The 72089-nt window shown below is 44.5% G+C and overlaps 1 protein-coding gene across 5 annotated transcripts; it reads left to right on the top strand.

Moving 5' to 3' along the window:
* Positions 1-19136: 19136 nt before the first annotated feature.
* Positions 19137-69969, top strand: MFSD1 (major facilitator superfamily domain containing 1). 5 transcript variants are annotated; one of them, XM_038746414.1, is made up of 16 exons: positions 19137-19155; positions 26125-26177; positions 33141-33253; positions 37382-37424; positions 40200-40267; positions 41687-41795; positions 50103-50205; positions 50335-50433; positions 52611-52722; positions 56802-56858; positions 57108-57264; positions 58084-58181; positions 60130-60242; positions 61248-61295; positions 63227-63287; positions 69094-69969. In XM_038746414.1, the coding sequence occupies exons 3-16, from the start codon at positions 33144-33146 to the stop codon at positions 69095-69097; spliced, it is 1182 nt and encodes a 393-aa protein (XP_038602342.1). In that variant the 5' UTR covers positions 19137-19155; positions 26125-26177; positions 33141-33143; the 3' UTR covers positions 69098-69969. The 5 variants fall into 5 exon arrangements, 4 of the variants coding, with proteins under 4 accessions (XP_038602342.1, XP_038602333.1, XP_038602320.1 ...); XM_038746405.1 differs by lacking the exon at positions 19137-19155 and adding an exon at positions 19321-19449; XM_038746385.1 differs by lacking the exon at positions 19137-19155 and adding an exon at positions 20169-20406.
* The last annotated feature ends 2120 nt before the right edge of the window (positions 69970-72089 follow it).

Below are 72089 nucleotides of genomic sequence, written 5' to 3'. Positions count from 1 at the left end.
TGCAGAGCACTGTACTAAGCGCTTGGGAAGTACAAATTGGCAACATATAGAGACAGTCCCTGCCCAACAGTGGGCTCACAGTCTAAAAGGGGGAGACAGAGAACAAAACCGAACATACCAACAAAATAAAATAAATAGAATAGATATGTACAAGTAAAATAGAGTAATAAATATGTACAAACATATATACATATATACAGGTGCTGTGGGGAAGGGAAGGAGGTAAGATGGGGGGGATGGAGAGGGGGACGAGGGGGAGAGGAGGGAAGGGGCTCAGTCTGGGAAGGCCTCCTGGGGGAGGTGAGCTCTCAGTAGGGCCTTGAAGGGAGGAAGAGAGCTAGCTTGGCGGATACTGGCTCCACCACGTGTATGCTGTGTGACACTGGGCAAGTCACTTAACTTCTCTGGGCCTCAGTTACCTCATCTATAAAATGGGGATTAAGAGTGTGAGCCCCACGTGGGACAACTTGATCACCTTGTATCGCCCCCCCAGTGCTTAGAACTTCGTACCTAGCAAGCGCTGAGCCCACCGTTGGGTAGGGACCGTCTCTATATGTTGCCAGCTCGTACTTCCCAAGCGCTTAGTACAGTGCTCTGCACACAGTAAGCGCTCAATAAATACGATTGATTGATTATTATGGGCAATGACTGGGGGTTCTTGAGTAGCGGGGAAACATGGCCCGAATGGTTTTGTAGAAAAGTGATGCGGGCAGCAGAGTGAAGTATGGACTGAAGTGGGCAGAGACCGGAGGCCGAGGCAGTAATTAAGGTGAGGTTGGATGAGTACTTGGATTAACTTGGTAGCAGTTTGGATGGAGAGGAAAGGGAGGATTTGAGTGATTTTTCGAAGGTTGAAACCACAGGATTCGGTGACGAATTGAATGTGTGGGATGAATGACAGAGAGATGAGTCAAGGATAACCTCAAGGTTATGGCTAGATTCAGACCCCAGTGTGGTGCTGTGGATAGGAACAAATTCATTCATTCATTCATTCATTCATTCATTCATTCAATTGTATTTATTGGGTGCTTACTGTGTGCAGAGCACTGTACTAAGCGCTTGGGAAGTACAGGTCGGCAACATATAGAGACGGTCCCCACCCAACAACGGGCTCACAGTCTAGAAGGGGGTGACAGACGACAAAACAAAACATGTGCACGGGTGTCAGAACCATCGGAATAAATAGAATTATAGCTATATGAAAATGCAGGGAATAGCACCAAGAACTCTGTCCGTAGACCTCAGGAAATAATTGAATCACATTTAATAGATCTGGTGATGGGAACTACTTGGCAAAGCTGGAAAATCCTCTTCATTAAGGTTCTGAGAGTATTTCCTGAAGGCATGGCTGGTTGGGTCAGAGCCATTTCCTGTATATATATATATACACACATATATGTATATATGTCTGTACATATTTATTACTCTATTTACTTATTTTACTTGTACATATTTATTCTATTTATTTTATTTTGTTAATATGTTTGGTTTTGTTGTCTGTCTCCCCCTTCTAGACTGTGAACCAGCTGTTGGGTAGGGACTGTCTCTATACGTTGCCAACTTGTTCTTCCCAAGCGCTTAGTACAGTGTCCTGCACACAGTAAGCACTCAATAAATATGACTGAATGAATTTAATAGATCTGGTGATGGAAATTACTTGGGAAATCTGGAAAATCCTCTTCATTAAGGTTCTGAGAGTATTTCCTGAAGGCATGGCTGGTTGGGTCAGAGCCATTTTCTGTATATATATATATATATATATATATATATATATATATATACATACACATATATGTATATATGTCTGTACATATTTATTACTCTACTTATTTTACTTGTACATATTTATTCTATTTATTTTATTTTGTTAATATGTTTTGTTTTGTTGTCTTGTCTCCCCCTTCTAGACTGTGAGCCCGCTGTTGGGTAGGGACCGTCTCTATACGTTGCCAACTTGTTCTTCCAAAGCGCTTAGTACAGTGTTCTGCACACAGTAAGCACTCAATAAATATGACTGAATGAATTTAATAGATCTGGTGATGGAAACTACTTGGCAAATCTGGAAAATCCTCTTCATTAAGGTTCTGAGAGTATTTCCTGAAGGCATGGCTGGCTGGGTCAGAGCCATTTTCTGTATATATATATGCACATATATGTATATATGTCTGTACATATTTATTACTCTACTTATTTTACTTGTACATATTTATTCTATTTATTTTACTTTGTTAATATGTTTGGTTTCGTTGTCTGTCTCCCCCTTCTAGACTGTGAGCCCGCTGTTGGGTAGGGACCGTCTCTATATGTTGCCAACTTGTTCTTCCCAAGTGCTTAGTACAGTGTTCTGCACACAGTAAGCGCTCAATAAATATGACAATGAATTTAATAGATCTGGTGATGGAAACTACTTGGGAAATCTGGAAAATCCTCTTCTTTAAGGTTCTGAGAGTATTTCCTGAGGGCATGGCTGGTTGGGTCAGAGCCGTTTTCTTTCAATCAGTCGATCAATCGTATTTATTGAGCGCTTACTGTGTGCAGAGTACTGTACTAAGCGGAAGAGTTGGGTAGTGGGTCTGTCCTATTCAGCTACATTGGAAGAGGCAATAAGGTTGTGGGTTTTAGAGTATGGCTTAAAGTGTAGACTAAAATGATATATTGGGAATTGGGGACGCAGGGTAAGGAGCAGGCGGAGGTAGAGGAGGTTGTTGTTTCCATTTAGCGGCCGCGGCTGCTCTGACTCGACTGGCCAGTTTTGAGCGGAGCTACCAAGATCATTTCGGCTTAACCTAGGCAATCTGGTTCGGAAATCAGTCAATCAGTCAATTAATAATAATAATAATAATAATAATAATAATAATAATAATAATAATAATAATGGCATTTGTTAAGTGCTTACTATGTGCAAAGCACTGTTCTAAGCGCTGGGGGGGATACAACGTGATCAGGTTGTCCCACGTGGGGCTCACAGTCAATCCCCATTTTACCGATGAGGTAACTGAGGCTCAGAGAAGTTAAGTGACTTGCCCAAGGTCACACAGCAGACACGTGGCGGAGCCGGGATTCGAACCCCAGACCTCTGACTCCAAAGCCCGGGCTCTTTCCACTGAGCCACGCTGCTTCTCAATTGTATTTATCGGAAGCAGCGTAGCTCGATAGCATAGCATAGCAATTGGCTCTGCACACAGGAAGCGCTCAATAAATACGATTGATGATGATATGAAGAGAAGTGGGATTTGAGAAAGAATTGAGAAGCAGCATGGCTCAGTGGAAAGAGCCAGGGCTTGGGAGTCAGAGGTCATGGGTTCTAATCCCCGCTCCACCACTTGTCAGCTGTGTGACTTTGGACAAGTCACTTCACTTCTCTGGGCCTCAGTTCCCTCGTCTGTAAAATGGGGATTAAGACTGTGAGCCCCACGGGGGACAACCTGATCACCTCGTATTCCCCCCAGTGCTTAGAACAGTGCTTCACACGTAGTAAGTGCTTGACAAATGCCATCATTTTATTATTTTATTTTACTTTTTTTTACTGTGTGCGGAGCACCGTACTAAGGTCTTGGGAGAATACAACAGGAAACAGACTCATTCCTTGCCCACAACAAGCTTACAGTCTAGAGGAGGAGAAATGCTATCAATGGGTCAGTCCAATGGTCGTCCAGCTTTACCAAACCCTTCCTAAGAAGAAACATTTCAGGGTGGCAGCGTGGCCTAATGGAAAGAACAGAGATCTAGGAGCCAGAGGACCTGAGTGTAAATCCAGCTCTCCCACTTGCCTGCTGTGTGACCTTGGGCAAATCACTTCACTTCTCTGTGGGCCTGAGTTACCTCAACTGTAAAATGAAGAGAAAATGCCCGTCTCCCTCCAATTTGGACTGTACCTGCACAGATTATCAGTGCTGGGCACATAGTAAGGGCTTAACAAATAGCATAATTATTATTAATAGACGCAGGTGAACCGTGGTTTTATATAGCAGCAGAATTCAGACATTTTTTTTTGACTGACTATTCCCTTTGTGCTAATGCCCAGCATTCAGTTCACCTTCTTAGGTCCCACCACACTGGCCTAATGATTTAAAAGAGCAGTTGGTTCAAGCTCCGAGCCCCTCAGTTCATGGCTTTTATTTTATTTTTTATTTTGACTACAGTATTTGTAAGCACTTCCTGTGTGTCAAGCACTGGGGTAGATATAAGTTAAGCAAGTGGCCACAGTCCCTGTCCCACATGGGGCTCACAGTCTAAGTAAGAAGAAGAACGGTATTGAATCCCCATTTTTACAGCTGACGTGTTCAAGATCACACACAACAGGCAAATAGCAGAGCCTGATCAGAACCCAAAACCCATGGTTTTGCCACTAGACTATGCTGCCACTCATGGTTTTAATTAAGATTAATTTTTTCTTGGTGCGTTTCTTCACACTTGCTCGCTCTGAAGCCATTCTGCCACTTTTGAACCAGCTAATTCAGCTTTGTGAAATCAGCCTGCGGTTTATTTTTATTTTTGCAACAATCATCTCCTGGAAGAGTTTAGTCACGTTGATATTTGGGGATTCCAGCACACGTATTTCTGGATCACTGATAAGCTATTTAACAATTCCGAAATACCATTAGAAGTTTAAAATATCTGGTGCGCAAACAGGTTGAACACCTTTTCAACCTGCTTTTCAACCACCTTTTCAACCTTTTCAATGCTGCTTCCGATAAACACAATTGAGAAGCAGCTTGGCTCAGTGGAAACAGCATGGGCTTTGGAGTCAGAGGTCAGGGGTTCGAATCCCGGCTCCGCCACATGTCTGCCGTGTGACCTTGGGCAAGTCACTTAACTTCTCTGAGCCTCAGTTACCTCATCTGTAAAATGGGGATTGACTGTGAGCCCCACGTGGGACCACTTAATCACCTTGTATCCTCCCCAGCGCTTAGAACAGTGCTTTGCACATAGTAAACGCTTAACAAATGCCATCATCATCATCACCTTTTGAAAATATATTGTCAAAATAGTTCTTTTCTATCCACATGTTTATCCACCCCTGTAACTAAATCCAGCATTCTGGTAAAGCCCATCTTCCTTTTACAGAAATCTCATTGCCCTTCTGCCAATGGGCATGCATTTCTAAGTGTTCAGCTTCTAAGTCCTAAATTTAATTGTCGATTCTACTAATGCGCAAAGGGAAGGAGGCTGGAGGGCCTATATCTGCAAATTATCCTAGTACTGGTAGGAATTACACTGAAGACCCATTAGCTTCCCAATCTGGGGGCAATTCAAACTCTCATCAGTTCTGCAGTTTCCCCTCAGAGCTCCTTCACAATTACTATGGGGGTGCAGAGCTTGTTCCCATTTAGGTAAATTAGGTAACTCCATGCATGTGAAGGAAATGCTTAGTTTGTGCATATAAAATGCATATGTATAAATATATAGTGTGTGTCGGTACAGAGTGTGTCTTCTTTTAATATGAAGGTAGCTATAAGTATTCCAAGTGGTAATATATAGTAGTATTTATTAAGTGCTTAGCGTATGCAGAGCACTGTACTAGATTATTGAAGGCACATCAATCAATCAATCAATCGTATTTATTGAGCGCTTACTGTGTGCAGAGCACCGTACTAAGCGCTTGGGAAGTACAAGTTGGCAACATATAGAGACAGTCCCTACCCAACAGTGGGCTCACAGTCTATGTTGCCAACTTGTACTTCCCAAGCGCTTAGTACGGTGCCCTGCACACAGTAAGCGCTCAATAAATACGATTGATGATGGTGATAAAAGGGGGAGACAAAGAGCAAAGCCAAACGTACTAACAAAATAAAATAAATAGAATAGATATGTACAGGTAAAATAAATAAATAGAGTAATAAATAAGTACAAACTAAGCCCCACTTTCCCTCATCTCCCGCTCCCTTCTGTGTCACTCTGACTTGCTCCCTTTGCTCTCCCCACCCCCCAGCACTTATGCATATATCGGTAATTTTCTTTATTCGGATTGACGTCTGTCTCCCCACTTCTAGTCTGCGAGCTCGTTGTGGGCGGGGAATGTCACTGTTTATTGTGGTACTTTCCCAAGCGCTTAGTACAGTACTCTGCACACAGGGAGCGCTTAATACGATTGAATGAGTACTGGAAAGTAATACGTAGGTGGTGAAGGACAACTAGATCAGAAGATATCCTCTTTCGCCTTAGACAGCTCCACTGAGAGGTGTTCAAAGTGACTTGGTAATGATGGGCCAGTGCACTTCACATTTATTTTGTGGAAAGCGTGACTTGGATGAAGGTGGGATTCCAACATCCAGAGCCTGGGGAGAGCGACAGTGGAGGTGAAAGGGAAGGGATCTAGGCTTGGGGCTGCCCACTGAGTGCACCTCAGTAGATCTGGCGAAACTGTCCCCTGTCAACGCTGTGGCTATTAGCCTCAGTCGACTCTCAATCAATCAATTAATCAATCAATCAATCGTATTTATTGAGCGCTTACTATGTGCAGAGCACTGGACTAAGCGCTTGGGAAGTACAAATTGGCAACACATAGAGACAGTCCCTACCCAACAGTGGGCTCACAGTCTAAAAGGGGGAGACAGAGGACAGAACCAAACATACCAACAAAATAAAATAAATAGGATAGAAATGTACAAGTAAAATAAATAAATAAATAGAGTAATAACTAAGTACAACCATATATACGTATATACAGGTGCTGTGGGGAAGGGAAGGAGGTAAGATGGGGGGATGGAGAGGGGGACGAGGGGGAGAGGAAGGAAGGGGCTCAGTCTGGGAAGCCCTCCTGGAGGAGGTGAGCTCTCAGCAGGGCCTTGAAGGGAGGAAGAGAGCGAGCTTGGAAGAGAGCTCTCTTGTGGGAGGGCTAGTGACTTGTAGAGACAGCGGCTACTTCATTATTCCTAGGAGAGCAGCGGCTCCCCCTCGTCCAATTGGCTTTGCTCTTGGATTGGGCATTCTGGGTGAGTGGACACTGATGAGGTGTGTCCCCTTCTCTGAACGGAGCTGCTTCCTTTCCTTTTCGATTCATCAATCAATCATCGATCAATTCATCGATCAATTCATCGATCAATCAGTCGATCGTATTTATTGAGCGCTTACTGTGTGCAGAACACTGTACTAAGCACTGTACTGTACAGAGCACTGTACTAAGCACTTGGAAAGTACAACGGTAGAACAGTGCTCTGCACATAGTAAGCGCTTAATAAATGCCATTATTATTATTATTATTATTATTATTACAAGTTGGCAACATATAGAGACAGTCCCTACCCAACGGCTGGCTCACAGTCTAAAAGGGGGAGACAGAGAACGAAACCAAATATACTAACAAAATAAAATGAATAGATATGTACAAGTAAAATAAATAAATAAATAGAGTAATAAATATGCACAAACATATATACATATATACAGGTGCTGTGGGGAAGGGAAGGAGGTAAGGTGGGGGGATGGAGAGGGGGACGAGGGGGAGAGGAAGGAAGGGGCTCAGTCTAGTCAGTCTTGTCTCCCCCTTTTAGGCTGTGAGCCCACTGTTGGGTAGGGACCGTCTCTATATGTTGCCAACTTGTACTTCCCAAGCGCTTAGTCCAGTGCTCTGCACACAGTAAGCGCTCAATAAATACGATTGATGATGGTGATGATGATGATGGGAAGGCCTCCTGGAGGAGGTGAGCTCTCAGTAGGGCCTTGATTCATGTGAATAATAATAATAAGCATGGTATTTGTCAAGCGCTTACTCCGCGCCAAGCACTGTTCTAAGCGCTGGGGTAGATACAAGGTGAACAGGTTGTCCCACGTGGGGCTCACAGTCTTCATCCCCATTTTACAGTTGAGATCAAGTGACCTGCCCAAAGTCATAGAGCTGACAAGCGGCAGAGTGGGATTAGAGCCCACTGCTGTTAGCGGAAGCAGTGCGGCTTAGTGAAAAGAGCATAGGATGGGAGTCTACTTACAGTCTAGAGGAGGAGAATATATGTATATATGTTTGTACATATTTATTACTCTATTTATTTATTTATTTTACTTGTACATATCTATTCTATTTATTTTATTTTGTTAATATGTTTTGTCTTCTTGTCTGTCTCCCCCTTCTAGACTGCGAGCCCACTGTTGGGTAGGGACCGTCTCTATATGTTGCCAACTTGTACTTCCCAAGCGCTTAGTACAGGGCTCTGCACACAGTAAGCGCTCAGTAAATACGATTGATCGATTGATTGATTGAGAAATGTTATTAATGGGTCAGTTCAATGGTCGTCCAGCTTTACCAAACACTTCCTAAGAAGAAACGTTTCAGGGTGGCAGTGTGGCCTAATGGAAAGAACAGAGATCTGGGAGCCAGAGGACCTGAGTGTAACTCCAGCTCTCCCACTTGTCTGCTGTGTGACCTTGGGCAAATCACTTCACTTCTCTGTGGGCCTGAGTTACCTCAACTGTAAAATGAAGAGAAAATGCCCGTCTCCCTCCAATTTGGACTGTACCTGCTCAGATTATCAGTGCTGGGCACATAGTAAGGGCTTAACAAATAGCATAATTATTATTAATAGATGCAGGTGAACCATGGTTTTATATAGCAGCAGAATTTAGACATTTTTTTTTGTCTATTTCCTTTGTGATAATGCTCAGCATTCAGTTCACCTTCTTAGGCCCCACCACACTGGCCTAATGATTTAAAAGAGCAGTTGGTTCAAGCTCTGAGCCCTTCAGTTCATGGCTTTGATTTTATTTTTTATTTTTACTACAGTATTTGTAAGCACTTCCTGTGTGTCAAGCACTGGGGTAGATATAAGTAGATATAAGATATAAGGATTTAGGTTCTCGTCCCACTCTGTCACTTGTCTGCTGTGTGACCCTGGCCAAGTCGCTGCACTTCTCTGGGCCTCAGTTCCCTCCTCTGCAAAATAGGGCTTGAGACCTTGAGCCCCACGTGGGACAGGGATCGTGTCCAGCCTGATGACTTCTGTTCACGCTTAGTACAGTGTCTGGTACCTTTTAAGTGCTTCACAGACACCATCAGGCTTTGTGGAAAGAGCACGGGTTTGGGAGTCAGAGGGAATGGGCTCTAATCCCGGCTCCGCCACTTTGCTGTGTGACTTTGGGCAAGCCATTTCCCTTCCCTGTGCCTCAGTTCCCTCATTTGTAAAGTGGAGATTAATGATGATGATGGTATTTGTTAAGTGCTTACTATGTACCAAGCGCTGTTCTAAGTGCAGGGGTAGATACAAGGTGATGAGGTTGTATCACATGGGGCTCAAAGACTTAATCCCCATTTTACAGAAGAGGTAACTGAGGCCCAGAGAAGTGGAGTGATTTGCCCAAAGTCACACAGCTGACAAGGGGCGGAGTTGAGATTAGAACCCACGACCTCTGATTCCCAAACCTGGGCTCTTTCCCCTAAATTACACTGCTTCTTTATTTTATTTTGTTACTATGTTTGGTTTTGTTCTCTGTCTCCCCCTTTTAGACTGTGAGCCCACTGTTGGGTAGGGACTGTCTCTATATGTTGCCAATTTGTACTTCCCAAGCGCTTAGTACAGTGCTCTGCACATAGTAAGCGCTCAATAAATACGATTGATGATGATGACTGTGAGCCCGGTGTGGGACAACCTGATTACCTTTGATCTCCCCCAGTGCTTAGAACAGTTCTTGGCACCATTATTATTAATATTATTATTATGGGAAGCAGCGGGCCTTATTGGAGAGCCCGAGCTTGGGAGTCAGAGGTCATGGTATATATGTATATGTATATATGTTTGTACCTATTTGTTACTCTATTTATTTATTTATTTATTTATTTTACTTGTACATATCTATTCTATTAATTTTATTTTGTTAGTATGTTTGGTTTTGTTCTCTGTCTCCCCCTTTTAGACTGTGAGCCCACTGTTGGGTAGGGACTGTCTCTATATGTTGCCAATTTGTACTTCCCAAGCGCTTAGTACAGTGCTCTGCACATAGTAAGCGCTCAATAAATACGATTGATGATGATGATGATGACTGTGAGCCTGGTGTGGGACAACCTGATTACCTTCGATCTCCCCCAGTGCTTAGAACAGTGCTTGGCACCATTATTATTAATATTATTATTATGGGAAGCAGCGGGCCTTAGTGGAGAGCCCGAGCTTGGGAGTCAGAGGTCATGGTATATATGTATATGTATATATGTTTGTACCTATTTGTTACTCTATTTATTTATTTATTTATTTTACTTGTACATATCTATTCTATTAATTTTATTTTGTTAGTATGTTTGGTTTTGTTCTCTGTCTCCCCGTTTTAGACTGTGAGCCCACTGTTGGGTAGGGACTGTCCCTATATGTTGCCAACTTGTACTTCCCAAGCGCTTAGTACAGTGCTCTGCACACAGTAAGTGCTCAATAAATACGATTGATGATGATGATGATGATGGTTTCTAATCCCGACTCCACCACTTGTCAGCTGTGTGACTTTGGGCAAGTCGCTTAACTTCTCGGCGCCTCAGTTACTTCGTCTGTAAAACAGGGATGAAGGCTGTGAGCCCCACGTGGGACAACCTGATATCCTTGTATCCCCCTCAGCGCTTAGAACAGTGCTTTGCACATAATAAGTGCTTAACAAATGCCATTATTATTCAATCAATCCTATTTATTGAGCGCTTACTGTGTGCAGAGCACTGTACTAAGCGCTTGGGAAGTACAAGTTGGCAACATATAGAGACAGTCCCTACCCTATTATTATTACCCCAGCACTTAGAACAGTGCTTGGTGCATAATAAGCACCTAATACCATCATTATTATTATTACTACCACCCCAGTGCTTGGAACAGTGCTTGGCACATAGAAAGCACTTAACAAATACCATTATTATTATTAGTTGTATTATTGCATATAAGCACTTAACAATGTTATTGTTCTTATAGAGAAGCAGCGTGGCTCAGTGGAAATAATAATAATAATAATAATGGCATTTATCAAGCGCTTACTATGTCCAAAGCACTGTTCTAAGCGCCAGGGAGGTTACAAGGTGATGAGGTTGTCCCACGGGGGCTCACAGTCTTAATCCCCATTTTACAGATGAGGGAACTGAGGCACAGAGAAGTTAAGTGACTTCTCCAAAGTCACACAGCTGACAATTGGCGGAGCCGGCATTTGAACCCATGACCTCTGACTCCAAAGCCCGTGCTCTTTCCACTGAGCCATGCTGCTTCTGCTGCTTCTTCTTCTGCTGCTTCTTTCCATGCTGGAAAGAGCCCGGGCTTTGGGTCAGAGGTCATGGGTTCAAATCCCGGCTCCGCCAACCGTCAGCTGTGTGACTTTGGGCAAGTCGCTTCACTTCTCTGTGCCCCAGTTCCATCATCTGTAAAATGGGGATGAAGACTGAGCCCCACGTGGGGCAACCTTAAGTCCTTGCATCGACCCCAGTGCTTAGAACAGCGCTTGGCACTGTTATGGACAAGTAGGGGGCAAAAAAAGTTAACCGGTGTCAATCAATCAATCAATCAATCAATCGTATTTATTGAGCGCTTACTGTGTGCGGAGCACTGTACTAAGCGCTTGGGAAGTACAAACCGGCCGCAGGGCTCGAGAACCCAAGGTGGTGACACAGATAGGAAAAATGACTCGAAGACGTGAGTTCAGATCTAGCGGTAGAGGTTAGAAAGCTGACAGCTGGCCCGTTCACCTCTCTGGGACTGTCTCTATATGTTGCCAACTTGTACTTCCCAAGCGCTTAGTACAGTGCTCTGCACACAGTAAGCGCTCAATAAATACGATTGATTGATTGATTGATTGAGTGCCGAACAGCCCCAATGCCAGCCGCTTCTTCCCTTTTATTTGGTTCCCCAAAGGGGCTACACGGAGGATTCCCGCGAGTGCGAAACTTTGGCGCCCTGTTGTTATCAGGGGATCATCATCAATCGTATTTATTGAGCGCTTACTGTGTGCAGAGCACTGTACTAAGCGCTTGGGAAGTACAAATTGGCAACATATAGAGACGGTCCCTACCCAACAGTGGGCTCACAGTCTAAAAGGGGATGCTCTCAGGAGCCATGGCGCACACAGGACGGGGTCGTCTCATACAGGACGTGGCCGCTTTGCTCAGTGTTAGTCCCCCTCGACGACAGACAGGATCCTTTGGGATCCTTTGGGATCCTCTGGATCCTCTGGATCCAGGATCCAGACAGGTGCCTATTCCTCACACATCCTGCTGTTATGCCCTGCACACAATGGAGTCGGTTGTGCTAAGCCCTTAAGGAAAATGCGACCAGTGCCTCTTCTGCTGGAGTATGCATCTACGGTGGACAACAGTACATAGTAATAATAATGATGATGGCATTTATTAAGCGCTTACTATGTGCCAAGCACTGTTCTAAGTGCTGGGGAGGTTACAAGGTGATCAGGTTGTCCCCACGGGGGGCTCACAGGCTTCATCCCCATTTTACAGAATTTAGGCCCAGAGAAGTGAAGTGACTCGTCCAAAGTCACACAGCTAGGTCTCAGCTTAGCTTAAGCGCTTAGTACAGCGCTCTGCACACAGCGCTCAATAAATACGATTCAATGAATGAAAGGGGCGGAGTTGGGATTTGAACCCATGACCTCTGACTCCAAAGTCCGGGCTCTTTTCACTGAGCTAAGCCGCTTCTCCTAAGTAAGCACTTGACAAATATCATCATTATTATTATTACCCCAGCTCTTGGAACTGTGCTTGGCACATAGAAAGCGTTAACAAATACCATCATTATTAGTTGTAGCATTACATAGTAAGCACTTAACAGTAATAAGTTATTATTATTATTGAGATGCAGCGTGGCTCATTGGACTTTGGAGTCAGAGGTCATGTGTTCAAATTCCAACTCTGCCAATTGTCAGCTGTGTGACTTTGGGCAAGTCGTTTCACTTCTCTGTGCCTCAGTTACGTCATCCGTAAAACGGGGATAAAGACTGTGAGCCCCACGTGGGACAACCTGACATCCTTGTATCGACCCCTGTGCTTAGAATAATAATAATAATAATAATAATAACGATGGTATTTGTTAAGCGCTTACTATGTGCAAAGCACTGTTCTGAGCACTGGGGAGGTTACAAGGTGATGAGGTTGTCCCACGGGGGGCTCACAATCTTAATCCCTATTTTACAGATGAGGTAACTGAGGCACAGAGAAGTTAAGTGACTTGGCCAAAGTCACACAGCTGACTCTTGGCAGAGCTGGGATTTGAACCCATGACCTCTGACTCCAAAGCCCGGGCTCTTTCCACTGAGCCACGCTGCTTCTCCTAGGTAAGTTAAGTAAGCGCTTAACAAATACCATCATTATTATTATTACCCCAGCACTTAGAACAGTGCTTGGCACATAGAAAACACTCAACAAATACCATCATTATTAGTTGTATTATTACATAGTAAGCACTTAACAATAATAAGTTGTTATTATTATTATTGAGATGCAGCGTGGCTTATTGGACTTTGGAGTCAGAGGTCATGTGTTCAAATTCCGACCCCGCCATTTGTCAGCTGTGTGACTTTGGGCAAGTCACTTAACTTCTCTGTGCCTCAGTTACGTCATCCGTAAAACGGGGATAAAGACTGTGAGCCCCAAGTGGGACAACCTGACATCCTTGTATCGACCCCTGCGCTTAGAATAATAATAATAATAATAACGATGGTATTTGTTAAGTGCTTACTATGTGCAAAGCACTGTTCTGAGCGCTGGGGAGGTTACAAGGTGATGAGGTTGTCCCACGGGGGGCTCTTAATCCCTATTTTACAGATGAGGTAACTGAGGCACAGAGAAGTTAAGTGACTTGGCCAAAGTCACACAGCTGACTCTTGGCAGAGCTGGGATTTGAACCCATGACCTCTGACTCCAAAGCCCGGGCTCTTTCCACTGAGCCACGCTGCTTCTCCTAGGTAAGTTAAGTAAGCGCTTAACAAATACCATCATTATTATTATTACTCCAGCACTTAGAACAGTGCTTGGCACATAGAAAACACTCAACAAATACCATCATTATTAGTTGTATTATTACATAGTAAGCACTTAACAATAATAAGTTGTTATTATTATTATTGAGATGCAGCATGGCTCAGCGGGCTTTGGAGTTAGAGGTCATGGGTTCAAATTCCGACCCCACCATTTGTCAGCTGTGTGACTTTGGGCAAGTCACTTCATTTCTCTGTGCCTCAGTTACGTCATCCGTAAAACGGGGATGAAGACTGTAAGTCCCACGTGGGACAACCTGATATCCTTGTATTGACCCCAATGCTTAGAATAATAATAATAATAATAATGATGGAATTTATTAAGCACTTACTATGTGCAAAACACCGTTCTAAATGCTGGGGTGATTACATGGTGATCAGGTTGTCCCACGGGGGATTCACAATCTTAATCCCCATTTTACAGATGAGGTAACTGAGGTCCAGAGAAGTTAAGTGACTTGCCCAAAGTCACACAGCTGACAATTGGCAGAGCAGGGATTCAAACCTATTACCTCTGACTCCGAAGTCCGTGCTCTTTAATAATAATAATAATGATGGTATTTGTTAAGTGCTTACTATGTACAAAGCATTGTTCTAAGCGCTGGGGGGGATACAAGGTGATCAGGTTGTCCCACATAGGGCTCACAGTCAATCCCCATTTTACAGGTGAGGGAATTGAGGCACAGATAATAATAATAGTAATAATAATAATAATAATAATAATGGCATTTGTTAAGCGCTTACTATGTGCAAAGCACTGTTCTAAGCGCTGGGGGGGGGGATACAAGGTGATCAGGTTGTCCCACGTGGGGCCCATAGTCTTCATCCCCATTTTCCAGACGAGGTAACTGAGGCTCCGGAAGTCAAGTGACTTGCCCAAGGTCACACAGCAGACGTGATGGAGTCGGAATTCGAACCCATGACCTCTGACTCCAAAGCCCGGGCTCTTTCCACTGAGCCATGCTCACTGTGAGCCCCACGTGGGACAAATGTATCGACCCCAGCAATTAGCACAGTGCTTGATACACAGTAAGTGCTTAACAAATCACTCCAGCGCTTAGAAGGCCCTACTGAGAGCTCACCTCCTCCAGGAGGCCTTCCCAGACTGAGCCCCTTCCTTCCTCTCCCCCTCATCCCCCTCTCCATCCCCCCGTCTTACCTCCTTCCCTTCCCCACAGCACCTGTATATATGTATATGTTTGTACATATTTATTACTCTATTTATTTATTTATTTTACTTGTACCTATCTATTCTATTCATTTTATTTTGTTAGTATGTTTGGTTTTGTTCTCTGTCTCCCCCTTCTAGACTGTGAGCCCAATGTTGGGTAGGGACCGTCTCTATATGTTGCCAACTTGTACTTCCCAAGCGCTTAGTACAGTGCTCTGCACACAGTAAGCGCTCAATAAATACGATTGATTGATTGATTGATTGATTGATTGGCAGGGTCAGGATTTGAACCCATGACCTCTGACTCCAAAGCCCAAGCTCTTTCTACTGAGCCACGCTTGTGACTTGCCCAAAGTCACACAGCTGACAATTTGAATCCATGACCTGTGACTCCAAAGCCCGGGCTCTTTCCACTGTATATATACCTGTATATATGTATATATGTTTGTACATATTTATTACTCTATTTATTTTACTTGTACCTATCTATTTATTTTATTTTGTTAGTATGTTTGGTTTTGTTCTCTGTCTCCCCCTTTTAGACTGTGAGCCCACTGTTGGGTAGGGACTGTCTCTATGTGTTGCCAGCTTGTACTTGCCAAGCGCTTAGTACAGTGCTCTGCACACAGTAAGCACTCAATATGATTGATTGATTGATTTATTGATTTCCAGATGAGGTAACTGAGGCTCCAGAAGTCAAGTGACTTGCCCAAGGTCACACAGCAGACATGTGATGGAGTAGGGATTCGAACCCATGACCTCTGACTCCAAAGCCCATGCTCTTTCTACTGAGCCACACTTGTGACTTGCCCAAAGTCACACAGCTGACAATTGGCAGGGTTGGGATTCGAACTCATGACCTCTGACTCCAAAGCCCATGTTCTTTCTACTGAGCCACCCTTGTGACTTGCCCAAAGTCACACAGCTGACAATGTGAATCCATGACCTCTGACTCCAAAGCCCGGGCTCTTTCCACTGTATATATACCTGTATATATGTATATATGTTTGTACATATTTATTACTCTATTTATTTATTTATTTTAATTGTACATATCTATTCTATTTATTTCATTTCGTTAATATGTTTGGTTTTGTTCTCTGTCTCCCCCTTTTAGACTGTGAGCCCACTGTTGGGTAGGGACTGTCTCTATCTGTTGCCAGCTTGTACTTCCCAAGTGCTTCGTACAGTGCTCTGCACACAGTAAGTGCTCAATAAATACGATTGATTGATATGTATATATGTTTGTACATATTTATTACTCTATTTATTTATTTATTTTACTTGTACCTATCTATTCTATTTATTTTATTTTGTTAGTATGTTTGGTTTTGTTGTCTGTCTCCCCCTTTTAGACTGTGAGCCCGTTGTTGGGTAGGGACCGTCTCTATATGCTGCCAACTTGTACTTCCCAAGTGCTTAGTACAGTGCTCTGCACACAGTAAGTGCTCAATAAATACGATTGATTGATTGAGCCATGCTCACTGTGAGCCCCACGTGGGACAAATGTAATAATAATAATAATAATGATGATGGCATTTATTAAGCGCTTACTATGTGCAAGGCACTGTTCTAAGCGCTGGGGAGGTTACAAGGTGATCTGGCTGTCCCACAGGGGGCTCACAGTCTTCGTCCCCATTTTACAGTTGAGGGAACTGAGGCCCAGAGAAGTGAAGTGACTGGCCCAAAGTCACACAGCTGGCAATTGTATCGACCCCAGCGGTTGGAACAGTGCTCTGCACACAGTAAGCGCTCAATAAATACGACTGATTGATTGATTGAGCCATGCTCACTGTGAGCCCCACGTGGGACAAACGTAATAATAATAATAATAATGACATTTATTAAGAGCTTACTATGTGCAAGGCACAGTTCTAAACGCTGGGGAGGTTACAAGGTGATCAGGTTGTCCCACAGCGGGCTCACAGTCTTCATCCCCATTTTACAGTTGAGGTAACTGAGGCCCAGAGAAGTGAAGTGACTGGCCCAAAGTCACACAGCTGGCAATTGTATCGACCCCAGCGGTTGGAACAGTGCTGTGCACACAGTAAGCGCTCAATAAATACGATTGATAGAGCCAAGCTCACTGTGAGCCCCACGTGGGACAAATGTAATAATAATAACAATGATGGCATTTATTAAGCGCTTACTATGTGCAAGGCACTGTTCTAAGCGCTGGGGAGGTTACAAGGTGATCAGGTTGTCCCACAGGGGGCTCACAGTCTTCATCCCCATTTTACAGTTGAGGTAACTGAGGACCAGAGAAGTGAACTGACTGGCCCAAGTCACACAGCTGGCAAGTGTATCGACCCCAGCGGTTGGAACAGTGCTCTGCACACAGTAAGCACTCAATAAATACGATTGATTGATTGATTGAGCCATGCTCACTGTGAGCCCCACGTGGGACAAATGTAATAATAATAATAATAATGACATTTATAAAGAGCTTACTATGTGCAAGGCACAGTTCTAAACGCTGGGGAGGTTACAAGGTGATCAGGTTGTCCCACAGCGGGCTCACAGTCTTCATCCCCATTTTACAGTTGAGGTAACTGAGGCCCAGAGAAGTGAAGTGACTGGCCTAAAGTCACACAGCTGGCAAGTGTATCGACCCCAGCGGTTGGAACAGTGCTGTGCACACAGTAAGTGCTCAATAAATACGACTGATCGAGCCATGCTCACTGTGAGCCCCATGTGGGACAAATGTAACAATAATAATAATAATAATAATGATGGCATTTATTAAGCGCTTACTATGTGCAAGGCACTGTTCTAAGCGCTGGGGAGGTTACAAGCCGATCAGGTTGTCCCACAGGGGGCTCACAGTCTTCATCCCCATTTTACAGTTGAGGTAACTGAGGCCCAGAGAAGTGAGGTGACTGGCCCAAAGTCACACAGCTGGCAATTGTATCGACCCCAGCATACGATTGATTGATTGAGCCATGCTCACTGTGAGCCCCACGTGGGACAAGTGTAATAATAATAATAATGACATTTATTAAGCGCTTACTATGTGCACGGCACTGTTCTAAGCGCTGGGGAGGTTACAAGGTGATCAGGTTGTCCCACAGGGGGCTCACAGTCTTCATCCCCATTTTACAGTTGAGGTAACTGAGGACCAGAGAAGTGAAGTGACTAGCCCAAAGTCACACAGCTGGCAAGTGTATCGACCCCAGCGGTTGGAACAGTGCTTGACACACAGTAAGCGCTTAACAAATCACCCCAGCGCTTAGAACAGTGGTTAGCACACACACAGCGCTTAAGGAGTAGCACTCTTAGTAATGGCGGGCGGCCTTCCCTCAGGCAGGCCGGGCTGACAGGGGCCAGGAGCATGCCGGGTAACGGCGCTCCCCCTGGGGCCGGCTCCCCCGCACGTGATTGGCCGGCCCGGGGTCACGTGACGCGCTGCGGCTCCCGGCGCCATGGCGACCATGGCGGCGGCTGAGGAGAGGCCCCTGTTGGAGGCGGCGGGGGATGATGGCGGCGGCGTAAGCGCTTAACAAATCACCCCAGCGCTTATAACAGTGGTTGGCACACAGACAGCTTAAGGAATAGCGCTCTTAGTAATGGCGGGCGGCCTTCCTTCAGGCAGGCCTGGCTGACAGAGGCCAGGAGCATGCTGGGTAACGGCGCTCCCCCTGAGGCCGGCTCCCCCGCACGTGATTGGTTGGCCCGGGGTCACGTGACGCGCTCCGGCGCCATGGCGGCGGCTGAGGAGAGCCCTGTGTTGGAGGGCGAGGCGGCGGGGGATGATGATGGCGGCGGCGTAAGCGCTTAACAAATCACCCCAGCGCTTAGAACAGTGGTTGGCACGCAGACAGCTATTAAGGAATAGCACTCTTAGTAATGACGGGCGGCCTTCCCTCAGGCAGGCCAGGCTGCCAGAGGCCAGGAGCATGCCGGGTAACGGCGCTCCCCCTGGGGCCGGCTACCCCGCACGTGATTGGCCGGCCCGGGATCACGTGACGCGCTCCGGCGCCATGGCGACCATGGCGGCGGCTGAGGAGAGCCCTGTGTTGGAGGGCGAGGCGGCGGGGGATGATGATGGCGGCGGCGTAATTGCTTAACAAATCACCCCATTGCTTAAAACAGTGGTTAGCACACAGACAGCTTAAGGAATAGCGCTCTTAGTAATGGCGGGCAGCCTTCCTTCAGGCAGCCCTGGCTGACAGAGGCCAGGAGCATGCCGGGTAACGGCGCTCCCGCTGAGGCAGGCTCCTCCTCACGTGATTGGCCAGCCCGGGGTCACGTTACGCGCTTCGGCTCCCGGCGCCATGGCGACCATGGCGGCGGCTGAGGAGAGGCCCCTGTTGGAGGGCGAGGCGGCGGGGGATGATGGCGGCGGCGGCGTAAGCGCTTAACAAATGACCCCAGCGCTTAGAACAGTGGTTGGCACGCAGACAGCTATTCAGGAGTAGTAGTCTTAGTAATGGCGGGCCTTCCCTCAGGCAGGCCGGCCTGGCAGAGGCCAGGAGCATGCCGGGTAGCGGCGCTCCCGCTGGGGCCGGCTCCCCCTCACGTGACTGGCCGGCCCGAGGTCACGTGACGCGCTGCGGCTCCCGGCGCCATGGCGACCATGGCGGCGGCTGAGGAGAGGCCCCTGTTGGAGGACGAGGCGGCGGGGGATGATGGCGGCGGCGGCGTAAGCGCTTAACAAATCACCCCAGCGCTTCGAACAGTGGTTGGCACACAGACCGCTATTAAGGAATAGCATTAGTAATGGCGGGCTTTCCCTCAGGCAGGCCGGCCTGGCAGAGGCCAGGAGCATGCCGGGTAACGGCGCTCCCCCTAGGGCCGGCTCCCCATCACGTGATTGATCGGCCAGGGGTCACGTGACGCGCTCCGGCGCCATGGCGACCATGGCGGCGGCTGAGGAGAGCCCTGTGGTGGAGGGCGAGGCGGCGGGGGATGATGGCGGCGGCGGCGTAAGCGCTTAACAAATGACCCCAGCGCTTAGAACAGTGGTTGGCACACAGACAGCTATTAAGGAGTAGTAGTCTTAGTAATGGCGGGCCTTCCCTCAGGCAGGCCGGCCTGGCAGAGGCCAGGAGCACGCCGGGTAACGGCGGTCCCCCTGGGGCCGGCTCCCCCTCACGTGACTGGGCGGCCCGGGGTCACGTGACGCGCTGCGGCTCCCGGGGCCATGGCGGCGGCTGAGGAGAGGCCCCTGTTGGAGGGCGAGGCGGCGGGGGACGATGATGGCGGTGGCGGCCCCGGGGGGCCACGGCCTCTGCCCGCCCTCTGCGACCCCGCTCGGCTGGCGCACCGCCTCCTCGTCCTGGCCTTCATGTGCTTCCTGGGCTTCGGTGAGCGGCACCACTGGGCACCACCGGCCTCCCTCCCCCTCACATTCGCCTCCCCTCGAGCCCTCATTTTAGACTGGCAGCCCACTGTTGGGTAGGGACTGTCTCTCTATGTTGCCAACTTGGGCTTAGTCCAGTGCTCTTCACACAGTAAGCGCTCAATAAATACGATAGACTGTGAGCCCACTGTTGGGTAGGGGCTGTTTCTATATGTTGCCAACTTGGGCTTAGTACAGTGCTCTGCACACAGTAAGGGCTCAATAAATACGATAGACTGTGAGCCCACTGTTGGGTAGGGACTGTCTCTCTATGTTGCCAACTTGGGTTTAGTACAGTGCTCTGCACACAGTAAGCGCTCAATAAATACGATAGACTGTAAGCCCACTGTTGGGTAGGGGCTGTCTCTATATGTTGCCAACTTGTGCTTAGTACTGTGCTCTGCACACAGTAAGCGCTCAATAAGTACGATAGACTGTGAGCCCACTGTCGGGTAGGGGCTGTCTCTATATGTCGCCAACTTGTGCTTAGTACAGTGCTCTGCACACAGTAAGGGCTCAATAAATACGATAGACTGTGAGCCCACTGTTGGGTAGGGGCTGTTTCTATATGTTGCCAACTTGTGCTTAGTACAGTGCTCTGCACACAGTAAGGGCTCAATAAATACGATAGACTGTGAGCCCCACTGTTGGGTAGGGACTGTCTCTATATGTTGCCAACTTGGGCTTAGTCCAGTGCTCTTCACACAGTAAGCGCTCAATAAATACGATAGACTGTGAGCCCACTGTTGGGTAGGGACTGTCTCTCTATGTTGGCAACTTGGGCTTAGTCCAGTGCTCTTCACACAGTAAGCGCTCAATAAATACGATAGACTGTGAGCCCACTGTTGGGTAGGGACTGTCTCTATATGTTGTCAACTTGTGCTTAGTACTGTGCTCTGCACACAGTAAGGGCTCAATAAATACGATAGACTGTGAGCCCACTGTTGGGTAGGGACTGTCTCTATATGTTGCCAACTTGGGCTTAGTACAGTGCTCTGCACACAGTAAGCACTCAATAAATACGATAGACTGTGAGCCCACTGTTGGGTAGGGATTGTCTCTCTGTGTTGCCAACTTGGGCTTAGTACAGTGCTCTGCACACAGTAAGGGCTCAATAAATACGATAGACTGTGAGCCCACTGTTGGGTAGGGACTGTCTCTCTATGTTGCCAACTTGGACCACCCGATCACCTTGTATCTCCCCCATTCATTCATTCAGTTGCATTTATTGAGCGCTTACTGTGTGCGGAGCACTGTACTAAGTGCTTAGGAGGTACAAGTTGGCAACATATAGAGACGGTCCCTACCCAACAGTGGGCTCGCACACAGTAAGCGCTCAATAAATACAATAGACTGTGAGCCCACTGTTGGGTAGGGACTGTCTCTATCTGTTGCCAACTTGGACTTAGTCCAGTGCTCTGCACACAGTAAGCGCTCAATAAATACAATAGACTGTGAGCCCACTGTTGGGTAGGGACTGTCTCTCTATGTTGCCAACTTGGGCTTAGTCCAGTGCTCTTCACACAGTAAGCGCTCAATAAATACGATAGACTGTGAGCCCACTGTTGGGTAGGGACTGTCTCTATATGTTGTCAACTTGTGCTTAGTCCAGTGCTCTTCACACAGTAAGCGCTCAATAAATACGATAGACTGTGAGCCCACTGTTGGGTAGGGACTGTCTCTCTATGTTGCCAACTTGGGCTTAGTCCAGTGCTCTTCACACAGTAAGCGCTCAATAAATACGATAGACTGTGAGCCCACTGTTGGGTAGGGACCGTCTCTCTGTGTTGCCAACTTGTACTTCCCAAGTGCTTAGTACAGTGCTCTGCACACAGTAAGCGCTTAATAAATACGATTGAGTGAATGAATTTATTAAGCACTTACTATGTGCAAAGCACTGTTCTAAGCGCTAGGGGGTTACAAGGTGATAAGGTTGTCCCACGTGGGGTGCACAGTCTTCATCCCCATTTTACAGCTGAGGGAACTGAGGCCCAGAGAAGTTAAGTGACTTAACCACTGTCACACAGCTGACAAGTGGCGGAGCCGGGATTTGAACCCATGACCTCTGATTCCGAAGCCCGGGCTCTTTCCACTGAGCCAAGACTGTAAGCTCCACGTGGGACCACCTAATGACCTTGTTTCTACCCCAGCGCTTAGAACAGTGCCTGGCACATAGTAAGCGCTTAACAAATACCATCATTATTATTATTAGAGCGTGAGGCTGGGAGTCAGAGGACCTGGGTTCTAATCTCAGCTCCACACCTGGCTGTCTGGTGTGTGACCTTGGTCAACTCTCCCCCTTCTAATAATAATGTTGGTATTTGTGCCAAGCACTGTTCTAAGCGCTGGGGGAGATACAAGGGTATCAGGTTGTCCCCCATGGGCTCACAGTCTTCATCCCCATTTTACAGATGAGGGAACTGAGGCATGGAAGGGTTACGTGACTTGACCAAGGTCACACAGCAGACAAGTGGAGGAGCCAGGATTAGAACCCATGACCTCTGACTCACTAGCCCGTGCTCTTTTCCTCTTAACGAAGCTTGAAAAGCTTAACAAATACCATAGTAATTATTATTACATATGGAGTTGACCGTGACCTTAAGGCTCTTCTCCCTTTCTTTGCCGGAGAGTGGCAGGAGGGTTTTTTTGTTGTTTTTTTGATGGCATTTATTAAGCGCTTACTATGTGCAAAGCACTGTTCTAAGCGCTGGGGAGGTGACAAGGTGAACAGGTTGTCCCACGTGGGGCTCACAATCTTAATCCCCATTTTACAGATGAGGGAACTGAGGCCCAGAGAAGTGAAGTGACTTGCCCAAAGTCACACAGCTGACAAGTGGCAGAGCCGGGATTTGAACCCGTGACCTCTGACTCCAAAGCCCGGGCTCTTTCCACTGAGCCACGCTGCTTCTCTCGTAGTTTTGGAGGAGAAATGAGCCTGCATCCCTTCCCCCCACCTTGGGATAACTCACTCATTCGGTCGTATTTATTGAGCGCTTACTGTGTGCAGAGGTCTGTACTACTGGATAATGATGACGATGGCATCTAAGTGCTTACTGCATGCCAGGCACTGTACTAAGCGCTGGGGTGGATACAAGCAAATCGGGTTGGACAAAGTCCCCCGTCCCCTTTGGGGCTCACAGTTTCAATTCCCATTTTACAGACTAGGGAACTGAGGCCCACAGAAGCGAAATGACTTGCCCAGGGTCATGCAGCAGATGAGTGGTGGAGCTGGGATTAGAACCCGTGACCCTCCGACTCCGGGGTCTGTGCTGTATCCGCTACGCCATGCTGCTTTCCCACAACTTAAGGGAAATGCACATTTCTGGGTCCATAGGGGTAGAGCTTTTTTCAAATGGAAAACGTATCTGAGGATGCCAGTGCAGAAAGTAAACCAAATTCCTGCTTTTCCAAAAACACCAGCCTGGTTCCGTTGTGGAGGAGGGATGGAATCCCCTTCCCTTTCCTTTGGATAACAGTTTAAGGGAAATTAACATTTCTGGCCCGTCGGTTAGAGCTCTCTTTTAAAGTGCAAAATGTATCTGAGGATGCAAGTGCAGAAAGTGAACTTCCTGCTTTTCCCGAAACACCAGCCCGTTTATGTTGCAAGTTTGCCTTCCTGTTTCCTCAATTGTATTTATTCTGAAAGGGAAACAATTTTTTTTTAAGTCTCGTGAGATGCCTCCAGTAGGTACTGGGTTCCTATGTATCATTCACTGTTATAAATGGTTATATTTGGTCAGAAAGCCTTGATTTTGATGGGAAATACCGCGTGGCACCTTAGAATGATGCCAGTACTTAGAGAGATCTGGGATTTTCGGATAGTAGCCAATTTTAAACGGACAAGTATACTAATTGGTTGAGTCATTTTAATGAGCAACCACAGTGGTCATAGTTGCCTGAAAAAGCATGTCTCTCACAAGGGAGCAGTTTACCTTTTTCTCAAACCTTGTACCCTGTTATTTACCCTGTGTATCAGTGCTGACCAGGTGTTATACTTTTAGACTTTAGACTTTTAGTCTTTTAGACTGTGAGCCCACTGTTGGGTAGGGACTGTCTCTATATGTTGCCAACTTGTACTTCCCAAGTGCTTAGTACAGTGCTCTGCACACAGTAAGCGCTCAATAAATGCGATTGATTGATTATACTGAATGAGTGGACATTAGGCAGTTTTTTAATTTAGATTTTTTAGTAGCCCCTTTTTAAAAAGATGACATTCAGCTATCTTTAAAAGGTGTTGGAAATGAACTAATCAAACCTAGCTAATTTAAAACAGAAGCCCATTTATGTCCCCATTTATCAATGTAGCTATAGGTGCGTGACAGACTTTAGTACTCAGGCTAAATCTTCCGATAATTCTCATTCTTGAAGTTAATGATTTCAGGTACTTACCAAAGGAATATCCTTGAGAAACTGTGGAAACAGTAGTGATCTATAACTGACTAAAAAGGCAAGTCCCATCTGAATTTAACCTTAATCCGAGTCATTGATTAGCACAGTGCTTGAAGTATGGTAAGTGCTTAATAAATGACGTACCTTTAAATATTAACTTGAGTGTTGGAGTTGGGAAAGACCTGAGATTGGCTGCTGTGCCTGGGTTGTGGACTGTGGCTAACACGACAGTGCTGAAATTATGAGTTTTAGGAGGCCGTGAATGCTCTTCTCACCATTTACTCGCTTCCCTCCTCAGTCCCGGTTGCACCCAGGAAATTTCAGTTGTCCAGCCCCACGTTTAGCTGGGACGGAGCGAGGCTTGGGGCCTGTGGATTGAATGGGAGAAACTGGGAGGGGTCAGATTACATACCTATAATTTATTTGTCTCCCCCACTAGACTGTAAAACCCACTGTGGGCAGGGAACGTGTCTGTTTATTTTACATTGTACTCTCCCAAGTTCTTAGCACGGTGCTTTGCAGCAGCATAGCTTAGTGGAAAGAGCACAGGCTTGGGAGTCAGAGGTCATGGGTTATAATCCGAGTGCTGCCACTTGTCAGCTGTGTGACTTTGGGCAAGTCACTTAACCTCTCTGGGCCTCAGTTACCTCATGGGGATTAAGACAGTGAGCCCTCCGTGGGACAACCTGATCACCTTGTAACTTCCCCAGCGCTTAGAACAGTGCTTGGCACATAGTAAGTGCTTAATAAATGCCATTATTATCATTATTATTATTATTATTATCATTATTATTGTCAGTTGTATGACTTTGGGCAAGTCACTTCACTTCTCTGTGCCTCAGTGACCTCATTTGTAAAATGGGGATTAAGACTGTGAGCCCCAAGTGGGACACCTTAATTACCTTGTATCTCCCCCAGAGCTTAGAATAGTGCTTGGCACATAGTAAGTGCTAAACAACTACCATTATTATTATTATTATTAATGAGTACTCAATAAATACGATTGAATGAACAAATGAAAAAAAGAGTTTGCCTTGGGGTCTGTGGATGTGTAGAGCTAGGATCTTGGTGCAGAGACACATTTGGGTATAGTTAAGCTCCTTGAGGGCAGGAATTGTGTCTGTTGGCCCTCTCGTGTCATACTCTTCAAGCATTTAGTACATTGTTTTGCACAGAGTAAGTGCTCATTTAATAACTTTTTAATATCAAGGCTGTATGCATTGCATGTAGTTATTTAGGTATTGCCACATTAGAGATAAAAGTAAATATACTAGCTCTTTCTTTCTTTTTTTAGGCAGCTATTTTTGCTATGACAGTCCTGCTGCCCTCCAGACTCAGGTTCAAGGGGTAAGTTGCGAGTTTCTCTGTTTCTCTTGCCGTCTGCAGCTTCCCTTTCCTTTGTATTTCCTAAGGTCTAGAGATGAGATGGCAGGTTGCATCTCTTGACACCTCTAGCGTGGTACGTTTCATGGGAATTGGAGATCACTGGGTAGGTTTTACCGATGACAGTTATCAGAAGGTCGAGCATTGTGAGGGCCAGGCTTGTCTGAGCTTGTGCCTCTCGTCCGTTGTCGTTTGTTTCATTCATTCATTCATTCAATCATATTTATGGAGCGCTTACTGTGTGCAGAGCACTGCACTAAGCGCTTGGGAAGTACAAATCGGCAACGTATAGAGACGGACCCTACCCAACAACGGGCTCACAGTTTGCCGTGGTATAGGCAGCTGAGATCCACCTGAGTATTCATCGTGGTTCTTTGATTACAGTACAAAACACCACCGCAAATAAAACAATCTGTGAATGGGAAGTCTGGTTAGGAAGGTAAACTTGATAGTTTTGTAAAAGGTAAATCTATATGCAAAATCCTCTTTTTGCGTATTGAAATACTGCAGTCTTTACATAGATTTTTACATACCTTTTCTAAATATTGTATTCTTTACCGAGGTATTTACATAACTCTTCTAACTTTGCTGCTAATTTTACGGTTTTTCAAGCACAGATTTCAGTATCTCAGATGTTAGCCACCTGCTCCAAGTTTCAAATGTACTCAGCGCAGAGTTGCCGAGAAGCATCTGATGTATATTTGGGGAAGAGGCGAGTCCATCGCCGATTCTTAGGCGTTGAAGCTCTTTTGCACACCTCTGTCAGATTCCTTGAGTCAGATTCCCCATCACGATTTCCCGGTACTGGGATTTGGACCAACTCTGTTATATGGTATTTTCCCAAGTGCTTAGTACAATTCAGCGCTTAGAACAGTGCTTGGCACATAGTAAGAGCTTAACAGATACCATCATTATTATTAATGCTCTGTGCACAATACGTACGATTTAATTATAGCACTCAGATTTACCTATAATCATTTATGCTAGCCCAATAGTCAAGGAACATACCAGTACTTTTGCAAGCAAATCACAATTTTATTGTTTCATTCTTTTTCTGGTAATAATAATAATAATATTAATAATATAATATGATATTTCTTAAGCACTTACCATGTGCCAGCCACTCTGCTAAGTGCTGGGGTAGCAGCCTGCTATAGTGGATAGAGCACGGACTTGGGAGTCAGAAGGTCATGGGCTCTAATCCCGGCTCTGCCACTTGTCAGCTGTGTGGCCTTGGGGAAGTCACGTCACTTCTCTGTGCCTGTTACCTTATCTGTAAAATGGGGATTAACATTGTGAGCCCCAGGTGGAACAGGGACTGTGTCCAGCCCAATTTGCTTGTATCCACCCCAGTGCTCAGTACAGTGCCTGGCACATAGTAAGCGCTTGGCAAATACCACAACTATTATTATTACATAATGATGGTATTTGTTAAGCACTTACTATGTGCAAAGCACTGTTCTAAGCGCTGGGGAGGTTACAAGGTGATCAGGTTGTCCCACGGGGGGCTCACAGCTTTAATCCTCATTTTCCAGATGAGGTAACTGAGGCACAGAGAAGTTAAGTGACTTGCCCAAAGTCACAAAGGTGACAGTTGGTGGAGCCGGGATTTGAACCTATGACCTCTGACTCCAAAGCCCCTGCTCTTTTCCACTGAGCCACGCTGCTTCTCCGTAGTTGGGTAATTGGGTTGGACACAGTACCTGTCCCGCATTAGGCTCACAGTCTTAGTCCCCATTTTAAAGATGAGTGAACTGAGGGACAGAGAATTAAAGTGATTTGTCCAAGGTCACACAGCAGACGCGTAGCGGAGCCAGAATTAGAACCCAGGTCCTAATCACTCCCAGGTCCTTGCTCTATCCACTAGGCCATGCTGCTTCTTAGTTGCCATGATGCTTCTTAGCAGAGAGGCATATGCTTCCCTCACATACTCAAAGGTCTTCACACCCTCACACGCACGTACTCTTAACCTGCCAGGCCAAGGGCACGGTGCTGATCTGAAGTGGGAAAGCCCCATCCACAGAACTTCAGACGATGGAGTGGTTCCATAGACCTCCATCCTCTTGCACCTTTCATATACCATCCCTTGTTTGTGTGCACATAGGATGCTTAAGCACCAGGTATTATCTTTCTCTGGAACCGATCGGTCCAGCCTCTGTTGGCCTTTTAGATGTTGTGGGCAGGGAGTGTGTCTGTTTATTGTCGTGTGGCAGTCTCCCAAGAGCTTGGTACAGTACTCTGCACACAGGTAAGTGCTCGATTAAAAACGTTTGAATGGATGAATATTGCCAGCTCTTCGACGGGTGTGCCATTCTCCAGATATAAGGGAGTGTTACCAAGACCATTCAGTTGTCAGAACTCCCTCTTTGGGCACATAAATCATTTTTTAAATATCAGGGAATAATAATAATGATGGCATTTATTAAGCGCTTACTATGTGCAAAGCACAGTTCTAAGCGCTGGGGAGGTTACAAGGTGATCAGTTTGTCCCACGGGGGGGCTCACAGTCTTAATCCCCATTTTACAGATGAGGTAACTGAGGCACAGAGAAGTGAAGTGACTTGCCCAAAGTCACACAGCTGACAATTGGCGGAGCCGGGATTTGAACTCATGAACTCTGACTCCAAAGCCCGTGCTCTTTTCACTGAGCCACGCTGCTTCTCAGTTTGTTCTAGGGTTGCCTGTCCAGGAACATTTCACAATCAGCATTTACAGATAGATCACTGGGTTTCTTTACAGATTTTTCACTTCTTGGGTCCCTTTCTACGCTCCATCTACACTCAGTCCCTTGGAGAACTCCGAAGTCTTCACTGCCATTTCTACACAGATGATTCCCAAATCGCTGCTGTCCTTCTCTGCAGTCTCATATTTCCTCCTACTTTCAGGACATCTCTACTTCAAGTCCTGCCGATACCTCAAACTTTACGCGTCCAAAGCAGAACTTGTCTTCCCACCTAAACCGTGTCCTCCGTCTAACTTTCCCAACACCGTAGAAAGACCATCATCCTCCCTATGTCACAAACTGGTAACCTTGGCATTATCTCTGACTCATCTCTCTCATTTAACCCATACCGTTAATCTGTCACCAAATCCTGTCAGTTCAGTCTTCACACCATCTCTAGAATCCACCCTTTCCTCTCCATCCTAACTGCTGATCCAAGCAGTTATCCTTCCCCGCCCTGACTGTTGCGTCAGCGTCATTGTTGAGCGCCCGGCCTCTCTCTACTCCAGTCAGTGCTTCACTCTGCTGCCTGGCTCATTTTTCTAAAAAAAAAAAAAAACCCAAACCAACATTCAGTCCATGTTTCCCCATTTCTCAAAAACCTCCAGTGGTTGCCCATCCACTAACTCCTCACTCCTGGCTTGCCCCTTCCTACTTCACCTCCCTTCTCTCTTTCTACATTTCAGCCTGCACACTCCTGTCCACTGGTGCTAATATCACCGTGCCTCTATCTCTCCTGTCCCGCCATCAACCCCTGGGCCACGTCCTACCTTTGGCCTGGAACGCCCTCCCTTCCCAAATCTGCCAATCAGTCTTTCCCCACCTTCAAAGCCCTACTAAAGGGTCACCTCCTCCAACAGGCCTTCCCAAACTAAGCCCCCCTTTTCCTCAGCTCCTCCTCCCTTCTGCGTCACCTGGACTCGTTCCCTTTGTTCTTCCCCTGGCCCCACAGCACTTATGTATATATGTGCATAGCTATAATTATATTTATTTATATTGATGTCTGTTTACTTCTTTTGATGTCTGTCTCCCCCCTTATAGACTGTTTCCCTCTATTGCTGAATTGTACTTTCCAAGCTTTTAGTACAGTGCTCTGCACACAGTAAGTGCTCAGTAAGTACAATTGAATGAATGAATGAATACATCAAACAAACTCCTTACCATCCCTATAAGACTTATGCTCTCCTACCTTACCTCACTGATTTCCTACTACAGTCCATTCCTCAAACAGCAAAGTGCTTGTCTGTACTTCCATCTTACCTATTCCACCACCAATGTCTTGCCCACATTCTCCTTCAGTTCTGGAACTCCCTCTTCACCAACCAACCACTCTCCCCACCTGCAAAACCCTCCTAAAATCACGTTACCAGGCTAAATATTTTCTTTCTTGTAGCTATAGTCCACTACGTGCTGACTATTAACTTGGCTGTGTATTCTTTAGGCACTTTGAGTCTCACCCCAGAATAAATATAATTATACTCTACTATTTCCCCTATCCTAATTCATTTTAATATCTGTCTTTCCTTATAGACTGTAAACTCCTTGTGCACAGGATTTGTATTTTCTAGCTCTGTTTTATTCCCCCAAGTGTCTAGTACAGTGCTATGCACACAGTAAGTGCTCAATAAATGAGCAGTGTGGCCTAGGGGATAAAGCACGGGCCTGGGAATCAGAGGATCTGCGTCCCTGCTGCACCACGTGTCTGCTGTGTGACCTTGGGCCAGTCACTTAATTTCTCTGCCTCAGTTACCTCATCGGTAAAATGGGGTTTGATACCGTGGAACATGGACTGTGTCCAACCTGATTAGCTTGTATCTACCCCAGCGCTTGTTGTATAAAAACACAACAAATACCATTAAAAAAAATTGACTGATCTTTCCAGTGTCTCCCATAATAATAATAATGATGGCATTTATTAAGCGCTTACTATGTGCAAAGCACAGTTCTAAGCGCTGAGGGTGATCAGATTGTCCCACGGGAGACTCACGGTCTTAATCCCCACTTTACAGATGAGGCAACTGAGACCCAGAGAGGTGAAGTGACTTGCCCAAAGTCACACAGCTGACAATTGCCGGAGCCGGGTTTGGAACCCATTCATTCATTCAGTCGTATTTATTGAGCGCTTACTGTGACCTTTAACTCCAAAGCCCGGGCTTTTTCCACTGAACCACACTGTTTTTAGCCACTTTCTTCCACAAAGAGTCACATACATATTTAGCTTACACCCTCTTTGACTCTTATTAATTAATGTTGGCATTTGGCCCGCGCAATGCCTAAAATTAGGTCCTGTAAGGAGCAATTGCAGGTGGAGGCGGGGCATTCTCAGAGAGATGGGTCCGTGGCGTCGCCAGGGGTCGGAGACGACTCGACGTCGTAAGACGAGACGATAAATTGGTCATTTTTGGAGGAAACCATTTGAAAAGTGGTGTGACCTAGTAGAAAGGGCCTGGAATCAATCAATCGTATTTATTGAGCGCTTATTGTGTGCAGAGCACTGTACTAAGTGGAAGTACGGGAAGTCAGATTCTAATCCCAGCTCTGCCACTTGCCTGCTCTGTGACCTTAAACAAATGACTTAACTTCTCAGTGCCTGTTACCTCACCTGTAAAATGGGGCTTAAATATCTGTTCTCCCTTCTTAGATTGTGATCCCCGTGTGAGGCAGTCAATCAATGGCATCTTTTGAGCGCTTTCTTTGTGCAGAGGATGCTATTAAGTGCATGGCAGAGTACAATATTCTTTCATTCATTGTCGTATCGAACGCTTACTGTGTGCGGAGCACTGTATTTAGCACTTAGGACAGTATAATAAAACAATGAACAGACCCATCAGACACAATCCTTTCCCTCAAGGATCTTACAATTTAACTGCAAAGATATGGAATGTGTCAGTTTGATTATCTTGTATCTGCCCCAGCAGTTAGTACAGAGCTTGGCACATTGTATGTGTTTAACAAATACCACAATTCAATCAATCAATCAATCACATTTATTGAGCGCTTACTGTGTGCAGAGCACTGTACTAAGCGCTTGGGAAGTACAAGTTGGCAACATATAGAGACGGTCCCTACCCAACAGTGGGCTCACAGTCTAGAGGGGGGAGACAGAGAACAAAACCAAACATATTAACAAAATCAAATAAATAGAATAGATATGTACAAGTAAAATAAATAAGTAGAGTAATAAATACGTACAAACATATCAGTCAATCAATCAGTCGTATTTATTGAGCGCTTACTGTGTGCAGAGCACTGGACCAAGTGCTTGGAAAGTCCAGGTTATTTACGTATAATAATAATACTGCATTAATGTGTCTGGGAGTAATTTGCCATTGTTATATTCAGGCACATCACTAGTAGCTAACTAATATCTAAATGGAGCGGAATTTAAAATCAATCTTAGATACAATCCTTTCCCTCACCGATCTCACAATTTAACTGCAAAGATATGGAATGTGTCAGTTTGATTATCTTGTATCTGCCCCAGCAGTTAGTACAGAGCTTGGCACATTGTATGTGTTCAACAAATACCACAGTTATTATATTTATAATAATAATGCTGCATTGATGTGTCTGGGAGTAACTTGCTGTTGTTATATTCAGGCACATCACTAGCAGCTAATATCTAAATGGAGCTGAATTTAAAATCAAACTTAGACCCAATCCTTTCCCTCACAGATCTTACAATTTAACTGCAAAGATATGCAATGTGTCAATTTGATTATCTTGTATCTGCCCCAGCAGTTAATACAGTGTAAGCAGTGTGGCTCAGTGGAAAGAGCACGGGCTTTGGAGTCGGAGGTCATGAGTTCAAATCCTGGCTCTGCCAATTGTCAGCTGTGTGACTTTGGGCAAGTCACTTAACTTCTCTGTGCCTCAGTTACCTCATCTGTAAAATGGGGATTAAGACTGTGAGCCCCCCGTGGGACAACCTGATCACCTTGTATCCACCTCAGCGCTTAGAACAGTGCTTTGCACATAGTAAGCACTTAATAAATGCCATCATTATTATTATTATTACAGTGCTTGGCACATTGTAAGTGTTTAACAAATACCACAATTATTTATTTATAATAATAATACTGCATTGATGTGTCTAGGAGTAACTTACCGTTGTTATATCCAGGCACATCACTAGTAGCTAACTCATAACTAAATGGCGCTGAATTTAAAATCAATCTTTGTATAACTTTTTTTTCCCCCCATAGGATATGCATGTGAACACTGCCAAGTTCATGCTGCTGTATGCCTGGTATTCGTGGCCCAATGTCGTCCTGTGTTTCTTTGGTGGCTTTTTGATAGACCGAGTATTTGGAATACGGTGAGTCCGCGAACAATTTCACACAGTAAAACAAGTCTGGAAACTCAAAAGGAAGAAGTACCATAGAGAAGTACAAAATTAAAATACTTACCGGTAGAACCACCGTATGTGACTTTGTTATTAGGTGGAGAATAATATATTTGCCTATTGGGTTTTCCCCCTTCTGGAGTAGGATTGTGGAAACTTGTCTCCCACATCCAACACATTTAGTTTTGGCATGCAGTGACTACAGAAAAGTTTATTCTAAAATTGTGACAAAAATGATAAAATAGTTCAAATCAAAGGGAAAAAATGGTAAGTAAAAGTATCAATATATTAAAATAAAATATCAATATATTATAGGTTTAGGAGTGGCAGTAATAAACTATTGATGTTAAGCTTTCTTTTCTAAAATGAATGAAAAGAAATGCCTGGGAGTCAAAAGGAGACTGAGCCCCCTCCTTCCTCTCCCCCTCCTCCCCCTCTCCATCCCCCCGTCTTACCTCCTTCCCTTCCCCACAGCACCTGTATATATGTATATATGTTTGTACATATTTATTACTCTATTTATTTTACTTGTACATATCTATTCTATGTATTTTGTTTTGTTAATATGTTTGGTTTTGTTCTCTGTCTCACCCTTTTAGACTGTGAGCCCACTGTTGGGTAGGGACTGTCTCTATATGTTGCCAGCTTGTACTTCCCAAGCGCTTAGTACAGTGCTCTGCACACAGTAAGTGCTCAATAAATATGATTGATTGATTGATTGGGTTCTAATTCTGGCTCTGCCCCCTGTCTGCTGTGTGACCTTGGGCAAATCACTTAATTTCTCTATGCCTCAGTTATCTCATCTGTAATGGACTGAGCTCCATTAGCGGCATGGATTGTGTCCAACCTGAATAGTTTGTTTCTACCACAGTGTATAATACAGTGCCTGCCATATGGTAAGCACTTAAATACCATAAAAAAATCCTTTAATGGTGGGCTATATATAACTGAACACTACTTGTTTGCATGCTTTTATTTGAATATATATTTTCACACTGTTTTGGATAGAGATTGGGGATTAGGGAACATTCTTTTGACAACATCCGTCTATTTGACTAGAACATGATGTAATATTAGAAGCTGTGTGCACCTTGGTAGTCAAGGTATCTGTGCTATAATGCAAGTTTTCTTGAGCGTGAGGTTCATGAAGAATATAACCCTTACATGTAGGAGAACTGTGTGTAGGTGAAAAACACATAAACATAATTAGAATTTAGTTTATTAAAAAGGAAACAAACAAAAGCCCCAAACCCCTGTGGGCAGCCCATCTTGAAACAGTGTGCCAAGTGAAAAGACCACAAGCCTGGGAGTTTAAGAGATCTGAGTTCTAATCCCAGCTTCACTACCTGCCTGCTGTGTGTGACCTTAGGCAAGTCACAACTTCTCTGTGTGTGAGTTTTCTTGTTTGTAAAAATGTCAATTAAATACTCCCCCCCGCCTTAGATTGTGAGCCCCATTTGAGGTAGGCGCTATGTCTGACCTGATTACCTTGCATCAGTGCTCAATACAACACTTGGCACAAAGTGAGCACCTAGTGAATACCACAAGTAGTACTATCTTATTCACCTTTTTTTTATTAAATGAATTATAAAAATAAAAGTAGTTCATCTGTGACTCAAGGAATAAAATGATAATCCACAAGAGTTCGAGTGATACAAGTTATAAATTACTCCTTCACTCCACTGAAACCACCCTGTCAAAGGTCGTCAGTGGCCTCCTTTTTGCCAAATCCAACAGCTCCTACTCCATCCTAATCCGCCTCGACCTGTCAGCTGTCTTTGACCATGTGGACCATCCCCTTCCCCTCAACCCATTATCCAACCTTAGCTTCACTGATTCCATCCTCTCCTGGTTCTCCTCTTACCTCTCTGGCCGTTCATTCTCAGTCTTCTTCGCGGGCTCCTCCTCCCTTTTCCATCCCCTGACTGTAGAGTCAGTTCTTGGTCCCCTTCCATTCTCCATCTGTGCTCACTCCTGTGGTGACTCCCCCCTTTTAGACTGTGAGCCCACTGTTGGGTAGGGACTGTCTCTATATGTTGCCAATTTGTACTTCCCAAGCGCTTAGTACAGTGCTCTGCACATAGTAAGCGCTCAATAAATACAATTGATGATGATGATGATGATGATGATGATGGTGAACTCCTTCACTCCCACGGCTTCAGCTATCATCTGTACGTGGATGATACCCAAATCTCTATCTCCTCCCCTGTTCTCCCACCCTCCAGGCTTGCATCTCCTCCTGCCTTCGGGACCTCTCCACCTGGACGTCTGCCTGCCATCTAAAACTCAAACTGTCCAAGACAGAGCTCCTTACCGTCCCTCCCAAACCCAGTCCTGTCCCTGACTTTCTTCTCACTGCGGACGGCACTACCATCCTTTCCGTCTCACAAGCCCGCAACCTTGGTGCCATCCTTGACTCCGCTGTCTCATTCACCCCCACATATCCAATCTTTCACCAAAACCTGCCGGTCTTAACTTCATAACATCACCAAGATCCGCCCTTTCCTCTCCATCCAAACTGCTACCACGGCAGTACAATCACTCGTCCTGTCTTGACTGGATTCCTGCATCAGCCTCCTTTCTGACCTCCCAACCTCCTGTCTCTCCCCACTTCAATCTATACTTCACTCTACTGCCCGGATTATCTTTCCACAGAAACCTTCTGAGCATGTCACCCCCCTCCTCAAAAATTTCCAGTGGTTGCCTATAAACCTCATTGTCAAGCAAAACCTCCTCACTCTTGGCTTCAAGGCTGTCCATCACCTTGCCCCCTCCTACCTCACCTCCCTTCTTTCTTTCTACATTCCAGCCTGCACACTCCGCTCCTCTGGTGCTAACCTTCTCACTGTGCCTCGATCTCTCTTGTCCCGCCGTCGATCCCTGGCCCACGTGCTACCTCTGGCCTGGAATGCCCTCCCTCCTCAAATCTGCCAATCACACTTCTCCCCTTCAAAGCCCTACTGAAGACTCACCTCCTCCAAGAGGCCTTCCCAGACTAAGCCCTCCTTTTCCTCAGCTCCCCCGCCTCCACGTTGCCCCCACTCCCTCCCATTGCTCTACTTCCCCCTTCCCACCCCACAGCCCTTGTGTACGTATATATACATATCTGTAATTCCATTTATTCCCATTAATGCCTGTTTACTTGTTTTGATGTGTATAGATCTTTAATTATTTTTATATTGATGCTATTGATGCCTGTTCATTGTTTTGATGGCTGTCTCCCCCCTTCTAGACTGTAAGCCCGTTGTGAGCAGGGATTGTCTCTCTCTATTGCTGAATTGTACTTTCCAAGCATTTAGTACAGTGCCCTGTACACAGTAAGCACTCAATAAATATGATTGAATGAATGAATGAAAGATTAGAAAATTAAATAGCTCCTTAAATTCACAGTCAGTCTAGACACCAACTGATAATGTTAGATAGTGTTTTGACCCTCTTGTTGCCTTTTCTTCGGACATTGCATTGCTCATCACAATCTATAGTTACTATTAATAGTTTTGGTACAGTTTTGAGGAACCAGGAAAATGAAACCATCTCTGTGAACACATTTTTATTTTGTTATTTTATTTTGTTTATTTTATTTGTCATTTTGTTTTCATTTGTCAGTATGACTGTTCTCCCCCATAAGAGCAAGCTTTAAAGTTTGCTGCAACTTGTGACCAAATTGAAAATGGTTTGCAGTCACACTTAAATATGTTTTATGGCCAGTAGTTGAGAACTAGATGACAATTTTGAAACTTCCTGATTCTTTGGAATTTTAGTAAATCAGTTCCCTTTAAAATACCATTGCTTTTCATGGAGTATTTTATCAGTGTGACTTGTACATCTTTTTAAGATAATTCAATTGAGTAATTTTGTTTAAAAATATAAAGTGTAGGAAAAAGTTATGGCTTAAATCCTTAGTAAACCACAATTTCTTGCAGCCCAGGGTGAAAACAGCTGATCGGAAAAATGGCTTATTTTCAGAGCCCAACAATCCTGCAAAGAAATAGACTTATTTTTGAGTGCTAGAGAGTATTTAGGGTGTATATGAAGTACTGAAATATTTACACCTTGTTGCACTCTTTTCTAAACTCTAAACATTTTTTTTTATTTTTGCAGGTGGGGCACCATTATATTTAGCTGCTTTGTTTGTGTTGGACAGGTAAAGCTATTATATTATAGGGACCCTGGATTTCTTATCTAAATGTGTGGTTTGTTAGTAAGGTCCCCAGATGCACTGGCCTTTCTGCCTTCAAATAATTTACTATTTAAATTAGATTGATTTTTCTTCCTTAATATGGAAGAGTAAAATGGTTATGTTAGGGTGGCTTACATTAGGTTTCCTCAAAAGCCTTTCTTTTCTGGACCAAGCCAGTGAAAGGACATAGAAGGTGAACAATGATAAAGCATATCGAGGGTGCTGGCTTACTATGCCATTCGTGGTGTATCTATCCAGTTGGGTGCTTAAATAAATGTTATTGATTGATTTGGTTCATCCTTGTTCCTCCGAATAGTTGGATGACTAAACCATCCAGGAGAAATAGCCGTTTCTTCTTCAACAGCCTGGATGGAAAACTTCACCCAATGCCTTGTTAGCCCACTTCACTTTTATCACTCTGATAGCCAAGAAGTTCTTTTATGTCCAACCAAAAGCCAGTCCTCCGTATATATGAGAAAACCGGCTTTTATCTTTCCCATAAAAAACAGTTATAAACTTAGTCATCAAGTCTCCCTTTAGGCACCTCTTTTCTAGGATATACAACCTGATTCAAATCATGCCAGTTATGTACATACTGTTATACTTTGTTGCTTCCCCCATCTGTAATTCATTTTTAGTGGTGGCATCAACCATTAGATTGAAAGTTCCTCTAGGGAAAGGTTCGTGGCTACCAACTCTGTTGTACTCGCCTATGTGCTCAGTACAGTATTCTGCACACAATAAATACCATTTATTGATTGATTTTCATCCTTCTGCAGAGAATTTAATTTCCATCCCATTAGTCATTTTGATTCTCTGCATTTAGTCTAATTTCTCTACATCATTTTTAAACTGCTGCTCCTACCTAAACTGGTGAAGATCAGCCAGGCAAGTTAAGGAGAAAAGAAGATATTGAGGTTCTATTCAGTCAGGAACTAACCCTGATGTAGCAGTGCTCTGCCATTATTGGAAAGCCCAGAGATACAGGGATGACATAATAATAATGTTGGCATTTGTTAAGCGCTTACTATGTGCAAAGCACTGTTCTAAGCGCCGGGGGGGGATACAAGCTGATCAGGTTGTCCCACATGGGGATCACAGTCTTAATTCCCTTTTTCCAGATGAGGTAACTGAGGCTCAGAGAAGTTATGTGACTTGCCCAAGGTCACAGAGCAGACATGGGGCAGAGCCGGGATTTGAACCCATGACCTCTTACTCCTAAAGCCCGGGCTCTTTCCACTGAGCCACGCTGCTTCTCTAACATGAATATGATGAGAGAGTCAAGAAGGAAACCTTCCGGTACATTAAGTTCTGCCATTATGCATTTTGACTAGAACACTGCTAAAAAATTAAGGCACATTTCTTCCAACGACATAAACCTGTTTTCGATACAGTGCGATGTGGTGTTAGAAGAAATCGTCTTGCGTACGTGTTCAGCCTGAGGCAATCAGTCATGTTTAGTGAGTGCTTACTGTGTACAGAACACTTTATTAATTGCTTGGGAGAGGTCAGTGTGACAGTAGAACAGGTTTGGTAGATACATTCCCTGCCCACAACGGGCTTACAGCCTAGAGAAAAATTTATGGTATTCATTCAGCGCTTATTTTGTGCCAGGAACTATAAAAAGAGCTGGGGTAGGTAAAAACTAATCAGGTTGGCCACAGTCCGGGCCCCAAATGGGGCTCAGTGCCTTAGTCCCCATTTTACAGTTGAGGAACCTGAAGCACAGAGAAACAGCCCCTCAGCTGCATTTAGCTTATAATAATAATGGCATTTATTAAGCGCTTACTATATGCAAAGCACTGTTCTAAGTGCTGGGGAGGTTACAAGGCGATCAGGTTGTCCCACAGGAGGCTCACAGTCTTAATCCCCATTTTACAGATGAGGTAACTGAGGCACAGAGAATCAATCAATCGTATTTATCGAGCGCTTACTGTGTGCAGAGCACTGTACTAAGCGCTTGGGAAGTACAAGTTGGCAACATATAGAGACAGTCCCTACCCAACAGTGGGCTCACAGACTAGAAGGGAGAGACAGAGAACAAAACCAAACATATTAACAAAATAAAATAAATAGAATAGATATGTACAAGTAAAATAAATAGAGTAATAAATCTGTACAAACATATATACAGATGCTGTGGGGAAGGGAAGGAGGTAAGTTCGGGGGGATCAATCAATCAATCGTATTGAGCGCTTACTGTGTGCAGAGCACTGTACTAAGCGCTTGGGAAGTCCAAGTTGGCAACATATAGAGACGGTCCCTACCCAACAGTGGGCTCACAGTCTAGAGGAATCAATCAATCAATCGTATTTATTGAGCGCTAACTGTGTGCAGAGCACTGTTCTAAGCGCTTGGGAAGTCCAAGTTGGCAACATATAGAGACAGTCAATCAATCAATCAATCAATTGTATTTATTGAGCACTTACTGTGTGCAGAGCACTGTACTAAGCGTGTGACTTGTCCAAAGTCACACAGCTGACAAGTGGCAGAGCCGGGATTTGAACCCATGACCTCTGACTCCAAAGCCCGGGCTCTTTCCACTGAGCCACGCTGCTTCTCTTCATTCAGTCGTATTTATTGAGCACTTACTGTGTGCAGAGCACTGTACTAAATTCCCTGTAGGCCTTCCTTGAAAGCTGGGATTTTTGAACTCTGTGTTCTCTGTTTTCAGTATTTGATTTGAACCCTTTGAGTTTGCTGTATTTTCACTGCGGCTAAAGTATTTTTGCATTACAGGTGATTTTTGCCATGGGGGCTATAGCTAATGCCTTTTGGCTGATGGAATTTGGCCGATTCGTATTTGGGTGAGTTACGCTATGTTTTATTTCTGTACAGCCTCTGCCTGATGTTGTTTCAACCAGTTTCTTCAAAGTTGGTAAAAGACAAAACTAAACTTAGTTTTTATCTTGTTCACATTTGGGTTCATGACTATTCTGGCAGTGTCTACATTTAGAACATTTCAAAGTATAGCTTTGGTAGTTTAAACAGAGCTTAGAGATAGGGCTTAATTATACAGGGGTCTGAAGGTTAATAAAGACTCTATTTGTCCTGCCTTTCTACCCAATAAAATTAAGTAGTTTTCCAATGAGAATTTACTAGTTAAGCTTCTTTTAAGGACTATTAACCAGAACAGCGCTTTGCACATAGTAAACGCTTAACTAATGCCATCATTATTATTATCTCTGGCTAGCGACTTTAAAGGTTATATCAGTTGATCATGTTTATTGAGTGCTTACTGTGTGCAGAGCACTGTACTGAACATTTGAGAGAGTACAATATAGTAGACACATTCCCTGCCAACAACGAGCTTACGGTCTAGAGGGGGTGACAGACATTAATATAAATTAATAAATTACAGGTACATAAGTGCGGTGGGGCTGGGAGGGGAGATGCATAAAGAGGGCGAGGCAGGGTGATGCAGAAGGGAGTGGGAGAAGGGGAAAGGAGGGTTTAAGGAAGGCCTCTTGGAGGAGGTGTGCCTTCAATAAGACTCTGAAGTGGGGGAAAGTCTTAGAAGGTGTTACTGAGAAAGGGGTGCGTACTATGTCAATCAATCAATCAATGAATCGTATTTATTGAGCGCTTACTGTGTGCAGAGCACTGGACTGAGCGCTTGGGAAGTACAAGTTGTCAGTTCCAGAATGATAGCACTCAGTGTCCAGTCCATTTTCTCTAAATCCAGGTTGGCCTTTCTAGCATTCCTGCCACCCACCGCACTGCTCCCCCTTTTCCGGGGCTGGTGTTTCATGGTTGTACTTCCCAAGCACCTAGTACAGTGCCCTGCACACAGTAAGCGCTCAATAAATACGATTGAATGAATGAATGAATGAATGGTCCTTGTCCCCACAATACCTCTGTCTTCTGAACAGAGATGGGGCAAACATGGGAGAGGTTTGCTGGCAAGGACCCTCTAGACCTTAAGCTCTCTGTGGGCAGGGAATGTGGCTACCTAACTCTGTTATAATGTAAACTCTCAAGAGCTTAGTATAGTGCTCCGCACACAGTAAGCGCTCAGTAAGTATGATGGATTGACCTAGAAAAGCCCTGCGTCTGGGCTCAGGATTTCCGTGAATCCCAGAATGACGGGGTTGCCCTAAACAAAGGCAGAAGTACTTGGCGATTTGTGCTGGCTCACCACCCTTTGACCGGGGTTTTTTTTTTCCCCCTTGCTGGAACTATATTTCGAAGCGGTAGGTAATTCTAATGTGTCTTTCCCTTTTTAGAATTGGCGGAGAGTCCTTAGCTGTTGCCCAGAATACCTATGCTGTCAGTTGGTTTAAGGGCAAGGAATTAAACCTCGTATTTGGACTCCAGCTTAGCATGTCTAGAATAGTAAGTATCATGCCAGGCACTGTTCCGACGTCATGCGATGCATTTGCTGAGTTCTCGTGTGTTCTTTCATTTGAGCGGGTCTACGCCAGGCAAATTACTCGTTGTGGGCGGGGAATGCGTCTGCTAACCCTGTTATGTCATACTCTCCCAAGCGCTCAGTACAGTGCTCTGAACCCAGTCAGCTCTCAATAAATGCGTTCGATTATATCATCTTTCAAGAAAACTGAAACCGTGAATAGATCCTGCGTGTTTTCGAGGTACGAACGTTCACCCCTGCTTTAAGCTAAAGGGAAATGAGCTGCTGGGGGTGAGTTTTTGTTGTGCGACTGCCTTCTTTATGTGGCTTCTGATTTTCCCTGCACAGTCACCCAGTAACCACTACTCAGGGGTGCCGGTAGCCCTCACCTCGTCTCAGCTTATTGATCCTGGTGGCCCACACCTTTTAGCCTCTTGATCCTCTGTCAGGAGTTTGGGACTTGTTCTGGGGCCCTTAGGCCTGCAGTGCGATGGAGGGATCATGTTCTAGGGGTGGAAAAGGCTGGCCTGCTAGGTGGACTTGCTGACCTTAGGGCTTCTGGGTGGTCGCAGAGGGAGAATTAGTACTGCGTGCATTTGTAACATCGATATGGTTGACATACCTCTTGAACTTTTATCGTTATAGTCTCAATTCGTGGTCTAGTTGCCTTACAGAGAAATGTGACCAAGGTATATTTCCAAAAGTCAAGTTTTTCTTCTCCAAAGGGCCTGTCTCATGAAGATATCGTTTGGCTGAAGAACCTGTCAGTCTGTGCGCTCTGAAGGATAGCAGGGACATACAGCCCTAAGAGTCATCGTCATCATCATCAATCGTATTTATTGAGCGCTTACTGTGTGCAGAGCACTGTACTAAGCTCTTGGGAAGTACAAATTGGCAACATCTAGAGACAGTCCCTACCCAACAGTGGGCTCACAGTCTAAAAGGGGGAGACAGAGAACAAAACCAAACATACTAACAAAATAAAATAAATAGAATAGATATGTACAAGTAAAATAAATAGAGTAATAAATATGTACAAACATACATATATACAGGTCATCTGTATGAGTCATCTGTTGTGAGACTGAAAGCTTAGCTTTGATGGAATTGCAGCGTTCATTCATTCATTGTCATATTTATTGAGCGCTTACTGTGTGCAGAGCACTGTACTAAGCGCTTGGGAAGTACAAGTTGGCAACATACAGAGACGGTCCCTACCCAGCGGCGGGCTCACAGTCTAGAAGGGGGAGACGGACGACAAAACAAAACATGTGGACAGGTGTCAAGTCGTCAGAACAAATAGAACTAAAGCTAAATGCACATCATTAACAAAATAAATGGAATAGTAGATATGTACAAGTAAAATAGAGTAATAAATCTGTACAAGCATATATACGGGTGCTGTGGGGGTGGGGGGAAGGAGAGGAAGAAGGGGGCTCGGTCTGGGAAGGCCTCTTGGAGGAGGTGAGCTCTCAGTAGGGCTTTGAAGGGAAGAAGAGAGCGAGCTTGGCGGATGGGCAGAGGGAGGGCATTCCGGGCCAGGGGGACCACTCTGCTCTGTCTGCTGAATGGAAAGGGTTTTCTATCTTACAGATAGATGGGATAAAGAGAAGGCAAGTCCTCAAATAAAAAAAAGAGGAAATGAAAGAGGTGTAAGACAAAATAGAAAGAAAAAAAGAACCAATTATAAGACGGGAGGCAGAAGTGAGGTAAAGGACTAAAAAGGAGGTAGAAATTGGATTGGAAGTAAGGTTGAGGAGAGTGAGGAAAAGGCAGAGAGAAAAGAGAAGCAACGTGGCTCAGTGGAAAGAGCGCAGGCTTGGGAGTCAGAGGTCATGGGTGCTAATCCTAGCTCTGCCACATGTCTGCTGTGTGACCTTGGGCAAGTCGCTTAACTTCTCTGAGCCTCAGTTACCTCATCTGTAAAATGGGGGTGAAGACTGTGAGCCCCACATGGGACAACCTGATTACCTTGTATCCCCCCCTCCCCCAGCGCTTAGAACAGTGCTTTGCACATAGTAAGTGCTTAACAAATGCCATTATTAGTATTAATAGAATAGGGAGGTGCTGTTGATATTGAGAGTGTAGTGGCTGTATGGTAAAGGGTGTGGTAGGAAGTTGGGAGCCTGTTTGGGTGGACAAGGGGATAGGAGGAAAAGTGGGGAGCGGATCAATCTATCAGTTATATTTATTGAGCGCTTTACTCTGTGCAGAGCACTATGCTATGCACTTTTTATGGTATTTATTAAGCACTTACTATGTGCAAAGCACTGTTCTAAGCGCTGGGGAGGTTACAAGGTGATCAGGTTGTCCCACGGGGGGCTCACAATCTTAATCCCCATTTTACAGACGAGGTAACGGAGGCGCAGAGAAGTGAAGTGACTTGCCCAAAGTCACACAGCTGACAGTTGGCAGAGCGAGGATTTGAACCCATTCATTCATTCATTCAATCATATTTATTGAGGGCTTACTGTGTGCAGAGCACTGTACTAAGTGCTTGGGAAGTACAAGTCGGCAACATATAGAGACAGTCCCTACCCAACAAAGGACTCACAGTCTAGACAGACAGACAACAAAACAAAACATGTAGACAGGTGTCAAGTCAAGAATAAACAGAGGTAAAGCTTTTGTTGGGTCATCAAAATGATGGGCATTGATGTTGGGCACATCATTAACAAAATGAATAGTAAATATGTACAAGTAAAATAAACAGTAATAAATCTGTACGAACATATACACAGGTGCTGTGGGGAGGGGAAGGAGGTAGGGCCGGGGGGATGGGGAGGAAGAGAGGAAAAAGGGGGCTCAGTCTGGGAAGGCCTCCTGGAGGAAGTGAGCAGGACCTCTGACTCCAAAGCCCGTGCTCTTTCCACTGAGCCGCACTGCTTGGGAGAGTATAATATAACAGCATTGGTAGACGTGTTCCCAGCCTACATTGTGCTTTCAGGTTGAGAAGCAGGGTGGCTCAGTGGGAAGAGCCCGGGCTTTGGAGTCAGAGGTCATGGGTTCAATTCCCGGCTCCTCCACTTGCCAGCTGTGTGACTTTGGGCAAGTCACTTCACTTCTCTGGGCCTCAGTTCCCTCATCTGTAATATGGGGATTAAGATTGTGAGCCCCATGTGGGACAACCTGATCACCTTGTATCCCCCCAGCGCTTAGAACAGTGCTTTGCACATACTAAGCGCTTAACAAATACCATTATTAAATTAAATTAAGGGGAGACAGAGTTTAATATAAGTAAATAATATGTGGATTATATGTTTTGTTTTGTTGTCTGTCTCCCCCTTCTAGACTGTGAGCCCGCTGTTGGGTAGGGATCGTCTCTAGATGTTGCCAACTTGTGCTTCCCAAGTGCTTAGTACAGTGCCCTGCACACAGTAAGCACTCAATAAATACGATTGAATGAATGAATGAATAAATGGATTTGTCCATAAGTGCTATGGGGCTGAGGGAGGGGTGAATAAAGGGTGCAAATACAAGTGCTGGAGTGATGCCGAAGGGAGTGAGAGAGGGGGAATGAGGGCTTAGTCAGGGAAGGCCTCCTGGAGGAGATGGGCTTTCAATAAGGCTTTGAATGTGGCAGGACATGGGTGAGGGATCAGTGATGAGGTAGGGGAACTTGAGGTACAATGACTAAGTTGAAGCAGCGTGGCTCAGTGGAAAGAGCGTGGGCTTGGGAGCCAGGGGTCATGGGTTCGAATCCCGGCTCGGCCACTTGTCTGCTGTGTGGCCTTGGGTAAGCCACTTCTCTGTTCCTCAGTTCCCTCATCTGGAAAATGGAGATGAAGGCTGTGAGCCCCACGTGGGGCAACCTGATCACCTTGTATTCCCCTGGTGCTTAGAACAGTGCTTTGCACGTAGTAAGCGCTTAAATGCCATCATTATTATTATTAGAGGAGCGCAGCGTGTGGACTGTGGCGTAGTAGTTCTCCATGTAAAGTGCTGGGGAAGATGCAAAATAATTAAACTGGACTCAGTCCCTGTCCCAAAATGGTGCTCATGGTCTAAGAGGGGCAGAGCAGCACTTAGGAATATATCTTAAATTATATGTTATTAGTTATTCATTAGGAGAAACAGCGTGGCTCGGTGGAAGGAGCACGGGCTTTGGAGTAAGAGGTCATGGGTTCAAATCCCGGCTCTGCCAAGTGACTAAGTCACTTAATTTTTCTGTTCCTCAGTGCCCTCAATCTGGATTAAGACTGTGAGCCCCCCGTGGGGCAACCTAATCACCTTGTAACCACTCCAGCGCTTAGAACAGTGCTTTGCACATAGTAAGCGCTTAATAAATGCCATCATTATTATTATTAGTAGTAGTAGGAAAGCAGTGAGGTATGGTAGGAGGGGGCAAGGTGATCGAGTGCTTTAAAGCCTCTGTGGTAAGGAGTTTTTCTTTTTGATGCAGAGGTAGATGGGCAGCCACACTGGAGGTTCTTGAGGAGTGGGGAGAGATAGGAGACAGGGAGGCTGATACAGTAATCAAGGTGAGATAGGATACGGTCTATGAGTGCATGAAAGTGAAAGGACACCCCTGGGAGAGAGTTATCCTTCAGTGGTTAGTGAAAAACAGTTGCCAGATGATTCGTTCGTTCATTGTCGTATTTATTGAGCACTTACTGTGTGCAGAACACTGTACTGAGCGCTTGGGAAGTACAAATCGACAACATATAGAGACGGTCCCTACCCAACAATGGGCTCACAGTCTAGAAGGGGGAGACGAACAACAGAACAAAACACGTAGACCGTTGTCAAAACCATCAGAATAAATAGAATTACAGCTATACGCACATCATTAATAAAATAGAGTAGTAAAAATGTATAGGTAAAATAAATAGAATAATAAATCTGTACAAATATATATAAGTGCTGTGGGGAGGGGAAGGAGGGGGGGTGATGGGGAGGAGGAGAGGAAAAAGGGGGCTCAGTCTGGGAAGGCCTCCTGGAGGAGGCGAGCTCTCATCAGGGCTTTGAAGGGAGGAAGAGAGTTTGGCAGATGAGTGGAGTGATAGTGGAGTGATGGATAATAATAATAATAATAATAGTAATAACAATGATGGCATTTGTTAAGCGCTTACTATGGGCAAAGCACTGTTCTAAGCACTGGGGGCGGATACAAGGTGATCAGGTTGTCCCACGCAGGGCTCACAGTTTTAATCCCCATTTGACAGATGAGGTAACTGAGGCCCAGAGAAGTGAAGTGACTTGTCCAAAGTCACACAGCTGACAAGTGGCAGAGAGAGGATTAGAACCCATGACCTCTGGCTCCCAAGCCCGGGCTCTTTCCACTGAGTCACGCCAAAGACCGAACAGATTATAGTGGTTAGATGCTCACCTTGCTGAAGGTGACCATGGTGAGCATAGAAACATACTTTGTTAGCCTGGCAGGAAGCCAAGCGACCATATATTTTTAACTCCTTACCATTGGCTTTAAAGCACTTAATCGGGTCGCCCCATCCTACCTCGCCTCATCGATGTACTACAACCCAGCCACGCAAACCTTCTCCTCTAGCAGCAGGTCTCTCACTGTGCCCAATCTCGTCTATCTTGCCGCCGATCCCTTTTTCCGTGTCCTCCCCCTAGTATGGAACTCCCTCCCCCCCATCTCTGCAAGACCACCACTCTCCCCACATTCAAAGCATTCTGAAGGTCACACCTCCAAGAGGCCTTCCCTGATTAAGCCCTCTCCCCCACCCCAGCTCGCTCTCCCTCCTGTGTCATCTTTGCACTTGGATCTGACACCTGTGGGTGTTTGCTATTCACCTCACCCTCAACCCCACAGCACTTTATCTTTATATCTTTAAATTAGGTATTATCTTTACCTTAATTATCTTTAAAAAGATATTAGGTAAATATCTTTAAAATAGGTTGAAAATGGCTTATGTCTACTAATGTCTGTCTTCCTCTCTGAACTCTAAGCTCATTTTGGACAGGGAACTCGCCCGCTAACTCGCTTGTACTCTCCCAAGCACAGTGCTCCGTACATAGTAAGCACTCAATAAATGCCACTGATTGATATATTTTAGGCAGTGGACTTTCTCTAATAATGATAATAATGATGGCATTTCTTAAGGGCTTACTATGTGCAAAGCACTGTTCTAAGCGCTGGGAGGGATACAAGGTGATCAGGTTGTCTCACGTGGGGCTCATAGTCTTAATCCCCATTTTACAGATGAGGTAACTGAGGCACAGAGAAGTTAAGTGACTTGCCCAAGGTCACACAGCAGACATGTGGTGGAGCCGGGATTCGAACCCATGACATCTGACTCCAAAGCCCGTGCTCTTTCCACTGAGCCACGCTGCTTCTCTAGAATTTGGCATTTCAGTGGATCCCATGCCCAAATTTTCTTGCTAAGAATCCCACTAAGGAGTAAAATTAGTGAGGCGTGATATGATTTGAAGATAAACGGGTGAGTTCCCCAAGTAATTGGAGGCCTCATTGACCCTTTCATCTGCGTACCCTGATCAACCTCATTTATTCTGCAGTCGATTCTTTCCTCCCACAGAAACTCTCACTTAGCGTGTTATACTTTCATGTTTGTATGTTTGTCTGCATTCCATCGTTGGACAGTAAACTCTTGGGAAGCGGGGATTGTGTTCTATTGTTAAACTTTTAATTTCAGGTACAGGATAATAATAATAATAATGGCATTTATTAAGCACTGACTATATGCAAAGCACTGTTCTAAGCACTGGGGAGGTTACAAGGTGATCAGGTTGTCCCACGGGGGGCTCACAGTCTTAATCCCCGTTTTACAGATGAGGTAACTGAGGCGCACAGAGAAGTGAAGTGACTTGCCCAAAGTCACACAGCTGGCAACTGCCAGAGTCGGGATTTGAACCCATGACCTCTGACTCCAAAAACCGGGCTCTTTCCACTGAGCCACGCTGCTTCTCTAGGATGCTACGGTTGAAATAGTATTTATCAAGAGCTTCCTTTGCGCAGAGCACTTTCGAAGCTCAGTAAAAAACTCGTCTAATATTTATTTAGCACCCACTGGTACTATAGACTGTAAGTCCCTTGTGGGCAGGGATTATGTCTATCAATTCCGTTGCATTGTCTTTTACCACGCGCCAGTACAATGCACTGCATCATCATCATCATCAGTGGTAGTTATTGAACCCTTACCATGAGCAGAGCACTGTACTAAATGCTTGGGAGAGTGAAAATAAGCACTCAGTACATACTGTTGATTGTTTGATTCGGTCATGTTTGTTTATTGAAGATGATGTAGATGGTTTTACTTCCTAAATCTGAGACGATATTGATGTAGATAGCCAAGAGCTGTCCCTTAGAATGTAAAATCCTGTGGGCAGGGAACATGTCTTGGACTTTAGTTGTTCCTTTCCAAGGGTTTATTGTAATGCTTTTAACGCAAGTGTTTAATAAGTAACTACTAATAATGTATCATCATCATCATCATCATCAATCGTGTTTATTGAGCGCTTACTATGTGCAGAGCAACAAATACAAATTGGCAACATGTAGAGACAGTCCCTACCCAACAGTGGGCTCACAGTCTAAAAGGGGGAGAATTTAATTTCGTTAATTTAATAATTGACTGCATAATAGTAGCTACTGTTACGTTGGGTTATTTTCCATCTCTTTGGCTTAGGGATGGAAGTAGACTGCTCGTAGGGCAAGTTTGTGCATGCTATGAGAAGCAGCGTGGCTCAGTGGAAAGAGCCCGGGCTTTGGAGTCCGAGGTCATGGGTTCAAATCCCGGCTCCGCCACTTGTCAGCTGTGTGACTTTGGGCAAGTCACTTCACTTCTCTGGGCCTCGGTTACCTCATCTGTAAAATGGGGATTAAGACTGTGAGCCCCACATGGGACAACCTGATCACCTTGTAAATTCCCCAGCGCTTAGAACAGTGCTCTGCACATAGTAAGCGCTTAATAAATGCCATCATTATTATTATTATTATGAGGGAGTTGGTGAATAAGTATTCGTTTTTCCACAGTGTGCTGTGCTTGAAAATCCATTGTGTCTTCTGTCTTCTTAAGAGTGCTTGTTTTTAGTTATAGCTCCCTAATGAGAATACTTTACGTATAATAATTGCTATGAAAAGTTGTGCTTATTTTTGTTGGAATTAGGGAATTCAAAATATTTCATAGGAATCAAACAATATTGTCAATGAGTCTTTCAGTCTTATGTTTTATGTAGGCGTGTTATTTCAGGTCGGACTTGGAAATAAAATGATTGCTTGCTCTTGTATCCTTTCCTCTTTTTAAAAGTATAATATGACTGAATACTTCAATTTACCTCCCCCCCCCTTCCTCCCCACCTCCATCTAGGGGAGCACTGTAAACATGAATATCATGGGATGGCTATATTCTAAAATTCAAGATTTATTGGGCTCTTCCGGTCACATTACACTTGGAGTCACACTTATGATAGGTTAGTAAACCTTGATGTCACCTTTCAGAAAGCTGAGCTAATAGAGTATAATTGGAAGGCTATTTAAAAATTGTTTTCCCCGAGGAGTCAGTTCAATAATTTTCAAGTCTGTTTTGGATTTTATTCTAGGAGGTATAACGTGCATTATCTCACTGTTCTGTGCGCTGGTTCTTGCTTACTTGGATCGGAGAGCAGAACGAATACTTCATAAGGAACAAGGGAAAACTGGTAAGTTAAACATTTTTCGGTAGGAAGGGGGTCTGCTCAGGGTGGTGGTGAAAATAATTTTTTTATAAAACGTGTTTCTAGGACAGACATAATTTCAAGCACCATCCTAATGTTAACTTTGGTGCTTAAAATCAGCCACATAGACAAAATTAATGTTGTGGGAATTAATACTAAGCCTTTATTCAAGCCACTGTGGCCTTAGTAGGTCTGTTTCAAAGACAGATGGCCTTTGCAGCTTTTCCATTTCCACCCTCCTGTCCTTCGAGCCTCGGGTTGTCCGGCACCTGGGCGAGGGAAGTGAAGGATACCAACACACAGTAGATCACTGTACTATCAATGCCCAGTAAAATGCTTGTTGGCTGATTAATACTTAATCAGGAAGCAGCATGGCCTAGAGGAAAGGCCCGAGAGTCCGAGGACCTGGGTTCTAATCCCGGTACTGCCACTTGCCTGCTGTGTGACCTCGAACAAGTCACTAAACTTCCCTGGACCTGCGTTTCCTGAGCTGTAAAATGGGGATTCAATACCTAGTCTCCCTACTACTTAAGAGCCGATCCCCTGGAGGGATTGGGACTGTGTCCGAACTTATTAACTTGTATCTAGAGAAGCATCATCATCATCAATCATCAATCGTATTTATTGAGCGCTTACTGTGTGCAGAGCACTGTACTAAGCGCTTGGGAAGTACAAGTTGGCAACATATAGAGACAGTCCCTACCCAACAGTGGGCTCACAGTCTAAAAGGGGGGAGACAGAGAACAAAACCAAACATACTAACAAAATAAATAAATAGAATAGGTATGTACAAGTAAAATAAATAAATAAATAGAGTAACAAATATGTACAAATATATGTACATATATACAGGTGCTGTGGGGAAGGGAAGGAGGTAAGATGGGGGGGGGTGGAAGCAGCGTGGCTCAGTGGAAAGAGCCCAGAATTTGAAGTCAGAGGTCGTGGGTTCAAATCCCGGCTCTGCCCATTGTCAGCTGTGTGACTTTGGGCAAGTCACTTCACTTCTCTGGGCCTCAGTTCCCTCATCTGTAAAATGGGGATGAAGACTGTGAGCCCTCCGTGGGACAACCTGATCACCTTGTAACCTTCCCAGTGCATAGAACAGTGCTTTGCACATAGTAAGTGCTTAATAAATGCCACCATTATTGTTATTATTATTGTAACCTCCCCAGCCACTTAGAACAGTGCTTTGCACATAGTAAGCGCTTCATAAATGCTGTTATTATTATTATTACTACCCCAGTTCTTAAAACAGTGTTTGACACATAATAAGCATTTAACAAATACCATCCAAAAACCCCAAACCCAAAAAACCACCCCCAAGAATTGTCACTGGAGTCCAGTGACACTTAGGGGTTGCACAGAGGGTTGCCATCTCAGAAAAATACCCTGTATGTCAAAATGTGTAAAGCCAATTTGTGTATTGTTAGGACTTAATCACAGATTGCATCTCTGTGTTATTTTCACCTTGGTACAGGGTTTGTTTCCTCTGTATATGGCCTGAAGTCAGAGTGAGCATCTGATAAACATCGCATGACCGTCTTCATTTCCTCAAAGTCTAGTTCAAATTCACTTTAGACCAATCTGTTTTCCATTTCTCTATGGTATTTGTTAAGCTCTTATTTTGTTCCAGGCACTGTACTAAGCACCGGGGCAGATAGGAGATTGGACATAATCCCTGTCCCACATGGGCTTCACAGTTTAAGTTGGGGGAGAATGATTTAATCCCCATTTTACAATGAGAAAACTGAGGCACAGAGAAGTTGGGCGATTTATGTGAGTTCACACAGCAGGCACGTGGCAGAACTAAGATTAGAACTCATGTCTTTTTGAGTCTCAGGCTCGTGCTCTTTCCACAGGGCTGTGCTGCTCCAGTTAAATTTGGACAAAACTGAATATTTAAACTGCGTGATTATGTGTTGGATTTTTGCAACAAACATTTTCTACAGGTGATGGCCTATGTTATACACTGCAGCCCCTTTTAAAAAAAACACCAGAATCCCTTCAGAAGAGATGTTTAGTAGCATGCTGTATAACTCTCGGCGTGGAATTTAGTTTCTTACATAGATCTCCAAACTCTAAATCCAGTATTTTAAATGTAGGAAAAAGCACATTGAAGTAGCAAACTTACTGATGTGATGATATGCCTTCTTTTCCTGCAGGTGAAGTTATTAAGTTAACCGACGTAAAAGACTTCTCTTTGCCTTTGTGGCTGATGTTTCTGATCTGTGTTTGCTATTATGCAGCCATTTTTCCCTTTATTGGTCTTGGGAAGTAAGTATTTTCTACCTTTCCAGTATTAATTGAGGTTGAGAATGATGAAGTGCGTTTTATGGAGTGCTTGTTGTATGCAGAGCACTGTACCGAGTACTTGGGAGAATAGAATACAGTAGAGTTGGTAGACGTGATCCTTGCCTACAGGGACGTCCCCCTCGTCCCCCTCTCCATCCCCCCATCTTACCTCCTTCCCTTCCCCACAGCACCTGTATATATGTATATATGGTTGTACATATTTATTACTCTATTTATTTATTTTACTTGTACATATCTATCCTATTTATTTTATTTTGTTGGTATGTTTGGTTTTGTTCTCTGTCTCCCCCTTTTAGACTGTGAGCCCACTGTTGGGTAGGGACTGTCTCTATGTGTTGCCAATTTGTACTTCCCAAGCGCTTAGTACAGTGCTCTGCACATAGTAAACGCTCAATAAATACGGTTGATGATGATGATGAGGGAGCTTACAGTCTAGAGAGAGAGACAGGCATTAAAATTAGGAACCCTGGATGAGCATTGGTACTGCTGAGAGTCAGAGCAACTTGAGAAGCAGCGTGACGTAGTGGATGTTCATTCATTTAATTCAATTGAATTTATTGAGCGCTTACATTGTGCAGAGCACTGTACTAGAGCACAATCCTGGGTGTCAGAAGGACATGGTTTGTAATCCCGGCTCCACCGCTTCTCTGCTGTGTGACCTTGGGCTAGTCACTTCAGTTCTCTGTGCTTCAGTTACCTCAGCTGTAAAACGGGGATTAAGACTGTGAGCCCTGTGCGGGGCGGGGACTGTGTCCAACCCAATTATCTACTCCAGCGTTTAGTACAGTGCCTGGCACTTAAAAGGTGCTTAACAGTGGGCTCTAGACTGTGAGCCCACTGTTGGGTAGGGACTGTCTCTATATGTTGCCAACTTGTACTTCCCAAGCACTTAGTACAGTGCTCTGCACACAGTAAGAGCTCAGTAAATACGATTGATTGATTGATTAACAAATACCACACCCATTAGTACTACTACTAATAATAGTAATAATTGTGGTATTTGTTAAGCGTGTACTATATGGCAAGCACTGTTCTAAGCGCTGGGGTAAATACAAGGTAATCAGGATGTCCCACCTGGGGCTCATAAGTCTCAATCCCTGTTTTACAGATGAGGTAACTGAAGCACGGAGAAGCAAAGTGACTTGCCCAAGGTCACCCAGCAGACAAGTAGTGGCTGGCATAGGCCATCTTTATTTTACTTATTTTATTTTATAAAATAAGTATTTTATTTGTACGTATCTATTCTATTTATTTTATTTTGTTAATATGTTTTGTTTTGTCCTCCGTCTCCCCCTTCTAGACTGTGAGCCCACTGTTGGGTGGGGACCGTCTCTATATGTTGCCAAATTGTACTTCCCAAGCGGTTAGTACAGTGCTCTGCACACAGTAAGCGCTCAATAAATGTGATTGATTTATTGATAGAAGCTAATAAGGTTGGAGACAGTCTATGGCCCATGTGGGACTCGGTCTTAATCCCCACTTTACAGAGGAGGTAACTGAGACATGGAGAAGTTAAAGTGACTTGTTCATGGTCACACTGCAGATGTGTGGTGGAGCCGGAATTAGGCAGTCAGTATTTATTGAGTGCTTATTGTGTGCAGAAGTCGACCCCCGGCCCATGTCCTCTCCCTGGCCTGGAATGCCCTCCCTCCGCACATCCGCCATGCTAGCTCTCTTTCTCCCTTCAAAGCCCTACCGAGAGCTCACCTCCTCCAGGAGGCCTTCCCAGACTGAGCCCACTCCTTCCTCTCCCCCTCCTCCGCCTTCCCATCCCCCCCACCCTACCTCCTTCCCCTCCCCACAGTCTGTACAGATTCATCGCTCTATTTTACTTGTGCATATTTACTATTCTATTTATTTTATTTTGTTAATATGTTTTGTTGTCTGTCTCCCCCTTCTAGACTGTGAGCCCGTTATTGGATAGGGACTGTCTCTGTATGTTGCCAACTTGTATTTCCCAAGCGCTTAGTACAGTGCTCTGCATACGGTAAGCGCTCAGTAAATACGATTGAATGAGTCCATGCTGCTCCTAATTGTCTAGTAAGATATGTACTGTTGGTGAGACCTTTCAGAAAATTCTTCTGTAATATAATTTGTTTTTTTTTTTTCTCCTCGTCTCACTGCACACCCTGAGAAGCCTTCTTCCTTAGGCTGCTTTTGTCCGTAGTGTCCACCCAGATTGGTATCTGAAGTAGGATTTAGTGTGTGAGTAGAGATGGAGTTTTGTCATCCTCATCAATGGTCTTTATTGAGTGCTTATTAAGTGCCGAACATTATACTAATAGCATGGGAGAGTACAGTATAGCAGAGTTGGCAGCCACGTTCCTGCCCACCACGACCTTTCAGTCTAGAGGTCTGACAGTTTAATAGCCTAGAGACGGAAATGCCAAACCTGATTATTTTGTATTTCATTTATAGTTTGGGCGCTTCCTCCCATCCCACTCTTTCTCCTCTCATCATCATTAGAAACCCTGAGAGGGAGTACGGTTTGCGATATACTGCATTAGGCCCTTGGGATCATATGTAGAAAACCCAGTAAAGCGGTTCTGGCTCATTAGAAGCTCACCATCTAGAGTGACCTCAGAAGGCAGACTTTTAACGTGAACAAGAAAAATTTACCAGCCAAAGTTCCCCAGCAACCTACATTTTACAAAGGTGCACATCTCTCAGTCAGTGGTAATTTTTGAGTGTAACAGTGCCCTTAAAGCATACGATCTAATGAAAGAAGCAGGGCCTAAATTCTGTTCAGGTAATTGGAGAAAAAGACTCACCCTTAGCCCTCCAAGATCACAGGTTTGAGAATGGTGGTATTATTTAAGCGTTCGCATTGCCAAGAGCCGAGAAAGGTACAATAAGCAGCATTTGCATAGTGGATGGAAAGTGGGCCTGGAAATCAGAATGTCATGGGTTCTAATTCCGGCTCTGCCTCTTGTCTTGCTGTGTGGCCTTGGGCAAGTCGCTTCATTTCTCTGGGCCTGAGTTACCTCATCTGTAAAATGGGGAGGGAGACGACTGTGAGCCCCACGTGGGGCAGGAACTGTGTCCAACCCGATCAATGGTATTTATTGAGCGCTTACTATGTGCAGAGCACTGTACATAGTACAGAAATTGGCATTAAGACTGTAAGCCCCACGTGGGACAGGGACTGTGTCCAACCCTATTTGTGAATAGCCACCACAGTGCTTAGTACAGTGCCTGTCACATAGTAAGCACTTAACAAATACCACAATTATTATTATTAACCCGATCTGCTTGCATCCACCCCAGTGCTTAGTACAGTGCCTGGCACATAGTTAAGTGCTTAACAAATACCATTATTATTATTATTACAATCAGGTCAGGCACAGTCCCTATCCCGCATGGATCAGAGACAGTGGGGGAATTGGTATTTGATCCCCATCTTGCAGGTAAGGAAACTGAGGCACTGAGAGATTGTGACTCGCCCAGGGTGACAGAGGTGGGATTAATAATAATAATAAAAGCATTTGTTAAGCGCTTGGTATGTGCAAAGCACTGTTCTAAGCGCTGGGGAGGTTACAAGGTGATGAGGTTGTCCCACTGGGGGCTCACAGTCAATCCCCATTTTACAGATGAGGTAACTGAGGCACAGTGAAGTGACGTGCCCAAAGTCACACAGCTGACAGTTGGCGGAGCCGGGATTTGAACCCGTGACCACTGACTCCAAAGCCCGGGCTCTTTTCACTGAGCCACGCTGCTTCTGAACTGGGTCCTCTAATTGTCTTGCCTGTTCTCTTTCCACTGGACTACACTATTGTGGTATCTCAGATTTTACAACCACAGTATTTAGTTTAAGCTATAAAGTGTGAATATTGTAATACATATTGGATACAAAAGATGAAACAGAACTGGTATCAGTAGAATTTGTTGTAGTAGCCGATTTCTAACTACTTATGTATTACCAGAAAACTTTTCAAGACCACGTGACAATTTTATGAGTGTTACTGTGGGGTTTTATTTTTGTTGTGAAATAGGCCTTTTAAAAATGTTCAGGTCAGTTATTTTATTATGTTTTAATTTAGGGTGTTCTTCATGCAAAAGTTCGGATTTTCCTCCCAAGCTGCAAGTGCAATTAACAGGTATTTTACCAGTTTGTGGTATTTAAAGCGCTAATCACACTTTACATCCACCAGCAGCCTGGGTATCTCACTGGGATCTCGTCCTCTAACATTTATCCTCCCTCCTCGAATGCTGTTCCGTGGACTAAATCCAGTGTTTGACAAGGGTGGATGTGTGTTTTGTTTTGTGGCATAAATAGAGTGGAAACTAGTTTTCCCTTGACAGCACATTAAATAGTGTCTCTCCAAATATTAAATATTTTTTTGCAGTGTTGTGTACATCATATCAGCTCCTATGTCTCCCATCTTTGGACTCTTGGTGGATAAAGCAGGAAGGAATGTTATCTGGGTGTTGTGTGCGGTGGCGACCACACTTGCTTCACATGTTATGTTGGCTTTCACCTTCTGGAATCCATGGATTGCAATGGTGACGTATACATCATGTTACCAATCTAACGAAAAAGAGTTTTTGATTTGTGCAGATCTTTTTAAACCCCTTAACGTAAGACAGCCTCTGCTGCCATCTGAAATGCAAAAACAGATTTATATTTGAAGTTCGGAAGGCAGTCTTTGAATGTTTAGTTGTGTCTCCCTCGTCCCATTTTTAAGACGACTGTCAGAAAGATGGGTGTTAGAGCTAACGTCCAAGCTCCTGTGGTTTTTACTTTGTTGTTCTGTCTGTGCAGAGAACAGTGAGTCCTGGTGACTCATTTTTAACTCGGTTTTGCTTGACGCTTTCGGTAAAATCCTGAGGACGATTGAGCTGAAATGTAGTATTCCCAACTAGGTAGCATATATCATGATGATACAATGCTAAAGTGTTCCGTAAATCTCCAGTAGAATAATGGTGACTACTAACCCAATTTGAAATCACTACTCTTCCAAGTTAAAAAAAAAAAAAAATCTGGAAACTAATAAAGGACAATTTTGAAACCCTGGCATTTTATGTTTTCAGAATGTAATGTGGATACTTCATGTAGCAAAGGGAGGAGGCAGAAGTTAGGGGTAGCACTCTATCTTGAGGTTCATTTTCCTATTTCCCCAACATAATTCTGGGTAGTATTTTTGGATCACACTAGAAATAGCTTTCTGTCAATATTGCCTGGCGGTTTAGCGTAATTCTTGAAACATTTAAAGTGTTGATCACAAGTAGGCTTTACCCATAAGTCTTTCCATTTGGGCGGATAATTCAGGACTCTTTTCTGAGGTCTGAATTTCACATTTTTTCTAATGGTGCTTTCTGCAGTGTATGCTGGGGGTGTCCTATTCACTTCTTGCCTGTGCATTGTGGCCAATGGTTGCTTTCGTGGTTCCTGAACATCAGCTAGGAACTGCGTATGGCTTGTAAGTATTTCTGTATTCTACCTCCCCCCGTTTTCTGTCAGTCTCCACCTTTTCCAAATAATGTCTTAAAAATATAGATCGCATAAAGCAAAACTGAAAACAATTCACTTTTCAAATGATGTATGACAGGAGGTAGTATTTTTTTTTTTTAGCTCTGTACATTGTACTATACTGTAGAGCACGGCCTAGTAGATAGAGCATGGGCCTGTGAGTAAGGTCCTGGGTTCTAACCCCAGCTCTGCCACTTGTCTGCTGTTTGACCTCGGACAAGTCACTTAACTTCTCTGGGCCTCAGCTACCTCATCTGTAAAATGGGCATTAAGACTCTGGGCCCCGTGTGGGAAAGGGACTCTGTCCAGCCCCATTTGCTTGTATCCATCCCAGTGCTTGGTACACTGCCTGGCACATAGTAAGCACTTAGCAAATACCACAGTTATTATAATTATTATTGTTCTGAGGGAATTGATGAAATTATAGAAGACAAGGTCTATGCCTTCAAGAAATTTCAAATTATTGGTTGGTCTGGCTTATACATGCACCGTGAAATCCATCTAGAAACTTAATGTTAAATAGCCATGTGATGGAATGTCTGACGAGTAAAGGGAAGGATTAGGAAGGAAAAGTAGGCAGTAGGTTTTGAGATTAGCTTTCGGAGTATGTGTTTTGATAAATGGAGAATCTTGAACACTTTGAAAACTTATTCCTTCACAGAGTTTCTGCACACAATAATGTTGGTGCAGTCTTCTGCATTTCTGAACTGATCTTATGAAGTGATCTTTGTGGAGCCGAAGCAGTTTATTTTTGGCACGTGTAGGTTTAGCTTAAAATAAGCTATGAAGACACATTGCATTAAATGAGGCTATTTTTAAAGCAGGTAACGAGAATATTAAGACATATTGTGATTTGTAACTATACATAAAACTGAAGGGTCCTTAAAATCTCTAGTTAGGATGCCATCAGCATCTGAACCCATTGCCGGTCACTTTTCTCCTTTTTATACTCATTAAACATATCTTTGTGTGTCATAAATCAGTGTCTATTTTATTTACCTCAGCCAGTTTCTGAGGGGTAAAATGAGGGCTCAAAATTCTGTTGAGGTTTTGAAGGTCCTGAAGAATTTATGGAAACTCTTCCCAGCTCTCATCGTCTAGTGTCTAGGGCACTGAATATGAGTCTGGAGATTCATCAGTCAATTGATGGTATTTATTGAGTGCTTACTATGTGCAAAGCACCGTACTGAGGGCTTGGGAGAGTACAGTACAAGAGAAATAGCAGACAGGTACCCAGACCGTAACGAGCTTACGGTCTAGAGGGGAAGACAGGCATTAATATGAATAAGTAATTTATAATGGATAATTTAAAGATATGTACCTATCTTCACTCATCAGATTTCTACTTCTGCATTCACCTTTTACTTGCTGAAAAGGGAAAGTGGGGTGGACATAGTAATCTCTCTATTATCCTTAGAGCCCAAATCACTTAAATTCCGGCCCGTACTTTTTTCACCCGTAAAATGAGGAAATTGTTTTGTAGGAGTTCTTGTGAGAGAAGAGGGAACATTTTTAAAGTGCATATCTCCTAAGAGAAATCTATTAGAGCTCAAACATGATTTTGACACGGGGTTGTAAATTCTTCAGTCATTTATTGAGCGCTTACCGTGTGCAGAGCAGTGTACTAACCACTTGGGAGAGTATAATGTAATTGAGTAGGTAGACATGTTCCCTGCCCACGACGAGCTTACAGTCCAAATGGGGAGATGGCTGGTAATATAAATAAATTATGAGTATATACATAAATGCGGCAGGGCTGAAGGAGGGATGAGTAGAGTGCAAATCCAAGTTCAAGGGTGACGCAGAAAGGGAGTGGGAGAAGAGGAAATGAGGGCATATGTTAAAGGTGGTTGTATGAGATTTTCATGGAAATGTATCTTTTATTTCTTACATCTCAGTATGCAATCTATTCAGAATCTTGGTCTGGCGATCATTTCCATAATTGCTGGCACAATCTTGGACACCCATGGATATTTATTTTTGGAGGTCTTCTTCATTGCCTGTGTTTCCTGTAAGTATACCAACTGTGGAAAGATTTGGTGTCTGAGTGAAGGATCATCTCCATTTCTATGTTTAAAATATTTCCCGTAAGACCAAGTCAAATGATCCCTGAAATATTTACTAATTCTAACAGTTCATGTTTAAAGGGGATAATCAAGTCCTTCCAGCCTCTGTGGTCTAAAGAAAAGTAACGCATCCTGGTGGGTTCAGTGCACGTGGGTTCTGATGTTGATTTGTACAGTATTAAAAATTCCTGACCAGGAATTGGAAATGGGAACATGGAATGGCAGGATGGTTATGGAAGTCCCCCATTCATCTCCCTTCATTTTTATGCTTGTCTATTGCAACAACATCTTTGTAGCCCAGTCTAGACTTTGGTGTCTCGGTTTGTCATGCAGTATTACAAAGATTATAGCAGTTGTTTTAGCTCCAACATTTGAATTTGGCTCTGTATTTGTGGTAAAACTGGAATATGGAAGTTCATTATTAGAGAAGCAACTTCTCATCATAGGTTTGTCTCCAACTGTAGAAAGTGTCAGGACCATTCACTAAGTACTTCATCATCATCAATCGTATTTATTGAGTGCTTACTGTGTGCAGAGCACTGTACTAAGCGCTTGGGAAGTACAAATTGGCAACATATAGAGACAGCCCCTACCCAACAGTGGGCTCACAGTCTAAAAGTACTTTTGATGGTGAAACATGTCAGAGGAGAAAAAGCCCAATCAGTGTATACTGAGATCAACATCTGAGTATAGTATCCTTCCTGAATTTCCATGCTTTAGTGATTAAAAAGTAAAAGTGGAAAAAATGCCATGAATAAAAAGTAGATTTTCTTTTGGAAGCCAAAATATCTTTTGGACTGTAACAGCTAGAAGCAGGCCAGGAGGAGCAAGAAAAGACTTAAAGCTGTTTGATTTGAGCAGGATCTTGACTTGCTGTTGACTAGAGACATAATTGCATGAACTATTTGTTTCCTAAATACTTTCTAATACCCCTTTCCTTTTCTTCTTAGTGTCACTTCTTGCTGTGGTTTTACTCTATTTGGTGAATCGTGCCCGAGGTAACTGGTATTTTTTTTTTGGGTCCTGCGTTGGATTTAAGGGTTTTGTTTAAATTCACTTAGTACAGCATGGCCTAGTGGTAAGAGCATGGGCTTGGGAGTCAGAGGTCATGGGTTCTAATCCCGACTCCTCCACTTGTCTGCTGTGTGACCTTGGGCAAGTCACTTCTCTGTGCCTTAGTTACCTCATCTGTAAAATGGGGATTGAGACTGTAAGCCCTACATGGGACAACCTGATTACCTTGTATCTACCCCAGCGCTTAGAATAGTGCTTGGCACATAGTAAGCGATTAACAAATACTATCATTATTATTACTGACAACCTATCTCCTAGTGGCCGAATTTAAATTCATTCTGCTGACATCATAGGTTTAGGAAGCAGTTAAACCTGTTGTGGTACCGGTACTTCTTTCAGCCACCTGTTTTAATTTGGTGACTTCAATCAATCAATCGTATTTATTGAGCACTTACTGCGTGCAGAGCACTGTATTAAGCGCTTGGGAAGTACAAGTTGGCAACATATAGAGACAGTCCCTACCCAACAGTGGGCTCACAGTCTAAAAGAAGTTTAAAAGACTTGATATTTGAATACCATCCTGAGACTAGCCTGGAAGAACAAATTTAATCCAAGAGTTTATCCTGTACTACTAATCCACTAGGTATTGTTCAGTGCTGACAGTACACTCCTTGCTATTTCCAGTATAAATTTCTCTATATTTTATCTTTCTGGTAAAGATATGGTTTATGTAGAGAGAGAGATAGGCATATAGATTGTTGCCAACTCTGTTGCTGGCTTTAAGCAGTCTGGCCGGCGCATGGCTCTCAGGATGGCATTGACTAAGGGGGGGCTTGAACACTTGAGGTATATATAACATATACATATGTTATACATGCGTACAAACATGTATATATGTACATATTTATTACTCTATTTTACTTGTACATATCTATTCTATTGATTTTATTTTGTTAGTATGTTTGGTTTTGTTCTCTGTCTCCCCCTTTTAGACTGTGAGCCCACTGTTGGGTAGGGACTGTCTCTATATGTCGCCAACTTGGACTCCCCAAGCGCTTAGTACAGTGCTCTGCACACAGTAAGCGCTCAATAAATACGATTGATTGATTGATTGATTGAGGTCCCTTCTCCTGTCAGAAAGACAATGGCCCCGCGGGGGGAAACCAGTTTTCCGTCTTTGCCCACCACCTTGGCCCCGTCTCCTGCATGGTCTGAACAGGGAATGTGGGCAAAGCTGGTAGGAGTCACAAGACCAATAGTGACCATTTTGAAAGACCAGAGTAGCCACGGAGCAGTCTCCCAGAACTTATGTATCCCAGTGGGATACCGGCTGAGCCTGCTCTACATGCCCCTCCATTTCCTTCCAGGCTCCTTTTTTTGGGTCTGCCTGTGGGTCACATCCATTTGAAAAACTGATTTCTCCCTCGCATACAGGTATAGATCTTATCCCTGTAGTTCTATGCATAAGTTACTTTTTTCCCCAAACTTACCTGAAGTGTGGAGTCGTGCTACTCGTAGGATAGGAAATAATCAGCGTATTTGACTGCATTGTGAGTTGAAGTTCTTTCACTAGTATTAACGGGCATGTTTTCAAAATGCCTGTCCTTGCTCTGAAGACTACTTAGGTATTTTAACCGTGCATGCACTCTTCACACACAATTTTCAGTGTCGGATTAAATTTAGGGCATACTTGGTTAAACCATGGATGGTCCGTTATCCTTTTAGACCGTGAGCCCACTGTTGGGTAGGGACTGTCTCTATATGTTGCCAACTTGTACTTCCCAAGCGCTTAGTACAGTGCTCTGCACACGGTAAGTGCTCAGTAAATATGATTGATTGATTATCGTAAAAGCTAGGTGTACTATTTGGTGGAAGAAACTAAATAGGTTGTGTCTGTGCCTTTTATGTATTTTAGGAGGCAACTTAAATTATTCTGCAAGGCAAAGGGAAGAAATAGCCAAGCTGTCTCACACTGAGTAAGTACTTGAAATAATGTTTGGATGTGTTTTTTTAGGGGTTGAGGCTCAGTATTTCAATTTAATGGCAATCAATCAGTGACATTCGAGTGCTTGCTTGTGTGCAGAACACTGCACTATGCACTTAGGAAAGTATAATACAGTAGAGGTGGTAGACACAATCCCTGCTTACAAAGAGCAGGGTGGCTTAGTGGAAAGAACGGGTTTGGGAGTCAGAGGATGTGGGTTCTAATCCCACCTCTGCCACTTGTCTGCTGTGTGATCTTGGGCAAGTCACTTAACTTCTCTGTGCCTCAGTTACCTTATCTGTAAAATGGGGATTAAGTGTGAGCCCCTCATGGGACAAGCTGATTACCCTGTATCTACCCCAGCACTTAGAACAGTGCTTCATTCATTCAATTGTATTTATTGATTGCTTACTGTGTGCAGAGCACTGTACTCAGCGCTTGGGAAGTACAAATTGGCAACATGTACAGACGGTCCCTTCCCAACAACGGAAGCGCTTAACAAATACCATAATTATTGTTATAAGTATTAAAGAGTGTACCTTCCACTCGGGGAAATAGACATTAAAAGAAATCATTAGTAGGGGAAATTGAATACCATGATATGAATATGTGCTACATAATCAAGTGCAGAATCAATGCAGAAGGGAGGGCAGAGGAGAGGAAATGAGGACTTAGGAAAAGGCGCCTTGGAGGAGATGTGATTTTAGGGACGGTTTTGAAGGTGGGGAGAGTGGCGGACTGTCAGAGGAACTAGAAGGGAGTTCAAAGACTTAGGGAGAATGTGGGCAAGGGGTCGGCAGTGGGATAGAAATGATCTAGTTACAGAGAGTACGCTGATGTTAGATGAACAGAGTATGTGGGGTTTTAGGAGATCGGTGAGATAAGGTATCCAGCCTTGGCCTCACAGACTCCGTCCTCTCCTGGTTCTCCTCTTCTTTCTCCGGCCGTTCATTCTCAGTCTCCTTTGTGGGCTCCTCCTCCCCCTCCCATCCCCTTACAGTAGGGGTTCCTCAAGGGTCAGTTCTTGGTCCCCTTCTGTTCTCGATCTACACTCGCTCCCTCGGTGGACTCATTCGTTCCCAGGCTTTCACTGTCATCTCTACGCTGATGACACCCAAACCTACATCTCTGCCCCTGCTCTCTCTCCCTCCCTCCAGGCTCGGGTCTCCTCCTGCCTTCAGGACATCTCCATCTGGATGTCTGCCTGCCATCTAAAACTCAGTATATCCAAGACCGAACTCCTTATCTTCCCTCCCAAACCCTGCCCTCTCCCTGGCTTTCCTGTCACTGTAGACATCATTACCATCCTTCCCATCTCACAAACCCGCAACCTTGGTGTCATCCTTGACTACGCTCTTTCGTTCACCCCTCACATCCAATCCATCACCAAAACCTGCCAGTCTCACCTCCGCAACATCGCCAAGATCCGCCCTTTCCTCTCCATCCAAACCGCTACCTTGCTGGTTCAATCTCTCATCTTATCCCAACTGGATTACTGCTTCAGCCTCCTCTCTGATCTCCCATCCTACTGTCTCTCCCCACTTCAGTCTATACTTCGCACTGCTGCCCAGATCATCTCTATGCAAAAATGCTCTGGGCATGTTGCTCCCCTCCTCAAAAATCTCCAGTGGCTGCCTGTCAACCTACACATCAAGCAAAAACTCCCCACTCTGGGCTTCAAGGCTGTCCATCACCTCTCCCCCTCCTACCTCATCTCCCGTCTCTAGCCCAGCCTGCACCACTCCTTTGCCACTAACCTCCTCACTGTACCTCGTTCTCGCCTGTCCCGCCGTTGACTCGCGGCCCACGTCCTCCCCCTCGCCTGGAATGCCCGTCCTCCACACGTCCGCCAAGTGAGCTCTCTTCTTTCAAAGCCCTACTGAAAGCTTACCTCCTCCAAGAGGCCTTCCCAGACTGAGCCTCCTTTTTCCTCTCCTCCCCATCACCCCCCCACCCACCTCCTTCTCCTCCCCACAGCACCTGCATATATGTTTGTACAGATTTATTACTCTATTTTACTTGTATATATTTACTATTCTATTTATTTTGTTAATGATGTGCATTTAGCTTTAATTCTATTTATTCTGACGACTTGACACCTGTCCACATGTTTTGTTTTGTCTGTCTCCCCCTTCTAGACTGTGAGCCCGTTGTTAGGTAGGGACTGTCTCTAAATGTTGCCAACTTGTACTTCCCAAGTGCTTAGTACAGTGCTCTGCACACAGTAAGCACTCAATAAATACGATTGAACGAATGAGAGACAGCTGATTGAGTGCCTTGAAGCTGGCGGTAAGGAGTTTCTCTTTTGAAGTGGATGGACAACCATTGGAGATTTTTGGGGAGCAGGGAGATATGCACTGAACTTTTTTAGAATAGTGACCTGGACAGCAGAGTGGGCCGGAGAGAGGCAAGACAAGGGGCAGGGAGGTCAGTGAGGAGGCTGATGCAGTAGACAAGGTGGGATATGAGGGCTTGGATCAGAAGGAGAACAGTTTGGAAGGAGAGAAAAGGGTGGATTCTACAGATGTTGTGAAACTAGTAGTACTAGGAAGGCTTTGTGACAGATTGAATGTGTGTATTGAGGTAGAGAGATGTCAAGGATATTGCCTAGGTGATAAAGTCAAGGGGAGGACAGGATGCAGGTGGGAAGATGAATTTTGTACATGTAAAGATTGAGGCGTCAGTGGGAGAGCTGTCCTGAAGGCAAAAGGAAATGCAAGACTGCGAGAAGGAGCAAGGTCAGGGCCGGAGTGGTAACTTTGATGATCATTAGCAGGGTGATAGTTGAAGCTGTGGGAGTGACCAGATTCTCCAAGAGCGTAGGCCTGTGTGGAGAATAGAAAGCGACTCAGCGCTGAAGGCTGAAAGAGCCCTCTGCAGCTAGAGGGTGGGAGTTAGGGGAAAAAGGCCGAGATGGAGTGTCCAGAGAAATAGGAGGAAAACCAGGAGAGAAAAGTATCAGTGAAGAGAAGGTTAGATAATATTCTCAGGAGATTGTGTTTGGTCCCTAGGGTAGAAGCCATTGGATTTGGCAAGGAAGGACCTCTGGGTGATCTTAGTGGGCTGTTTTGGGGGAGTTGACAGGGTGGAAGTCAGATTCCAGAGGTTTAAGGAGAGAGATGGACGACAGGGAGTAGGCGCAGTGAGTATAGACAACTCACTCTAGGAGTTGGGAGAGGAATGGTAGGATGGAAGCGGGGTGATACCTGGAGGGTGCTGTTGGACAGGGGAGGGTTTTTTAGGATAGAGGGGCTTGTTTGAAAGCAGTGTGGAAGGAGCCATTGGAAAATGAGTGGTTGAAGATCATGGTAAAGGAGGGGATGAGTGTTTTGAAAAGATGCTCAAAGAGGCTAGGATGGAGGGGATAGAAGTTGAAAGGAAGCAGTTCTCTTGAACTGGAAAGAATATGAGAGTTGAAAATGGGGCAGGAGGAGCAGGAGAGATTTTAGGGAAACCACACCTAATGGCTTTCATTTTGTCAATATTTTGTTGCAGAGTCATTAGGGGAAAGAGATGGAGTGGATAGAGGGGAGAGGTGGGGGTTTAAAGAAAGAATTAAGCCTGAAGCACCTGTCCCAGGCAGTGGGCATGAGAGGCAGTGAGGATGGAGAAATAATGTCGCCGGTCAGAGTTAAAGCAGATGAGGATGAAATTGAATAGATGAGGTCGGGCTGGTTTCTGGATTTCTGTCAAGAATTCCCCATAGCTCATTTGGAAGAAACAGAGGACGCGTTCTGCGGTGGTGATTCGAGGCTGCAGGTTGGTGGTATGAGATTTATCGACAGGGGAATGAAGGAATTGAGTTCATTGAAGAGGGCAGTGTTGATGTGGTATCGTTTGTCAAGAAAAGGTAGGTTGGGTAAGTAGGAGAAGCAGCGTAGCTCAGTGGAAAGAGCTCGGGCTTTGGGTTCAAATCCCGGCTCCACCAACTGTCAGCTGTGTGACTCTGGGCAAGTCACTTAACTTCTTTGTGCCTCAGTTCCCTCCTCTATAAAATGGGGATGAAGATTGTGAGCCCCCCGTGGGACAACCTGATCACCTTGTAGCCTCCCCAGCGCTTAGAACAGTGCTTTGCACATAGTAAGCGCTTAATAAATGCCATCATTATTATTATTATTATTTAGACTGAACTCAATGAGGGTCAGGGGCTCTATCCATCCTAATCACCTTGTAACCTCCCCAGCGCTTAGAACAGTGCTTTGCACATAGTAAGCTTTTAACAAATACCATCATTATTATTATTATTAAGTAGACCAACCTAGGACAATATAATTTGGAAAATTGGAGGGGAACAAAAGATCAGAGTGCAGGTCGTGCCGTGGTGAGAATTTCAGAGTTGTTGAGGGTAGAGGTGGTAAAGTGATGAGATGGTGAGGTGGAGTGCGGGTCCGAGTTGGTCGGTGAGGTGGGGTGGAGCTGGAGGTCGGTAGAGTTGAGGAGTGAGAAGAATATCTATTCTATTTATTTTATTTTGTTAGTATGTGTGGTTTTGTTCTCTGTCTCCCCCTTTTAGACTGTGAGCCCACTGTTGGGCAGGGACTGTCTCTATATGTTGCCAGTTTGTACTTCCCAAGTGCTTAGTACAGTGCTCTGCACATAGTAAGCGCTCAATAAATACGATTGATGATGATGAAGAAGAAGAAGAAAGGCAACGGGAAAGTCATCAGGCACATTCACCTCCATGTTGAAGTCCCTGAGTATCACTGTAGGTACGGAGAAAGAAGGAAAAGGCCTTCACAAAGCTGGAGCTGGGGCTTTGTGGGTGGTAGATAACTGGGCTGAATAATTGGAGATTTATGTATTGGGTCACTTCAGGGTTGTTGGCCTCTGAACTTTTTAAGGCATTTGAGTATTATTTAGATTTAGCAGCGTGGCTCGGTGAAAAAGAACCTGGGCTTTGGAGTCAGAGGTCATGGGTTCAAATCCCAGGTCTGCCACTTGTCAGCTGTGTGATTTTAGGCAAGTCTCTTAAGTTCTCTGTGCCTCAGTTCCCTCCTCTGTAAAATGGGGATGAAGATTGTGAGCCCCCCCGTGGGACAACCTGATCACCTTGTAGCCTCCCCAGCGCTTAGAACAGTGCTTTGCACATAGTAAGCGCTTAATAAATACCATCATTATTATTATTATTATTTAGACTGTGAACCCAATGAGGGTCCGGGGCTCTATCCATCCTGATTTTTCTTTTATCTATCCCAGTACTTTAGTGTAATGCTTAACACTTAAACATGCCGTTATTATTTTTAATATTATTATTATCATTACTAGCCATACACCTTCTGTATGACCCAAATGACTTGCAGTGATCTATTGGAGCTACTGGGAGAAGGGGCTGAGGAAAAATTCACGATCCCAGTATACCTGAATATTCAGAGCTGATGCAGACAAAGGAGTTTAATTTCAAAGACCCACATGAATGATGTGCATCTAGCTTTACTTCTATTTATTCCGATGACACCTGACCACATGTTTTGTTGTCTGTCTCCCCATTCTAGACTGTGAGCACGTTGTTGGGTAGGGACCATCTCTACATGTTGCCGATTTGTACTTCCCAAGCGCTTAGTACAGTGCTCTGCACACAGTAAGCGCTCAATAAATCCGATTGAATGAATGAATGAATAAGCAAAGGAGTTACTTTTCGGGAGCGCGTGTCCCGATGATGACGTTAACGCAGATCCTTTGCAATATTTCCACCATTTGAAACCCACAGTGTTTGTGCTGATAGTAAGCGCTGCTTCACTGCTCCTTGTAGTTTTCCTTTTTCCCCTTTCATTGCCTTCGTATCCATGTGTTTTTTGCAGATGAGACCCTAATGTCAATTATCCAGAAACGAACGGTACAAACAGCAACAACGTCAGTTTGGAAGAGTTTTGGAGTAAAGCGTTTCTAGCTTGATACTTTCTGTTCGGGGGCGGCGAGAAAGCAGTTGATCGGAAAACCCTATCGCGCTGAAAACGTCAAATGGAAGTAATGCATCAGTAAGCCCGGTGCACTTTCGGAAGCAATTTTTCATTTTCCTTCTTTCAAGATTTTCCTCAGTGATTTGCCGAAGACAGGAACAATTTTAGATTATGCTTTTTGTCTATGATGTTTACAAACCAGTTGGACTTCGAAAAAGGCAACAAAGATTCAGCTCTTCTGTTGAGATCGTGCTCAGTTAAATGAACTTGACAAGTTTATTTTTGTATCGGTATTTATTATGCACAAAAAAGAATCAGGGCATTCCCAGACCTGGAACTTGGTCGTGTTTTCTTGTTATGAAAGTTTTTTAAATGCCTTACTGTTTTTTCAACAAGAACCTCTGAAATTCAATGCAGTCTAGTATGTTTACTATATTTTTGTGTGTGTGTGTATTGTGGGGGAGGCCACTAAAATAGGGAAAGGAATTTTTGAGTAACCTGGGAAATCTCTTAGTATTCCATAAAGCCACATCAAGTTTTCTAATGCTACTTTACTTCATTTGTAACAATTTGGAACTACTAAACAGTCTCTCTCCCCCTCCAAACCCAAACCCCTGCTGTAACCCGACTTGAACTCAACTCTTTATACGTTCAGGGATTTCAGTGTTGTTTGTGAGACATTTTGAACTGAAGTTCTCATAGCTAAATAATAACCTACTGATCATGATGCCTGCACTTTCTTGTACTCATCTAATTAAAAACTTGTGAAAAGGAAAACCTTGTATGTTATTTGCAATTTAAGCAAATATATGCATAAATATTTACGCTCATCTTTACTCCAGTTCTCGATTTAAACCTTTGGGCTGGGGAATATTTAGTTTAAGGAAGCCGCATGGTGTAGTGGACAGAGCGCAAGAATCAGAAGGTCATGGGTTCTAATCTCGGCTCCGCCACTCAACTGCTTTGTGACCTTGGACAGGTCATTTCAGTTCTCTGTGCCTCAGTTCCCTCATCTGTAAAATGGGGATTAAGACTGTGAGCGCCACATGGGATAGGGACTGCGTCCAATTCGATTTGTTTGTATCCACCCCAGCGCTTAGTACGGGCCCTGGCATATAGTAAGTGCTTAACAAATAACACGATTATAAGTAAGCACTTAATAATAAGGGACAGATATTTTACTTTGGCTCTGACCTCAAGTAATGCTATATATATTTTTTTTTGAGTCCTGGAGAAACAAAACACACTCTTAGCACTTAAGTCATCAGCGAAGCAGCGTGGCTCAGTGGAAGGAGCACGGGCTTTGGAGTCAGAGATCATAGGTTCGAATCCTGGCTTCGCCGCACGTCTGCTGTGTGACCTTGGGCAAGTCACTTAGCTTCTCTGAACCTCAGTTACCTCATCTGTAAAATGAGGATTAAGACTGTGAGCCCCACGTGGGACAACTTGATCCCATTGTATCCCCCAGCGCTTAGAACAGTGCTTTGCACATAGTAAGCGCTCAACAAATGCCATCATTATTATTATTATTATCATCATCAGAAAGAGATTAATATATGTTGGAGGGGAATTTGTAGAATGACTCCTAAATTCCTGTGCAGTTGGTCAGGTGGAAAGAGCAAGGGACTGGGAGTTGAGGCCAAGGGTCTAATCCCTGTTTGGCCATTTTCCTGCACTGTGGGACCTTGGGCAAGTCACCTAACTGCCATGTGCCAAAGTCTTCTCATCTGCAAGATGGGTTTAAAATGCTTTTTCCCTCTACCTCTAAGATCCTATCCCATAAGAGCTGACACTGCTCTTATTTTGTATCTACCCCAGCACTTTGCCCTGTTCTTGGCACTCAGTAATTATTTAAATATCATCCCTATTTTGTCATTGTTGGTGTCTACGGGCTAAGACAATATACGAGCCATGCTGTGGATAGCTACATGAAAACAGGGCACATGAGCTGCCTGGATCGCCACATAGTTCTGATTAAGTGCTTAGTACAGTGCTCTGCACATAGTAAGCGCTCAATAAATACGATTGATGATGATTAATAATAATGATGGTTTTTGTTAAGCGGTTACCGTGTGCCAGGCACTGTAATAATAATAATAATAATAATATAATAATAATAATGGTATTTGTTAAGCACTTACTATGTGCAAAGCACTGTTCTAAGTGCTGGGGGGATACAAGGCGATCAGGTTGTCCCACATGGGGCTCACAATCTTAATCCCCATTTTACAGATGAGGGAACTGAGGCACAGAGAAGTTAAGTGGCTCGCCCAAAGTCACACAGCTGACAATTGGCGGAGCCGGGATTTGAACCCATGACCTTCTGACATTCCCAGGCCTGTGATGTATCCTTTGTATCATGCTGCTCACTCCACATGCTGGTCCTCAGCCCTGCAGGAGGATCCACACCAAACATCACTGTGGGGCAGAGAAAATAATAATAATAATAATAATAATAATAATGGCATTTATTAAGCGCTTACTATGTGCAAAGCACTGTTCTAAGCGCTGGGGAGGTTACAAGGTGATGAGGTTGTCCCACAGGGGGCTCACAGTCTTAATCCCCATTTTACAGATGAGGGAACTGAGGCCCAGAGAAGTTAAGTGACTCGCCCAAAGTCACACAGCTGACAGTTGGCGGAGCTGGGATTTGAACCCATGACCTCTGAATCCAAAGCCCGGGCTCCTTCTACTGAGCCACGCTGCTTCTCTACTGTACTAAGCGCTGGGGTGGATGCAAGCAAATAGGGTCTCACGAGGGGCTCAGTCTCGATCTCCGTTTTGCAGATGAGATAACTGAGGCACAGAGATGTGAAGTGACTCGCCCAGGGTCACACAGCGGATAAGGGGTGGAGCTGGGATTAGAACCCACGACCTTCTGACATTCCCAGGCCTGT

This window comes from Tachyglossus aculeatus, chromosome 1 (genome assembly GCF_015852505.1).
Source record: "Tachyglossus aculeatus isolate mTacAcu1 chromosome 1, mTacAcu1.pri, whole genome shotgun sequence".
Taxonomy (NCBI): domain Eukaryota; kingdom Metazoa; phylum Chordata; class Mammalia; order Monotremata; family Tachyglossidae; genus Tachyglossus; species Tachyglossus aculeatus.
Note: the sequence above shows the minus strand (reverse complement) of the source record. Positions and strands in the feature narration are given on the sequence as shown.

What these genes read in the sequence shown, in the direction of transcription:
- MFSD1 (XM_038746385.1), top strand. Translation starts at nt 20,244, where the DNA reads ATGGCGGCGGCTGAGGAGAGGCCCCTGTTGGAGGGCGAGGCGGCGGGG. An exon ending in GCTTTGTTTGTGTTGGACAG is followed by an intron (nt 37,425 to 40,199) that starts GTAAAGCTATTA and finishes TTTGCATTACAG; the next exon opens with GTGATTTTTGCCATGGGGGC. An exon ending in CCCTTTATTGGTCTTGGGAA is followed by an intron (nt 52,723 to 56,801) that starts GTAAGTATTTTC and finishes GTTTTAATTTAG; the next exon opens with GGTGTTCTTCATGCAAAAGT.